This window comes from Monodon monoceros, unplaced genomic scaffold (genome assembly GCF_005190385.1).
Source record: "Monodon monoceros isolate NGI ecotype Baffin Bay Population unplaced genomic scaffold, NGI_Narwhal_1 Super_Scaffold_14, whole genome shotgun sequence".
NCBI lineage: Eukaryota > Metazoa > Chordata > Mammalia > Artiodactyla > Monodontidae > Monodon > Monodon monoceros.
The window spans coordinates 5,157,867-5,229,955 of record NW_021703770.1 but is presented as its reverse complement, the minus strand read 5'-3'; the positions used below and the strand labels follow the sequence as shown (position 1 = coordinate 5,229,955).

Sequence of the window (72,089 nt, the reverse complement as noted above, 5' to 3'; positions counted from 1 at the left end):
ACTAAGTTACCAGTTTTTCTAACAGACCCTCAACCCCTGCCAGGAAAGACTATTTCCCAGTTAACCTGATACAGGCAGAAAATGAAATAAAATTCTCCCTTTAGATAGACTTATGGCTTTACAGAAATTAAATAATGTATCTTAATGCATGGTCTCAACAATAAATGATAAGTAATTTCCATGCATGTATATACACACACACACAGCCAAAAGAGAAGGTAAATGATGCCAAACATTTTAATTTTTGTTACAGAAGTGAATATTAGCTATAAAGGTCAAAATCCAAAGTATTGGGAAGGAAAAGGTTAGCAGTTGGAATTTCAACCATTCTTTTTACCAGGGAGGGATGAATAAAGAAAAATTAAAAGAAGAAAGAAATAGCCAGGTCAAATCTGGTAAATATTCCACCAGAAATCCTGACGGTCTTTATTGATGAAATGAAAACAGAGAGTCCAGCCTCTTCAATAAGTGGTGCTGGGAAAACTGGACAGCTACATGTAAAAGAATGAAGCTAGAACACTCCCTAACACCATACACAAAAATAAACTCAAAATGGATTAAAGACCTAAATGTAAGGCCAGACAACTCTTAAAAGAAAACATAGGCAGAACACTCTATGACATAAATCACAGCAAGATCCTTTTTGACCCACCTCCTAGAGAAATGGAAATAAAAACAAAAATAAACAAATGGGACCTAATGAAACTTCAAAGCTTTTGCACAGCAAAGGATACCACAAACAAGACGAAAAGACAACCCTCAGAATGGGAGAAAATATTTGCAAATGAAGCAACTGACAGGGGATTAATCTCCAAAATTTACAAGCAGCTCATGCAGCTCAATATCAAAAAACAAACAACCCAATCCAAAAATGGGCAGAAGACCTAAACAGACATTTCTCCAAAGAAGATACACAGATTGCCAACAAACACATGAAAGGATGCTCAACATCGCTAATCATTAGAGAAATGCAAATCAATACTACCTCACACCAGTCAGAATGGCCATTATCAAAAAATCTAGAAACAATAAATGCCTGAGAAGGTGTGGAGAAAAGGGAACCCTCTTGCACTGTTGGTGGGAATGTAAATTGATACAGCCACTATGGAGAACAGTATGGAGGTTCCTTAAAAAACTAAAAGTAGAACTACCATAGAACCCAGGAATCCCACTACTGGGCATATACCCTGAGAAAACCATAATTCAAAAAGAGTCATGTACCACAATGCTCTTTGCAGCTCTATTTGCAATAGTCAGGACGTGGAAGCAACCTAAGTGTCCATCAACAGATGAACAGATAAAGAAGATGTGGCACATATATACAATGGAATATTACTCAGCCATAAAAAGAAACGAAATTGAGTTATTTGTAGTGAGGTGGATGGACCTAGAGTCTGTCATACAGAGTGAAGTAAGTCAGAAAGAGAAAAACAAATACCGTATGCTAACACATATATATGGAACCTAAAAAATAAATAAAAAATAAAATGGTTATGAAGAACCTAGGGGCAGAACAGGAATAAAGACGCAGAAGTAGAGAATGGACTTGAGGACACGGGGAGGGGGGAGGGTAAGCTGGGACAAAGTGAGAGAGTGGGATGGACATATATACACTACCAAATGTAAAATAGATAGCTAGTGGGAAGCAGCTGCATGGCACAGGGAGATCAGCTCGGTGCTCTGTGACCACCTAGAGGGGTAGGATAGGGAGGGCGGGAGGGAGATGCAAGAGGGAGGAGATATGGGGATATATGTATATGTATATGTATATGTATAGCTGATTCTGTTATAAAGCTGACTTTGTTATAAAGCAGAAACTAACACACCATTGTAAAGCAATTATACTCCCATAAAGATGTTAAAAGAAAAAAAAAGAAAGTCCTTATCAATGGAATTATTTCAGCAGGATACACTTGATAATTTGATTGCTATGGTAAACAAACCTGGAATTTATAGATTTCTGGACCGTAGCTTGCTGGGAAATGTCAGCTTCAGGTATGTCACAATCAGGGTGTAAGACAGAGACACTTCATGCTGAAAAATCTCCCTTTGGGAAAGTGATAGACCCCATGTGTTAAATCAGAGCGTGTCCTGGTGATGAGGAAAAGCCTAAGAGGGTGGATTGGTGATCTTGGACTTCTCATGCTTGGTTTGTATGTCACCTTCACCTCTATCCTCTGAATTATTAGTGAAGTTTGATATTAGATAAGATCTTTGATTCTTGTGAGTCTAATTTGACAACGTGACCCTTTGTATAATCTTAATAGCAAAGGTGGTAGAAGGCAAAAATGTTCACAAATTCTTGCCCTCCCTGTATTCCCCTGTCCCCTTCCCCACCACTCACTCTGTTCTGCCTAGGCTCAGCCATGTGACTTGCCTTGGCGAACAGGATGTTAGCCATTGTGATGCAAGGGAGGCTTGAAGAACATTGGACAGTAGAAGTTACATTCCCTTGCTGCTGTGGAACTCTGTGCCATGTGAGTAAACCTGAGCTATTTGGCTGGAGGATGAAAGATCATGTGGATGAGAGACGAGATAACTTAGCTGAGGCCCTCCCTAGACAAACCAGCCTTGGCAGCTAGCAGGACTTGTTAGTTGACTACAGATGTATGAGTGAAATCAGCTGAGCCCAGGCTAATTGCTGACCTACCAAATTATGAAATAAATCAGTGTGGTTTTTTTTAAGCATCTACATTTTGGGGTGTTTCATAGCACAGAAAAAGCTAATTGACACAGGATATGCAAAATCCATTGTGATCACACTCAAGCCTTCTTCTCAAGCCTCCTCACCTCGACTGCTTATTCTTTCTTTCTTAGTTTGAGATTAGGGCTTGTAAACTGGTGGCCTGGGGGCAGTCCACATGTGTCCCATGCAGAACCAACGTTCAGCCAAGAGTCACTGGAAAGACCACACTTAACTGTTTACGTGCAGTATACATCTTATTTTTAAGTGCCCTTGCCATGCTAACTGCTAAATACCTTCACTGTCTGTCTTGGTCCTGTGAACACAAAGTGTAAATCGGATTTTCCATGGATATCTGGATTTCTGGCTCAAAGAAGATGATGAAGGAGAAAAAGAAGAAGAAGGAAGAAGAGAAGGAGGAGGGAACAAGGAGAAAAGATCTGGGAATACTGGGCTAGGATCTGGGAAGAGTGAGCTGGAGCTGAGCAGGGACCTGCTCATTTACATGGGACATATGCTGCCAGTTCACCAGTGTCCCCATCACTTCTGTTTCATGTATGCATATTGCGCAACTGGCCCCTAGAGGAATTTGACTGTGTATATATGTCACATTGGCTAATGCCCAGCTTTAGGGCATGACCATGTACTGTCTTGTTTCCCCACGTATTGATCTCCTTGCCTAAAACGTCCATCTCCTTAGACACATCCTGAACCTTTGCACATTCTTCAAATCCAACTCAAGTGCCTCTTGTTCTGTGAAAATTTCCATGTGGCTCTAGATAGATAAGGCTGGTTTACCTTCCTCTGTTCCCTGGAAGACTTTGCACACAATCTCTCCTGGCAGCCTTGTCATCATGTCCATCATCATTATCATTGAAAAAGCTGCCTGTACAATGGGAAAGGGACCTCCTTGAACACAGCACCACCTTCTCCCCTTCTTTATCCCTTGGGTGTGGCATGTGGTGAGGCCCCTCAATCCGCGGATGAATGAAGGACTCAACCAACTAGACATACTGGCTGAACTTCAGACCATAAATTTGATGCAATTTATTTTTTGCGTAAAACCAAGTTTATGATTCTCTATTTTCGTCATATTCTCTGAGGATTACTTTATAATCGCCAACATGCTGTTTTGTTTTGTTTTTTAATTTTTTTTATTGGAGTATAGTTGCTTTACAATATTGTGTTAGTTTCTACTGTACAGCAAAGTGAATCAGCTATACGTATACATATATCCCCTCTCTTTTGAATTTCCTTCTCATTTAGGTCACCACAGAGCATTGAGTAGAGTTCCCTGTGCTATACAGTAGGTTCTCATTGGTTATCTATTTTATACATAGTATCAATAGTGTATATATGTCAATCCCAATCTCCCAGTTCATCCCACAGCCCCTTCCCCCTTGGTGTCCATACGTTTGTTCTCTACATCTGTGTCTCTATTTCTGCTTTGTAAATAAGATCGCCTATACCAATTTTTTCAGATTCCACATCTACGTGTTAATATACGATATTTGTTTTTCTCTTTCTTACTTACTTCACTCTGTATGACAGTCTCTAGGTCCATCCACATCTCTACAAATGATCTGTTTTGTTTTTAAGGAAGCTCTTTGCTTTAAAAAGTGGTTTAAAGTATAAGAAAACTTGAGTCTAATAAGTTTGAAGAAATGTAGTTAAAGAAACCAAGAGGAAACAGAGAGCAGAGTAGTCAGTATAAGTTCCCATCTTCCTAATAAAAGAGCATCTACACTGAGCAGTGGTATAATCAATATCAGGCTAGACAGGCTGGACTATACTTTGGTAGCAATACCCAAATCTAAGTGACTTAACAGCAAACATTTGTTGCTTTACTTATGCTACTTGAACACCACGGCTGGGCAGAGAGTGGTCTGTTTATCTTGGTCACTCAGGGAACGAGGCCAAGGGAAGCTCCATCTCAACACATGCTTCCATGATCACTCAGGCAGGATGCAGGGAATCTGTGGTCCACACACTGGCTGTTAAAACTGCCATCTGGAAGTGACACACATCATTTCTGCTCCTATTTCATTCGCCAAAGCAAGTCTTCATGCCAGGCCTAACTTCAACAGGCCAAGGAAGAGTAATTCTTCTATGTGTCAGGAAAGAGAAACGGTGACATATTTGGGAACAAAAAGTGAGTATCACAATTAGTGGTTTTGCAAAATGTCCTTCGGTTTTCAAAATGTACTACCACTGTTGACCTTATAATGACCTTCACCAGTGAATTTAAAGTAGAATTTAACATCAGTCCATTGGATACAAGTACTCCCCCACCATTGTTTCATAAAGCAAGATTCCTTTGTTTCAAACTCCTGCAACTAAGCAATAAATGAAAGGGGGGAACCTGAGACTGCTTCATGATTACACCCACCCTCCAAGATGCATCAACGGGCCATCGCAGTATAACGTGGAAGATGTTATGTTCTGTGGGAAATTGGTGCTACAAAACACAGATTGGGGACACCGAGCTTGGCAGGAGACCATTGAGAAGAAGGAGTGGAATCTAGGAAGAAGTGTGCATGAGCAGAATAACAGCACATTTCTTCCTTGATCCTTCCGGATAAAGGAAGATCTGTTGGTGTTTGTTCAGTGGACAAGGGTAGGGAAGATATGTGGTCCTAGAGGCGGTGTACGTGGATGAGATCCTTAGGGTCGTGACTCTCTGGTCAGGACAGGGCGGCTACCCTAGAAATGAATTATTTGCATGCTATTTACACATATGTGACCTTGAATAAATGCTTTCTTTTCTCTGATCTCAGTTCCCCTTTATAAAATGAAGAGGCTAGGGCTTCCCTGGTGGCGCAGTGGTTGAGAGCCCGCCTGCCGATGCAGGGGACATGGGTTCGTGCCCCGGTCCGGGAAGATCCCACATGCTGTGGAGCGGCTGGGCCCGTGAGCCATGGCCGCTGAGCCTGTGCATCCGGAGCCTGTGCTCCGCAACGGGAGAGGCCACAACAGTGAGAGGCCCGCGTATCGAAAAAATAATAATAATACAACCACGAACAAGACCTACAAGAATATGGCCTCCGAGTAGCTTGCAATATAGTGGGGGAGACAGACTTTACTCAAATAACCACAGAAATAAAGGTATTGTTGTAATGTTTATTTTGTGCAATGAAAGAACATAAATGGTGCTTTGAGGGAGAGTTAAAGGGTGACTTCCTCTAGACTGGGGATCAGGAATTGGCTCTTGGAGGAGGTATCTTGGAGGGAATGTGCTCCAGGCAAAGGAGGGAACGAGCTTGCTGTGTCTGAGGAGGAGGAAGAAGCCCCTTGTGGTCAGAGCAATGGGATGATGGTGCAAATGAGAACAGGGAGGGGAGGAGGTGGGCAGGGGGCAGGTCATGAAAGCCTCTGTGGGATGTGGTTCTGAATCTCAGTTTTCTTATAAGTGCAATGGGATTTTAATTAAAGAAGTAACTTGTTCTGGTTTACATGTTTAAAATATCACTTAGTCTTTTATGTGGTGGGTGAACTAGGGGTTTCAATCATGGGAGTTGGGTAATTATTTATTTACACTATTACTGTTGTCCCAGGAGAGGAATGATTGCTAAGACTAACTCATTGTGGAAGAAATAAGGAAAGTGGTGGATTCAAATGGAAATCAAGGTTTATCTTGAGTCAAGTTTTCAGAAACCATTTTAAAAAATGCCCCCTGGTAATATGAATACACACACACACACATACATATACACTTGCACATATACATGCACACTGCCCTCTGTTCCAGGCAATTGATGCCTTATGGAACATGGGGCCACTATTACAAGATCATCTACTTTTTTCAAAAGAACCCATATTGCATAAACCAAAGAAAACAAATCTGTGGCTAGAACCAGTCCATGGGCCACTGGTTTGCAAGCCTTAACCTAGATAAGCTTCAAGAGGGCGATGATCAGATTTGCCCATTCTGAACATTCAGGTACCTAGTGCTGTTCTTGGCACATAATTGATGCCTAATATATACTTATTGGATGAATGGATGGATAGAAGGGTCAGTGACAGCAATGGTTGGAAATAGTTGGGGATAGGGATGGCAAATATGTAGAGTCCACTGGAGAAACAAACGAGAGCTTTCTTAGATTCATTGGATACTAGGGTTGGAAGTTCCTGAAGAGGTCATCTAGTCATATCATGAGTTTGTGCAGCTAGGAGGAAGCAGAGCCTGGGCTAAAACTTAAATCCCCTCCTGGTCAGTCCAGGGAGAGTTGGATTAAAAGAGTACAGTTTAGTTAGCCATAGCTACAGTCTCAGTGAGTTCTCAAGAAAACTCCTTGATTCTTTCACGTCAAGAGCTCAAAACATCCTGTCCCTAACCGAGCCACAGGGAGAGCCTCTCAGTCACTGGAGGATCTCTGGGTAGTGACCTGTTCTACGGGCAATGTCTGGTCAGATATGGCAGGTACCTCTAGTTAACCTAACACTCTGTACTAACCAGAGCTTGAGGCCACTATAGGCATCAGGGAGACCAAACGCTTCCTTTTCTTGATAGGAAAAGGGGCATTAAAGAGATGGAGTGACTTGCCAGGGTCATGTGCCTGCACTGGGGATGGGGAGCAAAGTCATTGAATCTGGAGCTCTCGGGATGATGGAATTCCCACATCTCCCCAGTCACCCCAGGTCCTACCCTTCTGCCACGTCTATCTACCCAGGGAGAGCGTTCTCCAGTGAATTGGCTTTAAACAAATCTACACTGATTTCCTTGCATCTAGCCTTACTCCTCGTGTTAGCCAAGTTTTTGCTACAGTAATGCTGCATAACAAACAACTCTATAATTCTAGAGGTTTATAGGGCAATGTTTTATTTGGGGCCCATGAGTGTCAGGTTGGCTGTGGTTCATCTGATCTCAGCCAGGCTTGACCGACTCCAGGCTTCAGGCTGGTTCAGGCCAACTACACATGTCTTCATTCTGGAATCCAGGCTGAAAGAGGCTACCTGGGGCCTGCTCTTATTATGGCATAATAAGAGTCAACTGAGACAGGAAAGAAAGCTCATTCAAAGCCGCTGGTTGGATGTGGCATATATGACAACTGCTGACATTCCACTAGCTCAATCAAACGGATCAGTTGGTCAGAGTCGTATATTCCAACTTTTTCTAGAATGGCAGTTTTAAACTAGGGGAGTGGGGTGGATGATTTTGCCCCCCAGGGTCACTTTGCAATATCAGAGATATTACTATATATTTTTTAACATCTTTATTGGAGTATAATTGCTTTACAATGGTGTGTTAGTTTCTGCTGTATCACAAAGTGAATCAGCTATACGTATACATATATCCCCATATCCCCTCCCTCTTGCGTCTCCCCCCCACCCTCCCTATCCCACCCCTCTAGGTGGTCACAAAGCACCGAGCTGATCTCCCTGTGCTATGTGGCTGCTTCCCACTAGCTATCTATTTTACATTTGGTAGTGTATATATGTCCATGCCACTCTCTCACTTCGTCCCAGATTATCCCTCCCCCTCCCTGTGTCCTGTCCTATAACTTGGTAGAATCCCTGTGTTTATTATGCTATTAATTCCCTTTGCTTTTCCTAGAGTTGTTATTGGTAAAATCACAGGGAAAACCTTTAAAGAATCTGTCTAAAGAATGGACAGGGAAAGGAGGGGAAGAAGTCTTAAAACTGCATCTCAGGGCTTCCCTGGTGGCGCAGTGGTTGAGAGTCCGCCTGCCGATGCAGGGGACACGGGTTCGTGCCCCGGTCCGGGAAGATCCCACATGCTCCAGAGCGGCTGGGCCCGTGAGCCATGACCGCTGAGCCTGCGCGTCCGGAGCCTGTGCTCCGCAACGGGAGAGGCCACAACAGTGAGAGGCCCGCGTACCGCAAAAAAACAAAACAAAACAAAACTGCATCTCAGCCCGTGGCAAACTGTGTAGGAAAGTGGGATGGGGACAGGGGGCAGGGGTGGCAATTTTACTGGAATATAGTGGGTAGAGATCAAGGATGCCGCTAAACATCCTACAATACACTGGACAGACCCCACTGCAAAGAATGACCCGATACAAAAGGCCAATACTATTGACGTTAAGAAATCCCACCCTAGAGGGAGTCACTGCAAAGCGGCATAACGAAAGCTGTCGATATAGAATTATAAATATAGGGAGAAAGTGAAGAGTTGGGAACCATAATCTGATCTGCCACACTCCCAGCCACTCTCCTCTCATCAGCCAGAGTGAAAGTCACACGTATCTTTTCATTTCTCTGCTTAAAAACCCTTAGTGGCTCCCCATGACCTCTAAGTTCAAACTTCTTAGTGAGACTTACAGGTCCCATCATGAGCTTATCTACTTCACCAATCTCGCTTCTTGTTCGCCTTTCTTCTTTGATTTTATACTCTTGCCGCATGAAAAAAAAAAACCCATCATTTCTTGATTTTTTAAAAAAGACAGCTTATATCTTCACATAAGCTGTTCTCAGTTTTTGATGTTCTCCCTCTTCTTTGTCTATATCCAGCTTGCCTTTGTCCTTTAAATTTCGATTGGGAGTCTCTTCCCCTCTAAGCTCTTCATGCCTTCTCCAGGAAGGCTTGCCCTCCCCTTGCAGGCTCTTGCTGTGTCCTTTAGTTAGATCATCTTTCACGCTGGACTACATATTCTTTTCCCTTTGCTATCTCCCAGGCAAGAGTGTGAGCTCCAGGTAGTGAAGAGTCTTGACTTATGTACCTCCACCAAAAAGAGCACAGAGCAAGTGCTCAAAGAATACGACATATGAGACTGTTACAACCTGATACATAGGGCTGTGAGACTACAGAGAAGAGAACGTATTCATTGCATGCTCCCTATGTTTGTAAATTCCCTAAGGATGTAGAATTTATCCATGGCGGGTGCCAAGCATAGTGCTCTGCACAGATTGTTGTTCTCCAAATATTTAATAAAGAGTTCAGATGTGAGCTGTTTCTATCAGTCATTTACACCTTAGTATGAAATTGGCACAGCTGCGCCTGCCTCTCAGGGAGGCTGGCATCTTGAGTTTCCTTGTGGAATTAAAAGGTTGTGCAGGGTCAAACATCAAAAATCAGGGGAGAGAGGAGGAGTATGGAGGACAGGGTAAAGGGGGGTCATTTCCTCCAAAAAGACCAGTTTAGCCCCTGGGTCTGTGCCTCAGACTGGCCTCTCTTTCCCACTCAGTTTCTTTGCCTGTGCCTCCTACCCCTCTTCCGATCCAGAACACCAAGGATCTCAGCAAGGCGGTTTCCTCACACGGATACTCCACCCTGAGCCTGCCAGAGGCAGTTGATTTCATTGTTTATGTGCTGAGACACACAGCCCTTATTTAGAGGGAAGTGTGAACAAACAGACCTGCGGCAATTTCTTTTCTCTGCGGCCTCCCCCCCTGGAACAACTGTCACTCCTTTCTCCCTCCCACCCCTCCTCCCTCAGCAGGCTTTAGTGCTGAGGACACCATGTGGAGATCACAGCTCTAGATCTGAGTCCTAGTTTCACTACTGACTAGCTCTGTGACATTCTGCCTTGGTTCCTTCATCTGGGAAAACAGGCAAAATCCCTGTCATCTCCTCCGCTATGCAGTTAGTTCAGGTAAATGTATCCAATGAGTTCAGTGAAGGCGTCATATCTTTGTTGATCCAGGCATTGAAGCTACAGAAATACCTAGGCAGGATGCAGTTTGCAGAAAGCATTTCAAAAAACAATTTGGTTTTTCCCTTTCTGGCTTACTTCACTCTGTCTGGGGTACAGATGCACCTATTTGTCGGGCAGGAATAGAGACGTAGACGTAGAGAACAGACATGTGGACACGGGGGTGGAAGGGGAGGGTGGGACGAATTGGGAGATTAGGTTTGACATAAATACACTACCATGTGTAAAATAGATAGCTAGTGCGAACCTGCTGTATAGCACAGAGAGCTCAGCTCTGTGCTCTGTGATGACCTAGATGTGGGGGATGGGGGGTAGGAGGGAGGTCCAAGAGGGAGGGGATATAGGTATACATACAGCTGATCACTTCATTGTATAGTGGAAACTAACACAACGTTGTAAAGCACTTTTACTCTAAAAAAAAAAAAAAGGGCAGGGGGAACAATTTGGGATAGTGAGAAAGAAGCGGAATTTGATTTCAGAAGACCTTGTGTCCAGGTTGTGGACCTACACCTTCCTGATGTTAGGTGTTGGGGTTAGTTTCCTGGAGAGCACCATGGTGTAGGGATGGCATGCATACTTCTGCTTCCCTCCAACCCATGGCAGACATCACTAATCAAACCCAGATGCCATCTCAGTATTCTCCTCAACACAGGGCACCTGGGACCCACTGACAATCAGCCAGAAGCTGAAACCTTTGTGCCATTTTGGGAAGAAAAAGCACAGCTTTGTGGTCAAGCCAATGTGGTTAGAACCATGGTTCCTGTGTAACATTAAGCAAGTCCAACACTCTCCTTTAATCTCAGCATCCCTCCACATCTGTATAAAGAATCTATTTTTACCTCCCTCACAAGTTTCCTGTGATAACTAAATAACATTAAATAGTACATGTCATATGGCATGTCATAGATACTTAATACTCATTTTCTACCTCTTCTAGTTTTAAATAGACTTTTTCTCTTACCCTCAGTTTTTACCACCTGTAAAATATTATTATGAATGCCATTCTCACGAGGTTATTTTAAGGATTCAACCTGTTGCCCTGGATCGTATTAACATAGGAGAGCTAAAGACTCTCTGTTGTCCTGACTCCCCCTCATAGTTTCTCTCCCCACAGCAAATCTACTGGCTCCCAGCTGAAGGTCCATCCTGCCTCAGTTTCCCTTCCATCCTCTGGCCAGTTTTGAGAATTATTTGGAGAAGGGTCATTAGCTTCAAGCTAGCCCAAGTGCTAGATCTTGGTCCAAATTGTGTCCCTCAGTCCTCTCAGGCCCTTCAGTATGTCAGGGAATAAATGCCCCACTGCGTGTCCCTTTGGAAGGGAAGACAGCAGAAGAGGCCACCAGTGTCCTTTTCACCACTTTTCAGTTATTTCTTCCTCCCCTTTGGATCCCACTAGAGCCTGACCAAGGTGAATAAGGAGAGACTCTTAGGTGGCAGATTTTAGGAGGCCCTTACTCTTGGGGGCCGTGCAAGGGCCGACTGCTCAGTGAGAGTGAGGGCCTCCTTAAATGGAGTAGCTTCAGCTCCCTGCTTGCCACACCCTGGTCCTGGTCCTGGTCCTGGCAAGTAGGGCAGGAATTTAGTAAAAGTATTATCTGCCAGAACGTTTGAGGGTATGGGCTTTGGAGTCAGGCCTTCTGTACTCAAATTCTGACACCTCCACTTGAGTTAAGGGATTTTGCATAACTTAACTATACATTTTTTTTCCTTATACGTAAATTGGAGATAATAATGGTACTGCCCTCATAGTGGTGCTGTGAGGATTCAATTAGGGGCTACATTGATGATAACCAAGAAAGCATTGGTAATCCTAAAAGCATAATTTTAATTAGACTGTGCAAAACTGGAAATAGTAGAGACCCTAGGAGAAGAGAAAGGGATCAAATTCCCACTGGATATGTTTTTCCATTTTAAGCCTCCAAGCTATTCTCTGTAGCGCTATGATCCCCACTTTACGTGTTAGGAACTTAAGGCCACAGAGAATAAAGAACTTGCCCCAGGATGCTCAGCTGGTATGAAGAGGCTACAGTACTTGAACCCATGTCCCCCAAACTCCAAATTCTTTGCTCTTCCCTTCCACCATGAAGCCATCTCTGATTTGAAATCCGTGGACTAGATTCATGGTTCCTTCAGCTGCCTGTTCATTAGAATCACTTGTGTGACACCTTAAACACACACACTTGACAGAGCTCCACTCTTGAACTAGAATCTTCTGGAAATCTGTATTTTTAATAAGAAGCCCTGGGATTAACACAAGTCGCCAGGTTTGGGCATCACAGGAGGCTGGGTGATCTCAAAGCTCACTTCCACCTCTAATTTTCTAAGTATAGCCTCATGAGAAAGTGACAGTGAAAGTAATTATCAAATTGCAAGAATAAAGTGCCTTGCTAAGAAAAGGCTGGCACTAAGGGACGTAAAATTAAAGCCCAATAGATTAAAATTCCTTTAAGAAATGAGTAATACAAAGATTAAGGCACATCTGATACAGCTTCTTGAAGGGCTGCTCAAAGATTTATAGGCAGAGTGTATATCAGCTCTGATGAGAGAAGGAAGAAAATGTGTCTTATCCCTCTCATCTTGCAGTGGAAGGTAAAGTATGCAGAAAAGGAGAGTTGGCAATCGTCAAGCAAGGCACCAGAAGCGCTTTTGCAAATATTTGCAACAAAGAGAAAGCAAATCCCCTTCAAGTGAGCAGGGAAGGTTTGGTTGTCAGTCAGGGGTCGAGTGACTTCATAAGTCAAATCCCTTTCTTAGGAGGTTTTTTGTTTTTTGTTTTTTTATCACACACACAGAAAATGAGCAAAGGAACTTGGAGTAATTAGGAGGTAATGAAGTTGTCAGAATAAGCTATTGACTAAAGAGTAGACAAGGGAATAGATGAAAATTTTAAACATTTCTAATTTAGCTGATCTGGAAGCTGCACATCTTTTGTCTGTATGGGAATTATCCTTGATGCCTAACGAATGAGCTTTCTGGGCAAAGCAGGGAGAATCCCAGAAGACAAAGGAAGAAGGAATTGGAATCAAAGTCCAAAATGGTAATAGTGACAGTAATAGAAATTATAATTAATCCCTTACATTTTTATTCAGCTTTGCAAAGCGCTTGAACATATATTACCTAGTTCAATTTGTGCAGAAACCTAAGAGGGAGGAAGAAATATCCACAGATGTAAGTGTGGAAACTCAAGGTCAGAGAATACAATGCTTTGCCTAAGGGTCATCCAAATTACTCTTACTAGTACAGAGCTGAGGCTTGAATTCTGGTCCTTTCAGCCCAAAGCAAGTGTTCTTTCCATTACAGATTAAGCTGGGGGAACACTGAGGGTGATTGGAAATTGATAAGAAATTGATAAGCCAGTTTAACTCAATGTTTAGAGCTAAAACGGCCAGACTATGCTCTATGCTTCCTTTCTTCCTGCATCCTTCCTTTCCTGCCAACTCGGTCCCTTCTTCCCTCTTGTTGTTCAGGAGTTTGAACAGAAGGAAGTGCTTTCTCTGAGAAGAGCCTGGCTCTCCTCTGTTTATTCTGGCTGGCGTTGCTAGTGGGGGAAGGAGACTAAGAGAACAATCATTTGCTCAGTACAGGTCCTGGGCTTTACCTATAGGATCTCATTTGGTCTCAGAATCACTCTGCAAGGGAGGTATGCGTATGCCTCCTGTTATGGTTGTGCAGACTAGCATCCTGAAAGACTAGGCAACTGGCCCTAAGCCTGCTGCTGTGTGGTACAGCCCCACCCGATCTCTCCAATACCCAAACTCATGGTCCTTCACTATTATTTCCACCTGGCAGACCATCTAGGCTGAGGACATCAGACCACAAAGATGACTGTTTAGTCTGGAAAGCAAAGGCTGGGAGGGAATACGGTTCAGTTTGCAGTCAGTGCCAGGCGAGCCCCCAGCCAGTGCCCAGCACTGATCTGCCAGCCACCCGAATGAGCTGGCTCAGAAGTGGATCCTCCAGCCCCAGGGAGCTGTTCTCAGGAGGTTTTCTGGAGCAGAAATAAACAGTGCTGGTTGAGCTCTGCCCCAAACTGTAGGAAAATAAGCAAATAAAATGGCTGTGTCTTAAGCCACAGAATTTTGGTGTAGTTTGTTACACAGCAAGCGATCCCTGGGATACCCGTTCTACACTCTTCAGAGGAGGGCTTATCTCTGCAGGTGATATTTTCCAGGAAGAGTTTGGCCACTGACAGGAGAATGAAGGGTGGAAGGAAGGGGGAAGCCTCAAGCGGGTTCTCTGGCAGAGGCTGCATCTCCTCTGTCCTTCTAGCTCTTCCTAGAAGGATCTTCTGTGCTTCAAGTTTCGCCAGGTGAACCCTGTCCCCATGCTGCCTTCCACTGCCTCTTGCCTCTATCCCTCCAGGCTAGGGCTGGGAGTGTCTTCTGTTACTGCTCATCACCGTCCCTGTTTTTCCCAATTTTCCCATCGGTTATGCAATTAATGTCCCGCATTAAATTCCCACTGTGGAAAATAAATGAGTAATTTCTGTTTTATTGGTTAGATTCTGCTGATGGGTATATATCACAAGTTACAATAAATAGTCCAACCCAGTTCTTTCCCACATGTTCATTCTTTTCCATGTCCTCCAGCCCCCATCAGAATATAAACACACCCTTACCCCTGGTCACTGGCCCCTTCTGGCCTCTCTGATACATCTCTGGCACTCTCTCCTCAACTCTCCACTTTGCCTTAGGGCTTTTACACTGGCTGTTCTCTCTGGATGCTCCTCCCTCAGAAGTGAGCAGGGTTCACTCTCTTATCTCCTCCAATCCTCTGCTCAGGTATCACCTTCTCAGTGAGGCTGGCCTCAATCCTTACTTAAAGTGACACCCATGCATCTCCCCCCCTGCATTCCCCACCCCCCTTATCCTGTTTCTTTTTTCTTTTTTCCCCCCATAGCACTGATCATCTTTGAACATGCTATATAGTTTTCTTGTTTATCACATTTATTATCCATTGTCTCCTCTTTCTACATCAAGTTCCATGAAGTCAGAATCTCCCTTGTCTCTGGTCACTGATTTATCCCAAGTGCCTCGAACACAGCTGGCACATGCTGGGAAATATCTGCTGAATAAGTAGGTGACAATTTTATGCAGAATCTCAGTGTCCAAAGCAGAGAAAAGCTGAACCTCTCTGGCTGAAACAGAGGAAACGGGCTAAGACCCCAGGCTACTCATAGCCCACCTCTTTCTCTGCAACGTTCTCTTTAGGATAAAACAAACCCTGCAGTGTAAAACCCACAGCTGCAGGGGACTCTGAGAGCCCAGATTATTTGTTCATATGTACCTAGTTGGGCTTATAACTTGTGATCCATTTACTACAGTTTGTTTCACAAACACTTTCTTGAGTTTTAACAGGAGATATCCCCCAAGACAGTTTGGTGGGCAAATAAAAACATACAGACAAACAGATTTCTTTCCTGCAGTATTTCTCAGCGCTTTTTTTTTTTTTTTTTTTTTTTTGGGCGGCGGGCCTCTCACTGTTGTGGCCTCTCCTGTTGCGGAGCACAGGCTCCGGACGTGCAGGCTCAGCGGCCATGGCTCACGGGCCTAGCCGCTCCGCGGCACGTGGGATCTTCCCAGACCGGGGCAGGAACCCGTGTCCCCTGCATCGGCAGGCGGACTCTCAACCACTGCGCCACCAGGGAAGCCCATCTCAGCGCCTTTTAATACGTTCCTGAGTGTGGTGAGTTTCCAGGAGGGACTTAGAATATTTCCCCAAACTTTGTGACCACAGGACCCTCTCTCTATGGACTATCTGGCAAGAAATGCTTTGGGAAATGCAGATCTTCTGGCTGATCTCAGTCTCCAACCTGTTACTATGATAATTTGAATCATCATAAATATTTAATTCATAACACTTATCTCAATGGCTAATATAGTTAGTAACTCCACATTAATATCACACCTATGAGCATAATTATTAACTATTAATTCTAGAACAATTAACTGTAGGTGAGCCTCAGTTCACGTTAAGTGCACTTCAGTCCTGAGAAGAGGTGAGGATGGTGTATGGATGGGTTTAGGACTCGGATGGGGTTCAGACAACCTGGACCGGCTCCTGGCTTTACTGCACGTGTGTGACTTGGGGCAAGTAACAAAACTCCTCGGCCCCAGTTTCTTCTTTCTTAACTGAGCTGTTTTGATTCAGTTGGGATGTTTAAGCTAATAAGGTCCCTCAGATGTGTGGCAATGAGGGAAGGAAGCTTGTGGTTCCCATCCCTATAGCCCCAGTAGCTCAGTTGGGATGTTTAAGCTAATATCAACATGTGCCGTGCGCTGTCCTAATGCTCCCTGTCGCAATGCCCACAAAACCCAGTGGCAAACGCTCCAAATGAATCAGAGTAATGAGGTGGAGACTGACTGGGGTACTTTTCTATGAAGTCTCTAGCTTCACTGTCCTCTATTAGCAATACCCCTATACACACAGACACACCAAATGTGTCCACATGTACGTGCAGGTGCGTGTGTGTGTGCCTGTGCCTGGGTGTGTCACGGCTGAAGAACAATACATTACAAGAGCTTAAATGAGTGTCAGAGACCAGGCAGGCAAGCAGAAGTTTAGAGAAAGGAGAGGTGATCTTCTCAAGGACGGTTGTCAGGTCAGCAGCTTGAAGGCGTCCTCAACCAGAGTATTTCCATCTACAATGAGAAGCAGGTTCCCAAAGGTTGAGAGTGAGTCAAGAGCTGAGAGGTAGAATGTCAGTTGGATCTGCTTGGTTGTTTAGAGTCAGACTGGAAAAGCGGCAAGAGCATGTCCTTCTCCAGACGCTGGCGGGAGTCGCTGAGAGATCAGATGCTACTTCAGTGTCCTCGCACTCTCCGTCTGGTCCTTCCACAGCGATAATAGCTGAGCCCATCTCTCAGCAGAGGAGAAACTGAGCACTTGGACTGAAGCCATTCAATATGTCTGAGTCTTGGAACCTCTCTGAACCCTGTATCAAACACATCTAGAGATAAGAGCCCCCAAAATATAGACTGGCACTCATCTGGAGATTATAAAGCATGCTTCCAAAACTATTAAATCTAAAGGTAATAGATGAAATGGCTTCAAATAGAGATTTGTCCAAATTCCCTTTTCAAAAACCTAGTGAGGTTCTGGCCAAGCAAGATGGTAACCGAGTATGGAGATAGGGTAATCTGTCTTCCCTGAGTTTCGGGACTTGAGGGGAGATTCTGAGCCAAGATCCCTAAAATGTGCCCTAAGTCAAAGCCAAGGACGTCAATTTCAGTGTAACAGGTACGTATAGGGTCACAAATCTGAACCCCATGCCAAATATGAGTGGGAAAAATAGTACAAACTACTCGAGGAGGATTCTTAGGTAAGACCTGGCCCTTCCACTAATTTCCCACATGACCTTTCGCATGTGGGACGCTGAGCTTTCCATAAAATGGGCTTCAGTTTGCCCAACTGTAAAGAGTTGGTACAAGACAAAATACGGTAGATGTGTAGCGTGGATTCCTACACTTGTCATCTTGTTGCAAAGACAGACATTGTCATTCAATCAGAGCACTCTTTTCACCAAGTCCAGTTGGTGCTTTCTCAACGCTCTGCTCCAAGGAGCCACACCTGAGATGACCTGGGCATCCCTGAATTAGAAATACCCAAAACTCCTTCCAGTGCAAACAAGCTTCTTAATTCTATGAAAAATAGGCTTCTTTGTGTTAGAGCACTTTGGTCACTGAATTTTCCTCTCACTATATTAACGGCACCTTCATACGCTTCCTTCAACCTTATGATTGATGCCCCAAATGTCCTCACCATGAGCCATCTACCTTAAGGTATTTGCACCTGAAGATCACCTGTAACCGGAAGCCCTCGATGCCCAGAGCAATCTTCCTGATGAAGCATACAGTGTGAAGACAGAGTCATAGGTGCTGACAGGCATCTTAATGACTAAACCTTGGGCGCTTTTACAACCAAACACATTTTTAATTGGACTTCCTTGGAGACCGCCTCTTATGTGATGTCTTGAGCAATGTTCTTCCCTGGCATCCTTGTGTGAAGGGCACTTCACAACTTCCGGTGCTAATTATCCTCTGGAGAAAAGGGGAGAGACCCTGGCCAGCAGCTGGTTCCATAATCTAGGTCAACTCTCTGGAGTTGGTCTTTTGTTATTTCAATTTCCTCAAGCTCATTATCAGAAGGAACCTATAAACTCTTGATTAACTGGGCCCTAGCCGAACAGAACTCTGGATTTCCAGTAAATTTTCAGAGGCCCTCCTCTCTAAGAGCAAGAGGTAAATGACAGCCATACAAGTCAACATGAAGGAACCCAGAACAACAAAAGATGCTAGGAAAAAAGCATGTTCGACTTTGCGGCACGTGTTGTATTATCACGTCATTTTTTGTTTTGTTTGTTTTAGTAACTTAAAATATCAGCCATGTTTTTGCCCATGCCAAAAATGGGCAGGAGTTCAGGCCAGGCTTAGCAAAGATGGTTCATCTCTGTCTCACATGGTGTCGGCTGGGCAGCTTGATGGGCTAGAGCATCCAAGATGGCCTCACACACATGTCTGGGCCCTTGGTGCTGGCTATGAGCTGGGAGACTTGCTTCATCTCTGCCGGGCATCTCTTTCTCACCAGATGGTCTCTCATCAATCAGGAGTCCAGACCGAGCTTTTTACATGGAAGCCGGCTTCTAAGAATGCACATGACTTTTGGTTTGCATTTATACTCTCCAGGAAACAGCAGTCTGAGGACCGCCAAGAAATTGTGGGCACCAACAATAGTGTTACACAGAAAGAATCTTTGGTTCTTACACCTACCGTTGGGATCTGATGACTCTCAACTCTCAGGCTTCTTCTGCCTCAGAGATTCAAAGTAACTAGGATGCTTAGACTGGGAAACCATTGCGTAACCGTCATTAATTTGCTTTCTTTGGTATATTTTTATTTTTTATTTTTAATTATGTTTTTTTTTTTTTTTGTCGCACCGTGCAGCATGCGAGATCTCAGTTTCCCGACCGGGGATCGAACCTGTGCCCCCTGCATTGAGAGCGCAGAGTCTTAGCTACTGGACTTCCAGGCAAATCCCACGCTTTTTTTGGTATATCTTTAGAGTAGAAGTCTCCGTGTTTCACTGCGAGATTTCTCCAAACTTCTCCTCACTACATAGCATTATGGAGTGTAAACCGTAAGTTTAAGGATGAAGCCCATCCTTCAAGTCCACTGGCTACATACTGTCTCTGAGTTTATCTCATTACCCACCTGGCTGCAGACTTCAACAGCTGTTCAGTTCCCCCTAAAGAATCCACTTATACCAAAGCACGAGTGAGCAATGTGGATTCACTGACAACTATGGAATGGAGAAAATTTACATAGCACAACCCTCAGCAAAATTAAGAAAATATATGTATCCCCTGTTAGATGTTTGTCTTTCCCAAATTCCCTTCTCTACAGGATCCCTGGGAGTTCTTTCCCTTTCCTATTTCCTCCCACTATACCCATGTTCCCTGGATCCTCTCTCTTCTCTGCCGAATGTTACCAGGTCCTCCAAATTCATCTTGCCTCTGTCATCCAGAACAATCAGAAAAATGCAGCTCTTTCCTCCTAAATCCTTTACCTTTCTCAGTAAAACTTTTTTTTTTTTCTGTTTCGAGAGCTAAGCTCATAAAAACCACGGGTAGAAAAGAACATTCTGACCCAAGTGTACCCACCTATCCCACCCTCAGTACCAACACCATCATCACGACCAACAAACACAACAATGTGATGTGACAGTAGAAGCCATTTCAGTGGGCCAGGTCTGTTAATTTATTCATTTACACAACAAACATTTTTTAAATAAATAAATTTATTTATTTATGGCTGCATTGGGTCTTCGTTGCTGTGCGCAGGGGCTTCTCACTGCGGTGGCTTCTCTTGTTGCAGAGCATGGGATCTAGGCATGTGGACTTCAGTAGTTGTGGCACACAGTCTCAGTAGTTGTGGCACATGGGCTTGGTTGCTCCGCGGCATGTGGGATCTTCCCGGACCAGGGCTCGAACCTGTATCCCCTGCATTGACAGGCGGATTCTTAACCGCTGTGCCACCAGGGAAGTCCCACAACGATTTTGAGAGCCCTACTGTGTTTCAGACACTGTGCTGGTCACACATGCAAGAGTGAACAGCATATGTCTACATGCATCTCACATTCTAGTGCAGGGAACCAGAAAATTTTAAAGCATACACATTTGGGACTTCCTTGGAGGTCCAGTGGTTAAGACACCAGGCTTCCACTGCAGGAGGCTCGGGTTCGATCCCTGGTCAGGAAAGTAAAGATCCCGCATGCTGTGTGGTGGGACCAAAATAAATAAATAAAAGCAACCATATTAGTAGAAGAACGCATAGATAGACTGAAGGGACAGGAAAGAAATGGAGTGTTGTGATAGGAAACATGAGAAACTTTCTTAATCGAGGTAGTTAAGAAGAGTCTCAGGAGGATGGGGCATTTGGACTGAGATCAGAAGGGTGAAAAGGAGTATTCCTTCTCTTGCCAAACTCTTGCCAACATCCTATTACCTTCTTGCTCTCAATGGATAAATCCCAAGGAATGTTCAAAAATAGACATCAACCTGAAAGACTTTAGGCTGGAGAAGAACACGGCGTGTTCTAGGGAGAGCGGATTAGAAGGAGCATGAGGGAGATAGGCCAGAGTGAGGCTGGAGAGGCAGGCTGAGCCTCTGTGGGCCAGGTGTGCCTTCCAGGCTTCAGTGGGGAATTAGAACCACTGCAAGTGCTACAGAAATAAGGGAGTTATTATAGGAGTTAGACTTTCCATGCATGTAGGAGGTGCGGGGAAGTAGGTGTCTGGAACGGGGGAGTTGAAGGACCAGAGAAACAGTCTCTGAAGCACAGTCAAGGTGGGGATGTCGGAGCTTGTGGGGAACCCACAATCATACGCACTTCAGCCTCCCAAAATGAGGTGGGTGCTCAGTGGTCTCTGGAAGCTGCTGTCTCGAGAGGGTAGTTGAATGTGTATAACTGCAACCAGTGCAGAGTCACAGCCAAGCGCCTGGGTTGTGGGCGGCAGCTGAGAAGATGAGCTGGCTGCAGAGGAGAGCATGGGCAGGCGGGGGCCGCTGGCCTTCTCTGCGCCTGTTCATCGCCCTATGTGACCACGACATACTCCTGAGGGTAATATCCCTGCTTTCCTTCCACCCCTGATTTCCTCTCTTGGCCAACTCTAAACCAGAACCACAGAACAAAGGGGATTTTGGGAAACACAGATCCCGACACCCCAGATGAGGGTTTGGATTTTATTCTCATGGAAAGGAAAGCCCACTCACCTTTACAACTCCAGAGCCTACCATGAAAAACATCGGTTCTTCTCTGCCGTTTACCTTTGCTTCTTCACTACCATATTCCTTCTATATTTCCTTATTACTAACACAGTTCCTAAGCCCCAAATCCTTCAAGTCTCCCTTTTTCCGGTAGAAAACTGGTATACCACACATTCTCCTCGAGCATTTAAGTCCCTCTCTGGAGTTAACAGATGCAAATCCATGTCCCACCCCTTCAGAGGCTTAGAGCCTGGGGTGGGGGGAAGTTGGAGAGGGGATATATTTTGTAGGCTTGAGTCAGGACACCCATGTACTCCTCAGTAGATGGTAATCAGGGGCGAGTTACCTGTCTGAGCCATAATTCATCCACGTATAAAGGGGCATAGCCATCCCTACCTCACAGAATCTAGGGGGTTAAAATAGAAATGCATTATAAGTAGACAGCATATATGCAAACTGTCTTATTCCCAGCAAGTGCCCAGTGTAAGGAAGTTCACCTTTTCTTTTTCTCTGCTGTGCTTTCTGGAGTAACACTAACACCATGTTGGGGTTATTCATTGCCCCATTCGCACCACTTGTTCCTGCTTCTTTTTATTGCCCACCACCAAAACTGCAGCTGTTTTATGAAGCTTCTAAGCAGGGTGAACCAACTCTTTCAGGTGTCAGGCATCCCCAGTATTGCAACCCTGTAGTCACCTTCCTCAACTTTAAACAGGCATCTTCATAATGGCACCTAACTCCTTCTAAGGACTGAATGAGATACTGTATGGAAAGGGCTTAGAACATAGCCTGGCCCATGGGAAGGACTCAGAGAATGGTAAATATTGTTATTATCACAGCCATTATTACCATGTGCATCCTTCCCTCAAAGGTAAACTGTCAAGTCCCTGTGTTGTGGGTAGGAGGACCCAGCACAGTGCTGAACTCTACAGTGCCTTTCCCCTCACGTAATAAGTCAGGTCATGAGAAAAAAGCCAAATACCTTAGTCACTTTCTTCAGGAGAGCGCTATGCCCACGAGGGTATTCTTGAGAAGTCATAAAATGGACTTTGTTTTGTCTCCCTCTGATTTGAAACTCCGGTTGCCTAGGGCAGATGGGCAATTTCAAGCTCCATTAATGACTTTTCCCAGGAGCCCACTACGTCCTTATGTAAAAAGCTAAGAAATGTTAGCTGAAGAGACAGACACATCATCATCCCTTTCTAGGATTCTCCAACATGTTTATAATTATTTTCCCAAATGTATATGTCTTGTTTCATTTTTATTTATTAATTTTTATTGGAGTATGGTTGCTTTTATGTCATGTTTCAAAAATAACAATAATAATGCCCAATATTTATGGAGCATTTACTATGTGTCTGACACTATACTGAGTGCATTAGTTTCATTAGGTATTTTATCTTCATGCCGACCAATGAGGTAGAAGCTGTTATATGAGATTTATAGAGGATGAGACAGATGTGTATGTATGCATTGTTCTAACACTAGGTACTTGGTGGTGTGAATAATCCAGAACCCTTCCTGATATATACATACTACTTACAAATGGAAACGATGGGAGAAGTATAATAACTTAAAAAGCAAGACACATGCACATAGCTTACTTAGTATTCAAGCAAAGAAAATTACCAAGTGCCAGAAACAAGAAAGAAGTGAAAGTCAGTGTGATAATTGTAAAATCTCATACTGTGGCAAACATAGTAGGTAGGGAATAGTATTAGACCTAGAAAAATGCCCACATGTTTATGGGCTTGGGTTTCAGTCTCATATAGGCATGGGAGTGTCAATTTAAAAAAATGCACAATGTGAGAGTTGCGAGTTAAGTTTTATTTGGGGCAAAATGAGGACTATAGCCCAGGAAACAGCATTTCAGATAGCTCTGAGGAACTGCTCCAAAGCAGTGGGGGGAAGGTCGGTATATGTGTGATTTTGGTGAAGGGGGAGTACCTGCAATCAAGCACATACTTTTGGCAGAAGGTTTCTGTTAGTCTCATGAGGGTTTCTCCTAGTCACGAGGGGCAGACGTCACCATGAAGGTGCTTTTTCTAGATACGAGGAGATGCAAGAATTGGGCTCATAAAACCAGCTCCTGAAAATATCTAACTATCTGAAGACCTGTTCTGTCAGTTTTTCTCAGAGCACAGAGGGTCTCATTTCTGCTCTCCACGCTGAGCTCCCTCCAGGGGGTGTCAAAGGTCAGCGGCTACAGCAGCACATGGTTTAATCCTTACAGAGGCAGATGGCAAGTGCCCATTTGTAGTTGACAGGAGATAAGGCCTGGAGTCTGTGATAGGTGGAAAATTGGAACTGTGGCTGCATAAAGCTGGAAACATCACAAATTAATTCTTAGTGAAACTAGAAAGACTTGAACCACCAACCCTGAGAATTTACAAAGAAGCATCTCTCTACCCAGAGCTCTATAAAGGTAAAAAAAAAAAAAAAAAAGAAGTCTTTGGTGAAAAATAACCCTAAACTTTCATTACAGATGGGTTTGGAAACTGAACTATGTGACACAAATAGTTCAAAAATCTCAAAACAACAGATTAATATAAAAAGTGATTCCTGGTTTGTAGTAAAACTGGAGCCCTTGACAGGGGCCAAAACAAGGGCTCAGAAACACAGATTCACTCCCAAAACACAGGCGCTTCCCACCAGACAGAAAATTAGCCTTCAGTGAAGATGAATTAACAATAAAAATGTACAAAATACATGGGGAAGTGACTCACCACAAGGGAGTTTTAATAATCACAGTCATCAGGGAGACCAACTCCCAAGAATTTAAGGCAAAAGAACAGTGCAAAACAACTGCAAAATAAGAATTTTTAAAAGCAAATAGAAGTAAATAGAAAAATAGTAACCACAAGAAAACAATAAGATATTATTAGAAAAGGCCAGATTGCTTTGAAAGATAGAGACATTAAAGATAAAGAGGAAGACATTAAAAATTGGGTTCCCAATATTCAGAATCCAATGAATAAATTAAATATCAGATTAGACACAGCTGAAGAGATGATTAGTTAACTGGAAGAACAATCCAAAGAATGCATCTCAGGGAATCCAGAGACAAAACATATGAGGGAAGCATAAGGAGACCTACGGCGTAGAATGAGAAAATTCTATCATTTAAGTAGAATATAGAGAGAATGAGGGAGAAGCAATGTTTAAAAATATAATTATGAACTTTCCAGAGTGGATAAGATATAAATTTTTGGAACGTAAGTTCTGAGAAAGAAGGGGTAGATAACTTTCTCAAGGCCACATAACCAGTAGGCAGTGGAGTCAGGTTCATACTGACTCAATCTGCATGAGCTCTTCATTTTAACTAGCACCCCCAGGCTGCAAACAAGTCTTTGGCATTCTCCTTGAGGGCTCAAATCATGACTAACTCATAGGACCCTTGTGGTTGTAACAAACCTCAAACTGTATCTGGTCCAAAACAATGATAATTATGAAGCTGTCAACCCAGCATTTCCTAAAATGTGTTTCAAAAAACATTTGTCCCATAGTGAAGGGTAGGGGGGAGGAGAGTTCTCTGGTCAAATGTTTGGAAAACACCATACATGCAATATCTCTTTGTGGAGGCATAGCAAATATCAGTATATTAAACTTTCTTTTGAGTCTGATATAAAGACTTCTGTTTGATTCCAGAGCCAATTTCTCCCCAAATACCAACAACTATTGACCTTCAGAAGTCTCTCTCTTTTTATTTTTTTTTGGTTACAATTCTGTATAATATTGGAAACAAATAATTATTCAACTTTGTTTGAATACTTCCATTGTTATGGAATTCACTATCAACCAAGGCAGTCCTCTCTACTTTTAGACAGCTTTTATGGACAGAAAATTATTTTTTATATTGAAAGGAAATGTTTCCTCTTCTACCCGTTGGCATTAACTATGCCCCATAAGATTATAAAGAAAATGTCCTGACCTTGTTAACGTCTGCTGCAGTAACAAATGACTTCTAGATTTCAGGGGTTTACAACAACAAATACTGTTTTCTTGCTCATGTACTTATCAGCTCCAGGTGAGCTGAGTCTCTGCTCTTTGATCTTACTTATTTCAGGGCTGAAGGAGCATTCTCCATCTTGGTTAGGGCCAAGGAGAAATTGTGATGGAGGTTCCTAAAGCTTAGCTGTGGCAATCACACTTTCAAGTTTAATTGGTCAAAGCAAGTCATATGACCCAGCCATTTCTCAAAGATGAGAAGATATGATCCTGACGAGGAGAGGGTAGCCAATATTTTGGAACTATGATACAATCAACTATCTAGTCAAACCTGTCATTCAGAAAATGTGAAGATGGCTACTGACTAGGTTCTGGTACCAATTCCAATGTTCGGGGTTGGGGGGATCCCCACCCCAACAAGCAATTCTCCTGATACGAGTGGGTGTTCTGTAATTCAACTCAATTCTGACACTATCTACCAGGAGATAGCATCAGATTCCACAGGTTAAGTGTTTATTTAGTTCCACAGGGCTGACACCCCCTTGCCCAACTTCAGACCCCAGTCGCAAATCCCAGTTGTTACCTGTGCCTCTGACACACTGGCTATAAATCAGAGTTTCCCATCTAGACCCTCTCTTTGTGTTCAATTAATTTGTTAAAGCAACTCACAAACATTGAGAGAGAAACATTCTACTTACTAGATTAAAGGTTTATTATAAAAGGATGTAACTCAAGAACAGCCAGACGGAAAAGATGCACACACAGGGCAAGGTTAACAGGAAAGGGCATGGAACTTCCATGCCTTCTCCAGGTGTGACATTCTCCCCAAATCTCCATGTGTTTACCAACCCTGAAGCTCTCTGAACCCAGTCCTTTTGGGTGTTTATGGAGGCTTCATTACACAGACATGATTGATTAAATCATTGGCTGTTGGTGATTGATTCAGCCTCCATCCCTTCTCCCGCCCCCAAGGTTGGGTGGGGGTGGGCATGAGGGGGGAACTGAAAGTTCCAAACCTCTAATCAAGAGGTTGGTTCCCCTAGCAACCAGCCCCCCCATCCAGCTTACCTAAGGGCTTTCCACAAGTCATCTCATTAACATAACAAAAGATACCTTTATCGTTCTAACCACAGGAAATTCCAAAGATTTTAGTAGCTGTGTGTCAGGAAAGGGGATGATGACCAAAAACATATTTCTTATTATAAATCAAATATCACAGCTACCACGTGCTCCTGGCATTCCCCAGCTTCTCCGATTTCCAGTTCCTTTTCTGTTCTTTTATGACATGGTTTTGAGTATCTTGGGATCTCCCTTCCCTGAATATATTCCAGGTAATGTTAGTATTAATAATAATGATGATTGGTGAATATAAACCTGTGGCTATGCTCCACTCTTTACTGGCATCATCTCTTTTAACCCTCACGACAGCCCTGGGGACAGGTGTTACTATACTCATTTACAAATTGTACAGATGGGGAAACCGAGGCTCGGAAAGCTTGATTAACTTAACCAATTTAGAGCTGGTGTATGGCAGAGCCTGTCTGACTATAAAGCTCAGCCCTTAATCTCTACTGTACACACTGCATCCCTGTGTAGTTCTGTTCCCTAAATATGTATGAGAAGCTGAGGAAGAGATGACACCTTTCTAGTCTCAAGAACATATGCCATGGGGCACAAATGTCCAAAAGTGAGATAGAAATTCTATGATTCAACATTTGAAGCAAGAATAAGAATATGTTGGCACATCTTTCAGAAGCACTGTGTCCTCCAAGCACCTGGAGGTCCATTTGCACATTTAATGTACATCAAAAACCATCTGTGCATACTTGGTGCAATAATCAACAGAGTAATTTATGGACATGATCTGGATCACAGATGGAAAAAGTATTTTACTTTCTATGTGAACTCGATTTTTTATAAATGACCACCTTGAGGGTTGTGTTGAGAAGGATCCTGAGGGGTTCTTAAGAAAGTGTGGCATAATCAATAAGCAATGTCTGCTAAAAGAAAATAAGAAGGAAGCTGTGCTAGGCTTAGCAAGCATTTGTCATCCTTATACTAGAAAATACCACCCATATGATTCAGGGAATAAAGCCTCTCAGAAAAATACTGAACTAATATTTAATTTCATAAAAAGGAAGGAGAAAACTAACAGCACCTGCCATTGAGCAAATACTTTATTTCACTTACTCCATACAACACAAGGCAAATGGGTATTATGTCCCCATTTTATAGTCAAGAAGATGAAGTCTTGGAGATGCCGATTAACTCCTCCTGAGATCCACAGCTAGTCAATGGTAGAAACAGGATCCAGCTTTAGGTCTGATGGATTCTTGATGCTAGACCACAGCATGCCACCTCTAAAATGCTCTGAGCTACATAAATTGTCCTGCTAGCTGAACTACCTCTTTTGCCATGATATGGCCCAATTCCAGGACGTCCAACACTTTTCTATTCCTGCCTTTCCTCCTTCTCACTGGCTGAAGACTCATTCCTCTCGGAACACAAATGGCTACAAGGCAGGACACTTTGTGTTGGACCAGATCGTGCCTCCTAAAGGTGGCAGGTTTGCATCACGACTTTACATAAACGCTCTGAGCACCGAGAGCAGGAGGCAGGCAGGAGTGTGGCTCTGCCATGAGACAAATATAGAGCTGCTGTCCTTAAACCTCTAACAAGAGACTAACCCTCAGGGGAGACGCCATGCAATAAATAATTTTTGCCATGACACATTCCTTCCCTTTGCATAAATTTAACACCTCGCTCTCTGTACAATATGTGATCTTCCTGCTAACTCCCCATAGACAGAAATAGCTCTGGTAAGATGTGATAAAATACAAGTGGCAGAAGGGAAGGGAGACACGACACATAGGAGAATTTGACTTTAGTGCCGGCTTTTCTACGATGGATATTATTTTTTGCATTCTTCACAATGAACAATGTACAGAGGACACCCACAGTGGGGCGGATCACCAGTCCATGGGACCCCAAAACATGAAATGCGTGTATTTTGGGACTCTGAGATGCTGGTTCCTTGTTTCTTCTGCCAAGTAGTATCTGGCTGCCAGTCTCTGCCTTCCTTCTTTTCCCCACAGCAATGGCCATGGACCACTTCCCTCACCGTAAACATGCAGTCCAGGCACCAGCCTCAAGAGCCAATCCTGCCTCCGGTGGAAGAGTTCTATGCAGGTCTAGCAAAACTCGTATATTCAGCTAGTATACCTCTGGATTTTGGGCTCAGTTTAGATTGCTGTGCAACTTTGAAGGGACGATGCAAATATGTGTGTATGGGGTCCTTCTTTCTGGAGATCAGACCGCTAACACAAAAAAGTCTGCCTTAGATGTTTCAAATCTACCTAAACAAAATTTCCCATAATTTATATCCTCCAAAGAGGGACTTTGGCACCTGGAAAATCTTTCACTGTTGAGTAGTACCCTGTGTTCCCTTTGATCCAGATAGCCTGCATAATCTTGGTAGTCCCATCTCTAGGGAGGAAGCACACTGTTTGAGAAGAATCCCTTGTTCCTGCACACAGAGGCATCCTGATTAGGTAAGAGTATCTGTTCTATATGCCGTAATTACCAACATCCTGGTAATAGCACCTTTCCTCTTACATTGCCCTTCTCCTTTCCCATGTCATTCTGGTTGGGAATGTCAATCAAAGTAACCCATCCTTCTCCAACTCCAAGCTTCAGTGTGACCATGTGATCTATTTATTCCATCCCCTGGAAACCAGATGAGGAGAGCTCCGAGGGATGGGCACATGACTAAAGTAAGAGTAACCAAATCACAGGTATGGATTGGCCAGAAGTTTTTCAGTTTCAAGTGACAAACTTGCCAACCCAGACTTGGGTAGACAGAAAATAGAATATATAGGCCTATGCAGTAACCTGAAAACCAAGAGTAGATGCACTTCAGAAACAGTTAAATCGAGGGTTGCAAATCATGTCATCAGATAAGTTCTCTTTCCATTGACTCTTTGCTTTCCTTCACCCCCACGTCCAGGTCTCTGCATTTCTCTGCACTGGATTCACCATCAGGCACTCTCTCTTGATGTATGGCAAAAGTGCCACTAGCAGTTGCAGGCTTAGGTTCTATAACGTCAGCTATCTAGAGGAGGTAGGACATTTCTTTCCCAATTGATGCCGTCCCAGGACTGACTCTCATTTGCCCAGCTTGTGTCTAATGGGTCTATTCCTAAGCCCGATCAAACGGTTAAGCTTTTTTTAGGTGGAGTTCTGTCCTATGCAACTGGAAGAGATGGACCAATACCAAGGTTCCTTTCTGATGAGCTGTTGACTTAGACCTTGGTATATCAAGAACCCAGAGGAAGGAGATAAGGTTACCAGAAGACACATCAAGACATAAACAGCAGAATTCGGAGAGAGAATAAACAAGACAGAATTCAACCCTACCTCGCTTTTCTCATCTCTCCGGCCAAAGGCACTAGCTGCCTAATATGTGAGCATTTCTGTCAAATGTTGCACCTGCCTGGTATGGTGCATGCGTCTCTGTGGGGACCAAAGGGCGTTTAAACATTTTGTAGAAGTTTACTCCTGATGAGCTTGGTGGCATATTGCCTCCTAACACAATGCTGGTTGGCATCAAAGGTCAAAAGAATCTCCTGGCTACTGCTGTTATTACCTCAGTTATCCAAGAAAAGCCGTAAATATTGAGCGGTAACACTAATAATTGAGCCCTGCTGCTTTCCTGTGACCTGGGTCCCCATACGCTCATCACATCAATTCCAATTCATGCTCATCACTCAAATCACTGTCTGGGTCTAGGTCTTATGTTCCAGTTATAGTTTTGGCTGCGGGCCTGGTATATCAGTCCCTCTAGGACTTTGTTTCCCTAGAAATGGAAGCTGTGTCCTTGAACCCCTAGCCCGTACTGAGGGGCTGCTGTGTGCTGGCATTGCTGCAGGGTGATCATAGGCGGCCACACTGGTGTAAGTCGAGTCCCAGACTCAGTTACTAAGCTGCCTGCTTGACATCTCCACTGATGGCACCTCTCTAGCTCAATGTGCCCAGAAGTGATTGCACTAAATCTCTTCTCCTCAATCTGCTCTTCTGCTAATGCTCTCAGTTTCAGTAGATGGTATCACCATCTTTCCATCTGCCCAACTCAGAAATGCAGAGATCATCCCTGACTCTTTGCTTTCATTTACCCCCATGTACAGTCAGTTACCCCATCCTATTGATCGTATTCCCAGTAATTTGTCAGGACCATCTGCTTGTCTCCATCCCCACATCTAGCACTTTGGCCCACGCCACCAGCATCTTTCACCCCGACTGTGGGCCTATCTGTTTCCATTCTTGCCCTCTAGTCCATTTTTCACATAGCAGCCGGAATAACCATTTCAAACCACAAGTTAAGTTGTCTCAATCCCACACATAGTGTCCTCCAATTGCTCTTCTTTGTCTCAGCCCCTATCCATCCTCTAGGTCTTAGACTACATGCAACTTCCTTGGGTCAGTTTTCCCTGACCACTTTCATAGCATCCTATATGTAATCGTCATAATGTCTATCAGAGTTACCATGTATCGATTATTTGTGTTACTATTTATTGAATATCCATCCTCAGGTGAATTAATTTCTACAGAACGTGAGTGCTATATCTAGTTTTCTCCCCGTTTCCGCAGAACCTAGTTCCCCACATAGTTAATGCTCAATAAATATTTAATAAATAAATTTATGAACGAATAACATAGCGCACTCAAACAGTATCTAAGGAGAGCCTAAATAGTCATCATTCTGGAAGGTTGCAAAGAGAAATCTCTGTTTTGGAGGTTGGACTAGATAATTCTTCAGACTCCTTCCAAGTAACCCTTTTTAATTCTTTCTAAGAGCCTCATCATCCTAATGGTAAACACTAGTCATCACTCAACATCACAGCCACAAACATAGAAAATACAAGAGGTAATCTCAGCATTTACTAAATTAACCTATCATAGGAGATAGGTTAATAACAACCATTAGTTGTTATATCGTGTCATTAAGTCATCTTATTTCCTATTTTCAAGCCCTTTCTTCTGAATATGGGAGAGGGAATAACATTTATCACCATCTAAAAAAAAAAAATTTAAACCTACCAACCCAATATATTAAGGGATTGTCTTAGGCCTTACCAAAGAATTCACCAAAGTGGTTCCTTGAAACAACAAGCTCTCTGAGGGCATATTAAATTGGATTTGGTTTACAAAAATCTGATTTGCACATAACAATTCAGGAACATATTGATTGATGAAAGCGAGGTACACCGGGACATAACTACCTTTAATCTTTTATAACAAAGGCAGCAATTAGAATTGCTTTTGCTAAGCAAGTTGTGAAACAGAGGGTTCGATCTCTTTGCTGGCACCGGCCAACCCAGAAGACTCCCTCTCTCCCCACACGCTTTTCTCCTAATTAAATGAGGTAAACCTTTCGGATTCTTTGTAGAATGCAGTCTCTGACAGGATCCCACTCCTACCTTAGAGATACTGAAAAGGCTGTGTTAGGGGCTTAATTTCATTTCCATCCCTCTTTGTTAATATAGTCCCTTCTCATTCTCACTTCTCAGGCGCATTTTTAGAGAGGGATCGATTTGCTGGTTATTAAAAAATGGTCAATTCCTATGGTATTAGATGGCCTTGTATTCCCCAACCACAGTGTCATCTTCATCCCCTGAAAAAGTTTGCCCTTTGTGTGCCTGTCTGTTTGTTTGCTTTATTTAGCTCGTGGTGCGAAGGGCCTAATAAGGAATCCTGATGATAGTTTGCTCCATCTCCAGATTGAATTTCTTTATAGATCAGCCTCAGTAATTCATTTCCCAACTGGTTTTAATCAATACAGCTTGACTCAGCTTAGGGTTGGAGAAACTAACAAAAACGTACTGACTGGTACTGCTTGGGTGTCTCAGAGCACCTTCTTCATAAAGGCTCTCTTTGATGGTGACCTGTCAAACTGATCCACGGCCTCTTAGTGAAGTCAGGGCCTGAGCTCTACCCAGGCCCCAACGCTGTCATGGCCTTGTTTTGTTTGATTCTGTGAAGCCAGAGGCCAGAGGCTTTTGCAGAAACAGCATGGTGTGAGGGAAAGATGAGGAATGGTGTATCAGGTCGCCCTCAGAACTTGCTGTTGAGCTTCAGGGAGTGGCTGGACCATTCTGAGATTCCATTTCAGCGTCTACAGAATAAGGTAGCTGGACCTATGCGTATGTGGGGTCTCATTGAGCTCTGAAGTGCTAAGACTCTGTATGGAGATAGAAAGACCGGCTGTATCCCTATCCTCCAGCCCACTTTTCAAGTGCACGTTGCAATGACCCGTCATTTGGATAAAGAGATGGAAAACCATTGTTTCTAAATAATGGAAAAAATACTTGCCCTCTGCCACAGGGATTCCAAACCCAGCTCTCATATTTTCTAGCTATGTGGCCTTTGCTAAATCATGTTATCTCTTTCATGCTCTGTTTCTTTATCAGTAAAATGGAGACATGTAATAATGCCCTTTGTCCATTCGGGGGATGCTGTGGGGATCAAACGGGGTCACAGGTGCAAGAAGCACTTTGGAAAGTAAAGCAGGCTGTAGAAAAGGAACTGTTAATCAGGTGGCCAGTGCGTTGCCAGAGAACGGAGGCTTGAACATCACCCTGGAGCTTCATAAATCCGGCTTCCTCCTGCTGCCTCCTCTCCCAGCTGTCCCACTGCCGTTGTAGTTCACACTGGGACAGAAATCATGGCTTGTTCACAAGTTATTCGCGTGCAGAGACTCATTAGTGTGGGCAATGACACCATCCTTGGGGAGTGCTGCAGAGATTCAGCCAAGTCAGCTCAGGCAGCCTGCTCACCCTACCAGGGCAAAAGTCCTAACACCCACTGGTCCACCAGCCATTCAGCCATCAGTGCTCTCCCTAACAAACTGGGAACACAAGGCTCATGAATGCTCCAGATATGGGATCAACAGTGAGGATGGGCTGACCCCATACATTTTTAGATCAATGATGGCATTCGTAAACTATTCAGTGATGTTCTAACACAAGGCATGTTTATGCTTTTTACCTAAGATCGTACTGATTCTTTTTTTTTAAATAGAAACCCTAGGGCCTAGAAATAGAATTAATTTCAGTTTTTATTTCTTTTAAATATCTATAATGTCCTGGATCCTTACTCTGAGCCAAGTTTTGTACTGATATTACATAAATGATTGAATTTATTCTTAACAACATCTCTGTGAGGTAGGTATTCACTTAGTAACATTTCTTGTATGAATGAATGAATACAGTTAAATAATGAACATATGTTGAGTGCTTTCTACATGAAACGTAATGTGTGGGTCATTGGAGGTTCAGAATAAGTAAAATAAACAGTGTAGTACCTGTTATTATGGTCTTCATTTGTAAATAAACAAACTGAAACACAGAAGATGAATTAACTTGCTCAATGTCACACAGCAACACAGTAAGTCTGGCTCTGGTCACAATGGAGGAACTAGTACCACTTACCTTCCTACTTCAAACAGTGATAAAAACTTAAAAAATATATAAAGCAATTGTTTTCAGGCCTTGGACATCAAGGAGCTTGGGACTGTGATACTTAAGAAAAGAAAATCACACAGAATAAACCTCAAGTTTGGTCTGGCTCTCTGCTTTAAGACACTTCCCCAACTTCAGCACAGAGAGGTGAGATCTTCAAGGAGGGCAGGTTGAGACATATGTTTGGGGCTTCCCACTGCAATGTGCACAAGGCGAGACTCCACAAAGTCTAGCAGAGAGCAGCTGCTATGGGCTGAAATTGCAGAGATCATGGAAAACTGGTAGATATGGGAGTTTAAAACCAGCCAGAGAGGAGAGAGCTCACTGAGCACCTCAAGGATTTAGTTGAGACTTCATAAAGGCCAAGATTTAGGAGTAAGGACTAACTCCTAGAGTCAGGATCAATCCCTAGGATATAGACAAAATGAGAACAAACCAGCCCTTAACAAAGTAAAAAACTTTCCAAGCCTGGAAAGTTGAGAGGATCTACCAATAATTTAATACCTCGCCAAGCAGAATGTAATACTCTTTAAAAGAAGACAATATGATCCAGATTTCCTATAATGCATCTTTCTAAATGTTCACCATATATTCAAAAATTGTTAAATATGCAAAGTAGGGAAACGACCCATAATTTATAGAAAAATAAGTCAGTAGATGATGCAGTCACTGGAATTAGCAAATAAGGACTTTAAAACAGCTATTATAAAAATATTCAAGGATATAAAGGAAAAGATAGCCATAATGATTAAAAATAGAGGAATGATTTTAATTCGAAAACTGAACATTATAATACCTAAATAAAATTTATTTAATGACAATATATTAGAGATGGCAGAAGAAAGAATCAATAAACTTGAGATAGATCAATAGAAGTGTTACAATCTGAAGAATACTGGGGGAAAACTTGAAAAAAGGAAAAGTGCCTCAGTGGCATGTGGGGTAATATCAAGTGTCTAGTATATGTGTGATTGGCGTTCCCAAAGGAGAGTCTAGAGAGAATATGGCAGAAAAAAATATTTCAAGGAATAATGGCCAAAATGTCTCAAATTTGATGAAAATATCAACCTATAGACCCCAAAAGCCCAGAAAACTTAAAGCAGGAGACCCTGGAATGGAAGAGAGAATAACAGTACAGATTTTGAAGATGTTAAAAAGATAATAGATTCCATAACTTAGAGGAAATGGATAAATTCCTTTACAAGCGTAATTTAATAAAAGTTACATAAGATTTTTACAAATTGAAAATTTTATTCTAAAATGTATATAAAAATTCAAAGGATCTAGAAAATGAAATAATCTTAAAAAGGAAAACTTGGAAGTCTTATACTATCTGATTTCTAGATTTACTGTAAAGCTACAGCAGTCAGTACAGGGTAGTATTGGCCTAAGGATAGAAAAATAGATCAATAGTACAGAATTAGAGAATCCAGAAACAGACCTACACATTTGGACATTTGGATCAATTAATTTTTAAAAAATGCATGCCAGCAATTTAATGAAGAAAGAAAATTTTATACAGCAAATGGAAATAAAAAAGTAATTCCAATACTTTCCTAATCAAACACAAAAATTAATTCAAGATGAATCATGGACTTACATGTAAAAGCCGATACTATTAAATCTTCTTTTTCTTAAAGAAGAAACATATTCATAGAAGAAAATAGAAGAAAAAATATATTCAAACTCTAGCATGGCTAAGATTTCTTAGAAAAGACACGAAAATAACCCCTAAAGAAAAATTGGACTTTATCAAAATTAAAGACCCCTAGTCATTAAAAACAAACAATAAAAAACAAAAACAAGCCTGTTAAGAAAAGGAAAAGGCAAACCACAGACTGAGAGAGGTTATTCACAGTGCATATATCTGACAAAAGACTCATGTCCGTAATATATAAACTAATCCCTATAAGTCAGTAATTTTTAAATATTATAAAAGCAGGCAAGACTTGAAAAAATACCTCACAAAAGAAGTATAAAAATGGGCAGTGAGCTTAAGAAAGAGCTCAACATCCTTTGACATCAAGTAAAAGCCAATTAAAACCGCAATGAAATACCACTACATATCTACTAGAATGACTAAAATTTAAACAATAACCCCAAATGTTGGCTAGAATGTAATGCCACCAGAACCCTCGTACACAGCTGGTGCGAATGTAATGATACGAATGCTTTGGAAAACCAGTTTGGCGGTTTCTTACAAAGTTATACATCTCCCCTATGATTTAGCAAATCCATTCATAGGTATTTTACCCAAGATAAACGAAGATATGTCTAAGAAAAGACTTACCCAAAATGTTTATAAGAGCTTAATTTAATAGCCCCAATCTGGAAACAACCCATCAACAGAAGAATGCAGTACTTTATAGTATATTACATTATATTAATTATATTAATTCAGCAAAATACTAATTAGCAATAAATGTTATAAAGTATCCACAGCAACATGAATGAATGTTAAGAACATTCTACTGAGTGAAAGTAATCATATATAACACATACTGTAAAATTCATTTGTTCAAAGAAGGCAAAACTAATCTTTGGTGACTGAAATCAGAACCCTGGTTGTCTCTAGGGTAGTGGAGATTGCATAGGATGGGTTATGGAGAACTTTCTAGGGTGCATGGGATGGGTTATGGAGAACTTTCTAAGGTGACAGAAATGCTCCTTATTTTTATTCGTGTTTTTTGTTGTATCGGAGCTGCATTTGTCAAAACTGTTCGAACTGTACCTTTATAAATCTGTTTATTTACCTGTATATAATTTTTATCTCAGTTAAGATAATCCAGTCTGTCTGATTCCAATCCCCACATTTTTTTTTTTTTTGCTGTCCTATGCTGAATATCAGGCAAAAAGTTAGCCACTGGAAATTTTACAAACCTGAAATGAGTCAGCATCTTGTGAAGTAAAGAGAATGGATTTCTGTATTAGAAGAGCATAAGTGAGGAAGCTGTTTATAAACTGTAAAGGTGACAGAAATATTTATTTTAAAAAAACTATTATTATAAACTGTTAAAGCAGTATCACACCCTAGGGGCTTTGGAAAAAGTAGCCATGTGCTTTATCTTTTGCTGCATAAGTGGCCTAAAGCAACAAATTTTATTCCCTCATTTTTCTGTGGGTCAGGAATTTGGAAGTGGCTTAGCTGGGTGAATCTAGCCAGCCAGCGCTCAGGCTTTTCATTTAACCTGGAGGGAATCATTTGTATAGGGTCAATAGGAATATGTGTTGCAGTGAAGACCAATCCGTTTACTCCGCAGCTCACCACAATTGCCCTTCTTTGAGAATGGCCCCAATCACAGAGGTGGACCTCCAGTCACAACGTGCAATGTCCTTGCAATTTATTATTATTTATTTATTTTTGGCTGTGTTGGCTCTTCGTTTCTGTGCGAGGGCTTTTTTTAGTTGCGGCAAGTGGGGCCCACTCTTCATTGCGGTGCGCGGGCTTCTCACTATTGCGGCCTCTCTTGTTGCGGAGCACAGGCTCCAGACGCACAGGCTCAGTAATTGTGGCTCACGGGCCTAGTTGCTCTGCGGCATGTGGGATCTTCCCAAACCAGGGCTTTAACCCGTGTCCCCTGCATTGGCAGGCAGATTCTCAACCACTGCGCCACCAGGGAAGCCCTGTCCTTGCAATTTAACCCTGACCTCTGGCCACCTCCTGGGGGTGGACAACTGATCTAAGCTGGACCAAGGTTTGAAACTTGAATGGAGAGACTGAAGCTGGGTGAAGCTGTTACCTTAATGGCAGTGTCCATATACTCCAGCCGCTGAGGCCTCGGTGGACTGCTACCCACGGAGACCGCAGCCGCTATTAGGTCGCGGAGGTGGGGATGGGGGAGGGGTTTCCTGCTGCTTCAAGGCCTGGGCCCGGCCAGTGGGCGGCCGTGGCGAGGGCTCAGGAGCTCTGCAGGACACAGCCCTCAGCCTGTCCCCGGGCCCCCCCAGCTCGCCTGCGCGTCCCAAGGATGGAGAGCCTGGGAGGACCCCGGGGAGAAGGCCACGATCTGCATCTCACTGCAACCTCTGCCACGAGGACCACTGCCAGGCTGACTGTTGTTGGAGCGGGACCCTACGGTCTCGCGATAACGGTCTCGCGATAACGGTCTCGCGATAACGGTCTCGCGATAACGGGTCTCGCGATAACAGTCGAGAGCTGAGTGCCGCTGGCTAAGGGCCGCGCGCCCGCCCTGCCTCTATTTCAGTCCGAGAGAAAGAACGCAAGACTGAAATGCAAGTCTCCTCTGTACCCTGACGTCCCTTTTGCAGTATCCTGTTGCTCACACAGACCAAGCCTGGTACAAGCAGGGGGAGACTGTACTCGGGTAAGTCCTGGGGGCAGGAGGCCCGAGGGCCCTCTTGGAGGCCTGGAGGCCCGGTACCGCAGTGTTTCATCCCTACTCCACAACTCATTAGACGTGCGATTTGGAACAAATTACTTACTCTTTTTAAGCCCCAGTTGCTTAATCTAGGAAATGGAAAGGAATAATTGTACTTACCTCAAGGGGCTAAATTGGTAATTTTAGAAGGTTCTCAGAAGGAAACCTGGAATGGAGTCAGTTTTCATTAACTGTATCTTAAAACACAAATCCATTAGTACCGCCCTATGGAATGTCTAGTATTGGAACAGGGGCAGGGTGCTCAGACACCGGTCAGCGTCGCGGTGGGTGGTCCCCACGAAGGTGGTCTCCCTGGGTCGTGGTCTGCGGACCCGGCCCCCCCCACCCCGTTTGTGCAGCCAGGGGAGCCTGAGGGCTGGCTGGGTCCTGGGCGCCCGGCTCCCTCAGTGATGGCAGCTGGGCAGGGTATGGGGAGCTGGCCCCGAGGGCGCCACCAGTTGAGATCTGACTCTTCAGCGGAGCCTGGGCACTGGCGGGAGCATGCAGACCTGGTGCTGGAGGAGCGCTCCCAGGCAGGGTGACGGGCCGTGTGGGGACCCCCCACCCTTAGCCAGGGCCTGGACCCCGGAGGGCAAGAGCCGGTCCTTGGAACGTTAAACAAGTAAAATGAGGGGTAACGATGTCGCTTTGCTTACAGGACTTGTTAAGGGTTAAAAGCCGCCAGGAGGCATGGAGACTGAGCTTAAAGCCTCCCCTTCCCTTTCTTGTATAATTCTCAAGCCTGTGACATTTAAGAGTATTACACCTTTAGATAAAAAGTTGCAGAACAGAGAATAACACTGTTTTGATGGAGGTTTACAGCAACATCGTGACCTGAACTTGACCTGACCAGTTGCAAAAACAAAGGACCTGACACCAAGAAGTTTGCAACAACTAATCAGCTCCTCCCTCACCTTTCCTATAAAAGGGCTTTGCTGAAAGCCTTCAGGGAGTTTGGGGTTTTTAAGGCATGAGCCACCGGGTCTCCTCGCAAGGCCCCTGCAATAAACCTTTCTCTGCTCCAGACTCCGAGGTTTTGGAATTGTTTGGCCTCACTGTGCGTTGAGCATACGGACTTGTGTTTGGTAACAGTATCGCTCCCCTGGCCAGGTAGCCTGCTTAAACATTCTGCCACTGACTGCATATCTGGATCAGCTTTTTAAATTGGCACCTTCCTCTAATTTGGATCCTTGAAGCTGGGTAAGTTCTATAATGAACCCATATCCAGTGGCTCCTCCCCATTCCCACTTTTTTTTAAAAAAATTAATTTATTTATTTTTGGCTGCGTTGGGTCTTTGTTGCTGAGTGAGGGCTTTTCTCTGGTTGCAGGGAGCGGGGGCTACTCTGTTGCGGTGCGCGGGCTTCTCATTACAGTGGCTTCTCTTGTTGCAGAGTTCGGGCTCTAGGCGCGCAGGCTTCAGTAGTTGTGGCATGTGGGCTCAGTAGTTGTGGCTTGCGGGCTCTACAGTGCAGGCTCAGTAGTTGTGGTGCACAGTCTTAGTTGCGGGCTCTGCAGTGCAGGCTCAGTAGTTGTGGTGCACAGTCTTAGTTGCTCCGTGGCATGTGGGATCTTCCCAGACCAGGGCTCGAACCCGTGTCCCCTGCATTGGCAGGTGGATTCTTAACCACTGTGCCGCCACTAGGGAAGTCCCCCATTTATTTACCCCATGTGTTTGGTACCTTTTGCCCTCTCTTCTCTCCTTAGACTGTGAGCTGTCTCGAAGGAAACTTGTGCTTTAATCTCTGAATTTCCCAAAGCTGCTGTTTGAACTTCCTACTGATTTTTACATAGCCCATGCTCACACAGTGTATGCTGGCTACATTTTACGAAGCAGAACATCCAGAAGGTGAAAGCCACTATCATAAGATAACAATCATTGTCCCCCAAATGGTGTATAGTAAGCCACCCCCAAACTCAAAGCCATACAACCACAACCACTTACTTGCTCATGGGTCTGCAGGTCAAAAGAGAATTGGTTGATCTTGGCTGTGCTGGGTTGGGTGGTGCTGCTTTGGGCTGTAAGTCAGCTGGGCTTGGCTTCTTGCTGCAAGTCTCAGCTCAGGTCTGCACCGCCTGGCTTTATTCCAGGACCCAGGCTGAGGGGCAGTGCTTACCCTGGACGTGTTCTTCTCAGATAACAGTAGAAGCACAAGAGGGCAAATAGAATCCTGCAGTGCCTTTCAAGCCTTTCCTTGCTTATGAATGCGACTATCTAATTGGCTGAAGTAGGTCACATGACTGAGCCCAAAGTCAAGGGATGCAAAAGTATTTCCTCTGCTTCCAGCGGGAAGAACTTCAGAGTCACTCAGAAAGTGGCGTGGACAAACTGATAAAAGTTGGGTCCAGTAATTCTACTATATAGGGTATTAAGTTATCAGAACTAAGAACCAAGTGTTGCTGGGAATACTGGACTTTCTGAGAATTTCTGAGTATTGTTCTTTCACATCTAGAACTGGGAAACACTTGAGAAATGAGTTTTAAAGTGGAAGTCTGCATGAGAGTGACATGACCCAATGCATGGGTTTTAGAGATTCGACCCTACTTTCTTCTTCTGTGGACACTTCCACTGGCTTTTCCTTTGAGCTCTTTTTCCTCAGACATAAAGTAGAGATACTAAAACCTACCCAGGTTGTTGTGAAAATTAACATTAATTAACATATAAGAACTTACTTGGCATTACAATGTGCTCAGTGTTTGTTTCCCTCTCTGTCCTGCTGGAGTGAGGGTGGGGGGAGGTGAAGGGTGCTTTGATTTTCCAGCAAGCTTCTGAGGCCTGAACTCAGTCAGGGAAGGACTCAGCTTTCCTGACTGAAAAAGAGATAATGACAGAGAACCTTCACCATATTCATCCACTTGTTGCTTTAAGGTAGATGAGTGATCAACTGTTGCCTATTTTGGGTTCTAAAATGCCAAGTTATTGCCATAGAAACATAATTATAATGAGTAATTAAATGAAAATGTTTTCCAAAATCTTCTATAATTGAAGTTCTAAATTTCTACCTTTTCAGTCAGTTCATATAAGCATAACCCCAAAACTGTAGCACACATCTTATTCTCTTCCAAATCAAATCAATGAGTTATTTGTGGTAATTTATTTTTTAAAATGAAATAAATTCTCTCTGGCCTTATTCTGAATGTGCAACTTCCACCCTTTCCGTTAAGAAATGGCATCTAGCCTGCTGAAACAATCTGGATTTTAACCTTGTTTTGCTTTGGCATCCTAGGAAAGGTCTGTGAACAGGTCAGTAGCTGTTGACAAGGATCTTTCATCAACTTTAGAATATATCTGGGCGCACTTTGCTGGAGAATTCCTTAGAAGAATCCTTTACGATTTGCAAGAGACCTGTTGGCTGTCCTCTCACACTCTGCAGCAGTCCCCCACCAAAAGCCAAAGTACCTCCTACGCCCAAAATACATTTCAAATCCATCTGTGCAAGCTGACTGTCAGTGACATGGGCTGCAACTGTATCCTCTCAAATGCCACCCTGTGTCTACTCTTATCTACCCTCCCAATTCATTTTCGCAAAGCAACCACAGCGGTCTTTTGAAAACCTAGAATCACATCACTTCTCCCTCTGGAAGAAGTGATAAAGGCTGTCTCTTGAAAAGCTTCCTACGGCTTCTTATTGTAATTACAATGAAAGCCCACATTTCTTAAGAGGCCATCAGGGGTCCACTTGGGACTGTTCGATCTTGCCCTGACCTCCATTTCAATTTCTTCCTTAGGTAGGTGAGCCCACCACAGTGAGCTTTCTTCCAGCTCCTTAATATTCTAACTTCCTCCTTCTCAAGATCTTTGCATAGTTTGTTCCCTCTGCCTGGAATACCCTTTCCTTTACCCTCCACATGTCCAGTTTCTTCTCATCTTTCATCTCAGCTTAAATGTCAACTCCACAAAATTGACATTCCCAGCAGATCCCCTTATTTAATATTCTCTGCTACCATCCCATTTACTTCTTTCATAGTAGTTACCCCAATTTGTTATAAATGCATTTGTGTTCTGACTTGTTTAACATCTGACTCATCCATTGGATGTAAGCCCCATAATAATAGGAGTAATATCTGTGTTTTGTTCACTATAGTGTAACAGGGCATAGTCCTGTGCCTAACCCTGGAAGATGCTCAATAATTGCTTCTAAAGTAGATAAATGATTGAATGAATGAATGAATAAAGAAGGCTAAGTCATCAATATTTACCAAGAAACCTAAAATATCTCTGAAGCCCCATCAGATAGCCATCACTGGAACATTGCCCAGGGAAACTACACAGTGTCTTTTGGGGGAAAAAGCACCAACTTGGGGGGTAATAAATCAGGGATACTGGTACAATTTCCCATGGGACTGTCTGCAAATTTTAGGGCCTTTCTGAACCACAGCTTGCTTGTGGTTAAAATGAAGGTTTACAACCAAACTAGGAATGCTTAACCAGGAGAGGGCCATGGTCTACTATGGACATGCATTTTATGTTATTTTATAGTAGTGAGCTTCCATCAAATTTTAAAATATTCTTGACTCCAAAAAGGTTAAGAAACACTGGATTAGATTAATTCTAAAGTCCCATATGCCTCTGACAATCTGTGTTTCTATAAAAGGAAGATCAGTGTACTGGTCAATATTGGATATGGCTCCATGTAACAGAGTTCTCACATAACAGCATCTCAAACAAGATTGAGGTCTATTTTGTCTCTCTTTCCTTTAGGTCTGGAGGTGAGTGTTCCAAGATCCGTAAGGATTCCAAGCTACCGGAGACTCCAGTTCTTGTCTTGTTGCTCCACCATCCCTCGGGCATGGCCCTTGTCTGAATGAATATTTGACCACACATGGCTGGATGGATACTCCAGCCAGGAGGACTGAGGTAGGGGAATGTCGCCTATTTTTAAAGACAGAAGTGAAAATGTCATGTAGCATGGGTCCTAACTTCCTATTGGCTGCATTTGGCTGGAAGAGAGTCTAAGAGATACAGATTTCACTCTGGGTGGTCATGTGCTCAGCTAAAAATCAGAGGTTCTACATAAGTCTTAAGTAAAGAGATGTGTCTGATGCCTGCTATCACAAGAGACAGACTGTGCAAAGGGAAATCAGGTTTGCAGACTGCCTGGCATAAGTACCCAGAGAATTTACATCTCATAGAATTTCAGGTTGCAAGAGACTTAAGAGTTTTGTAATCAAGTCCTTTTTGTCTGCATATTTTCCATTGTGGTTTCTTCCTGAATTTAATTTATTTACACATGGAATGAATATTTACTGAGTACCTACATCTACTGCATTATGCAGGCACTGTATCAAACTCTACATATAGAGTCCCTGCCCTCGGAGTGAATAGTCTACAGTAGAGGCAGAGAGCAGACCTTCCCACTGTAGCCTCAGGATCATTTCTCGCAGGAGACAGTGGGAGCAGAAAGAAGAGGCCCCTCCTCAACCTTCTTGGGAACCTGTGGTTCAAGAAGGGCCTTCTGTAGGAGGGCCTCATACTGAGTTTTGAAGGATGATCAACAGGTGCAGTGCCTGACATGGGGAAAGCAAAGGAGGTACTCACATCACCTCCAAGGGATGACTAGGAAGGAAGGAGGGAGGGAGGAAGGGACAAAGGGGAAAGAGGGATGGGATGGGAAGACAGGGTTTATTGCACGGAGGAAAAAAATCACTAGAAGATTTCAGATTGTTGATCTGGTAACAATTAAAAACTCATCTTAGGCTTAAAAATATACACACTATATAGTATTTTTGTTATTAAAAATGGTGTTAGTGTTCTGTGGAATAGGCAGGCTGTATTTCTCTTTTCTTTCTGTCCATCTCCCCTCCAGATGGTGAGCACCAGAGGGCAGAGTTCCTGTCCGTTTATCTCTGTAGACACCAACTCTAGCAGAGTGTCTGACACAGTAGCAGGTCCAGCAGGTGCTTGGCAAATGAGAGAATGAGCAGATGTTAGGCTGATGAAGAGGCGCAGGCCTTCTACACAGAGGAAACAGCATCCGGAATGATGGGAAGGCTGTAGAGAGCAAAGAGCAGCAAGGGGTTCATCTCTGTTGGAGGCCAGTGTGCATAATGGGTGGAAGGAATGAGGGCAGTTGGGTGAAAAAAATCACTTTTTAAAACTGTTTCCTCAGGCTCCCCACCACTAGCTGCACGCTGATAGTAGCCCAAGCCTTTCTTCTGTGGTACCTGTCACCGTCTGTAACCATACACTGGAGTAGTAGCAGGTTGTGGAGAGTCCAGGCCACTTCCTGGGCACAGATCCTGGCCTTGCCACTTCCTAGCTGTGTGACCTTGGGCAAGACATTTAAACTGTCTATGAGGCAGTTTTCTTACCTGGAAAATGGAAATAAAAATGCCTATCTCATAGGCTTGTTGGAAGGTTTAAGTGAAAAAAATACAGTTAAAGTAGTTCCTTGATCATTAGTGCTTAATAAATGTTAGTTATTGTTAATAGGTGATGATAATGATGATAGATGATAGAGAGATAGATAGATAGATTAATAGATAGACAGATAGATTGGGGCAGGTGTCTGTGTGGTTAGTTGATTATGGTATGTCTAACCCTACTACATTATAAATAAGGGGCAGGACCACCTCTTACCTTTATGGAGGCAGCCCAGCAAAATGTCCGGGATGAGGGAGGTGCTCAGTAAATACAGATGAAAGGATGAAAGTGACAATGCAGCTGGAGAGGTAGGTGGGAGACAGATCATCTGGGACCTTGGAAACTGTGCTAAGAAGCTTGGATTTCCCCTCAGGGCTAGTCTAGGCTCCTGAAGGGAAATAAAATGGTCTTATTCTCAACATCACGGAGGCTGGACTGGAGGGGAGCAGGCTGCGAGGTCCCCAGTCACACCGATTGAACGAATAATCCAGGCACTAGCCGATGAGAGGCTGGATTGAGGAAGGGGCAGCACAGAGGAAAAGAAAAAAAACAGTTTTCCCTCTTGGGTCTTTATCCAGGTTACTTAACATCTCTCAACCTTAATTTCCTTATGGGGAAAGCAGAGCTCAGAACTCAATTCTGACAGGGTTTCTGTGGGAATATATAAAATATATGAAGAGTGACACATATTCTCGGTCTGATAGATAATCAACACGTATTACGCCCCTTCTCTGCCCCTCCGGATCAGCAACACACTCTCCCCAGTACCAGCTCCCCTCCCCGCAACCAAACACACACACACAGATGTCAGTGGCCGATATTTAGGGACATATAGCTTACTCTTCTAATCGTGCGCTCTTAAAAGTGGAAGGACCTGTCAAGGTCAGTTAGTCCTGCTCAAAGCCTTTTAGGACTAGAAAAGATCCTAGGTCACAACTACTTCGTACGCTTACAGACACGGAGAATCAGAAAAGTAAGGTGATTTTCCCAGCACACAGCGTGCAGGCTTTAGAGCTGGTCCACTTTATACCTCACTGTTTTTTCTAGGTTCAGTATTCCAAAAGCTAGCCCAGTGTGCCATGGGATATTATTACCAACATCCAGGAATTTTTATTAACCATATTCACAAATAGCGAGCCCAAGGTAAAGCAGAGACTCTGCAGCGGTAGTATCTATGATGTGTTACACACAAATTGTGTGCTGGGCACTTGGCCACTTTCTTTATTTACATTAATTTGTTTCATTCTCATTATTATTCCCAATTTACAGATTAATAAATCAAGTCTCAGAGAAGTAAAATAATTGCTTGTATGTGACGTAATTAGAGTCAAATATATTAAAACATTTACAAGCTTCATTAAGTAGTTATTACTGGAAACATTTGTTGTGTGGCAGATACTCTACTAGGTCCTGGATTGCTCTGACTCCAAACCCAGCTCTGTCTCATTGCAAAGTCCTTGCTCTTCATCACTGCTCACCCACACAAAGCCTAGGTGAAAACAGCATGGATTGAATTCCCAGGCCAATTTCTCTTTATCATTCTGGTTCTTCCATATTCAGATTTTTTTCATTATTTTCAACTATATTTTATTATGATTTATTTTTATTTCCTGTCCTACAGCATGTCAAATTTCAAGTCCATTTCATCCAATAGACACTTAATCAAGTCTTAACTATGCAAAAGCAATATGCAAGAATAGAGGGTAGGAAAATGTAAAGATTAATGAAACAGGACCCTTGCCCAAAAAGAGGTGACAGTATAATTCTAGATTGTAGGAGGATTAAATAGAGGTACTAGACTGGGAATATAAAGGGAAGAGAAAATGACATTTAACAAAGGCCCGTACTGTGCTGGATGCTGTTTCTTGGGGCTTTCCATACATTATACATATAGCCCTCATAAGAGCGATTTCTGGTGGAGAACAAAAGAGAGTCAGGGGTTCAGAATGAGTAACTAACTTACCTAAGTTTGCATGGCTAGTGCTGGTGAGTGGCAGAGTGACAATCCCCTACAGTTCATCTGACCCCAAAACCTGGACCCTATTCACTACATCACACCATCACCAGAAAGCAGCCAGATGGGGACAGAAGAGGGAACCATAATTCTGACTGAGAAGTTCTTCACTTTAACCCTTAATTATTCTTAACCCTTAGTTCTTAACTTTCTTAACACTCAACTATTCTTTCACTCCCATGTTTGAAACCTGGACACACAAGGTTGAAATGGGAAGGAAACTTAAAATTCAGCTGGTTCTAGGAAGACAAATAGATATTTATCTCATGGTCAATGGAAAAGGCAACTCCAGCCAACAACTAACAAGTCTTCTAATTTATGAGGTGAGAAGTCCAGAGCCAGAGAAGTAGTTGTCTTTGTGTGGGGTGGAAGATGATGGCACAAACCCCAGGCATGTTGATTTGCTCCTCATCCCCACCAGTGTGAGCTGCTGGTCTGAGAATAACCTTGATTTAGTTCAGGTGGCTGGAAAGGTGATAGGATAGGAGAGGTTCAAGTATGGAATAAGCCTGGGAGAAAATAGTTGAGATGGAGCTGCATCTCAGAACCAGATGAGGGATTCAGAATGGAGACATATCCAGTGGCTAGAAGGCTGGCTGTAAGAAGAAGTTCCCAGTTCTTGGGACAAAGAGGGAGGATCCGAGGCCATGAAAACAGGCAAGTGAGACAAAACCAAGAGAAGAAGTAGGACTCAAAATGAGTAATGAAACCTGGATACATGAAGGAGCTCAGTCCCAGAGCCAAGAGGGAAATGAACATTAAGGGGACACCATCCTGGCTATTTTGGGACACATTACCTCGTTTAATCCTCACAACTGCATTATGGGGTGGGTAGTCTAACCCCTTATTTATAATGAGGACTGGGACTCAGAGAGGTAAATTACTTGTCACATAGCTAGAACTTAAGGGCTGGAGAGATTTTTTTTGTTGTCACAAGTGGGGATTTCTACTGGCATCTAGTAGACAGAAGCTGGGGATGCTGCTAAACATTCTACAACACACAGGACAGGCCCCCGCAAACAGAGAATTATCCAGTCCCAAAGGCAAACCGTGGTCAAGTGGTTGAGAAGCTTTATTCTGCATTGCCAACCTCGGAAATGACAGAGAATACAAAGCAAGTTCTTTGTATTTGAAATTATACATCATTCACCCTTCACACATTTATTGAGTGCCTACTAAGTTCCAGTAACGGTTTTATTTCTTCTCCCCAGCTTTATTATGGTATCACTGACAAATAAAAATTGTACATATTTAAAATATACTATGTGGTTTTGATGTAGGTATACATTGTGAAATAATTACCACATCAAGCCCATTAACATATCCATCACCTCACATAAGTACCATTTTGTGTGTTTGTGGTAAGAACACTTAAGATCTGCTCTCAAATTTCAAGTATATGATACAGTATTATTAACTGTAGTCACATGTTGAATGTTAGATCTCCAGAACTTATTCATCCTGCATAACTGAAACTTTGTACCCTTTGGCCAACATCTCCCATTTCGCTCACCTGCCCCCGGCCCCTGAAAGTCACCATTTTACTCTCTGCTTTTATGAGTTCTACTTTTGGAGATTACACACGTACGAGAGGTCATGAAGGACTTGTCTTTCTGGGTCTGGCTGATTTCACTTAGCATAATGTTATCTGGTTTCATCCCTGTTGTTGCAAATGACAGGATTTCCTTCTTGTTTTAAGGTTGAATATTTTATTATATTTCATGTGTGTATGAACATATATAGCTATTTTCTTTTTTTATATAAATTTATTTATTTTTGGCCGCGTTGGGTCTTCGTTGCTGCGCGCGGGCTTTCTCTCTGGTTGCGGCAAGCGGGGGCTACTCTTCATTGCGGTGCACGGGCTCCTCATTGCGGCGGCTTCTCTTGTTGCAGAGCACGGGCTCTAGGCGCGCGGGCTTCAGTAGTTGTGGCTCCTGGGCTCTAGGCGCGCAGACTTCAGTAGTTGTGGCTCGCGGGCTTAGTTGCTCCGCAGCATGTGGGATCTTCCCGGACCAGGGCTCGAACCTGTGTCCTCTGCACTGGCAGGCGGATTCTGAACCACTGCGCCACCAGGGAAGCCCCACAGCTATTTTCAAAAAGACAAAAGATAAGTCTTGGTGAGGATGTGGAGAAGAGGGAACCCTTGTGCACTGTTGGTGGGAGTGTAAATTGGTACAGTTATTATCCAAAGGAAATGAAATCCAGGTACTGTTTCAGACTCTGTAGGTACAGAATTGAATAAAGCAGTTAAAATCCTGCCATGTTGAAACTTCATTCTAATGAAATACAGACAATCAACACATCAGCCAGCAAGTAGACAGTATGGAAAGCCATAAGCCCGAAGGAGTTTATCTAATGGGAGAGTGTACGTGGAGGAGAGGGACAAGGACAGAGTCCTAGGCCCTTGACTTTAAAGATTAGAAAAAGGAACAGGAGAGTGTGGGTTTCCTAGAAATCCAGTGAAAATGTTTCAGAAAGGAGGATGTCATGTTTGAGATTCTGGCCTCACCTCCCCCTCCAGTGAGAAGGGTCACTAGGCTTCCAAGAATCTCAGTTTAGTATTGTTCAGAGGCTCAGTGTCCCCCCTCCCCCACCAAAATGGGGCCTCTGAACGTTATCATAAGAATAAAATCAGTGAATGAATATGGAGTCTCTTTGTAATTGCCTTATGGATGAAACCGATCATCATCATGCCCTCCAGAAAACCTGTGTGTCCAGATTTGGTTTCATATTTTTTGTTTTTTGAAACCATAACAAAGAGAGACTACGGATGGGAACAGAAGGGAGATCTTTTCTGATACAGCACATCTCATAAAGTGCATCAGAAACAACCTGGTAAAAGACTGTGTCGGGGGGGGGGGGCGTGGATTTTATTCAAGTTTACTAAGGATGCTTTGGCCAAATATTTTTTTTGCAATTTATTTTTAACAAATTTACTGAGTGACTTGTTTCCCTGTCATTGGAGAAGAGTCAGTACCGTCTGTAACAGTGCTGCGTTGTCACACAGGGGGTTCTTGTGGGTGTTTTTACAAAGGATATTTGGGGCTTTTGCAACAGGGAAAATAGAGAAATGAATGCTGGGTAGGCTGCCAAAAATATCCATTGAGGTAATGACTCATCTTTCAAATCTAGAAGGGAGGAACCTTAAACAGCAATCCTCTGCTCTTAAAAATAGCAAATGTCTGTGTCACACTTAACACGTGCCAGGCACTGTACCAAGCACTTTACATATATTGATGCATTTAATCTTTACAACAAACTTATGAGGTACTGTGGAGCTCCCCATTTTACAGATGAGAAAATGGAGGTTGAGCAACTTCTAGAGGTCACCTTGCTACTAAGAAGCAGAGCTGGTGTGAACATGGAGACTGTATTTGTAACCACTATTCTGGGTCCCTTCTCATTGTAGAGATGAGCTAACAGGTGCAGAGAGGGGAACAGGCTTAGCCAAGCTGGATCACTGGTTAGTGATGGAGCAAAGGCAAGCTTCCAGTATCTCTGTCTCAGCTGTCAAAACGATCAAATGGGCAACTTTTTAAAATAAAGATTTTAGGCATTTTTAGGAAATAATATAGAGACATCTGTGCATAATGGGAAAGGAGAGGAATGAACCGAGGGTCAGACGCTACGTCACAGCTGCTGGAAGCTGCAAAATCCTCCACCCCAACAAGGCTCAGTTGATGTTCCTCTGCCTTTCCCATCCCTTACCCCTGGGCTGCCAGCTTCTGCCGGTTAAACCGCGTGGACTGGCTGTCTCCTGGAGACATGGCTTTGCTGGTTTCCGAAGGCTAAACTCCCATGAGAAACAAAAGTCTCTGCCCCTAATCATTCTGTGCGTTACGATTCCCTGCGTACAGCTTCTCAAGCAATCCTGGGGAAATCATCCCCTGAAGCAGACAGCCAGATAAGTGTGTTTCCCTCTGGAATCCACACAGGCTACAAAAGAATTAACGAGGAGAATTAAGGGTTGTCAGAGCTTGGAGAAGTCAAGCTATTTTCTACCCAGGAGCAATCTGTTAAGATCATAGAAATCTGGACAAATAACTGGGAAGCACATCACAGGGAACAATTTTGGGCCAGTGAGTGATACAGAATGATTGTCTGGCTAGAGCTTGTTCATTCCTATTACCTCCAGTCCTATTTTTGGCAGGTCTCTATAGAAGCATCTAGTCAATAACGTCTCTCAACAGGGTCCTACATTGGGTCTGCCTGGGGAGTTAATACTCTTTTATTTCTCTGATTCCCCACTTCTCCCACTCTACCCAGAAAAACACTGAAATGAACTCTGCCATGAGCAAGGCATTTCATTTCTGACTGACTCTGGTTCATAATCAACAAAGAAGGATATGAACATCTAAGGTTAATGGGAACCTTAGGTTAATGGGAAAATATAGACAAGAGTGGAATTGCTTCTGTCTTTGACCTTTAAGCATGTTTTTCTGATTGATCTCGGAACCTACATTTTTCACTCAGCAAAGAGAGGAATTTTTAAAAAATATATTTGTTGTGTTTACCAGCTGAACAAAGGACATCAGTGAACTCCCTTGCCTAATTAAAAAGAAGTTTATTGTTGGACATTTACCAAAAAATACATGTGGATGGATGGATGGGTAGGTGACTGGTGGGTGGGTGTAGTGATGTACAATGTGTTGACCTTGAGGTTTACAGAAGCATTGAAGACTTATATTGAAGCAGAGAAAAATTATTAGAAGATTACTAGAGGCATTTTTTACTATGTGCCAGGTACTGTGTGGACAGCTCTGGTTTGGGATTAACATAAACACACTATATATAAATAGATTACCAACAAGGACCTACTGTACAGCACAGGGAATTATACTCGATATTTTACAATAACGTATAAGGGAGAAGAATCTGAAAAAGAATATATGTATGTGTGTACGTATATATATTTTATATATGTATGTATAACTAGATCACTGTGCTGTACGCCTGAAACTAATACAACATTGTAAATTAAATATACTTCAATTAAAAAATAATAAAAACAAAAAGAAAAAAATGCACAAGTGAGTCTAGACTGCTCTGCATTGCCTAATTTCCCACACCCACTACACTCCCCATCTCCCCCAGCCCAATAAATGACAAGTGTCATGGTGGACACTGCCTTACCTTGGATACGTGCCTTGTCTAACGTTCATTCATTCATTCGGCAGATATTTATTGAGCATATACAATGTGCCGGACCACTGGGAGTAGACCAGTGAACAAGAAGATTAAAAATCCCTTTCCTTTTGACACTTATATTCTAATGGAGGGAGACAGACAATGAGCAAATCACCGTAACAGTTATAAAGTGAAATGAAGCAGGGTAACTAGAGCGGAGGCGGTGGGTGGGTGGGGGGGGTCATACCTGTTTATTCAGTAAATTGCTATGATGCCTGACTACACAGGAGATGCAAAAGGAAGCAGGAAATGCACTGGATTTCAAGGAGACCGAGAGCCGTGTCAGTTCAAGTAAGGGCACGTGGAAAGGAGCGATCACTTCTTCTGAGGGCAAGGAAATGGCATAAGAAGTTAAGGTCTTTGAGACCAGGGGATACTTAAGCTGAGTCTTGAATTTGTTCTCTGAGCAGACAGAGAAGGAGGCTATATTCTAGGTTGAAAGATATTCAGATCTGGAGCCTCACAACTCAAAGTGTGTTCTACAGACCAGTGGCACCAGCATCACCTAGGAGCTTATTAGAAGTTAAGAATCTCAGGCTATCCCCATCAACAAGATGCCCAGGTGCTTCTCATGCAAATTAAAGTTTGAGAAGCACTTTTCCCAACCGGTGGCTTTCAAACTTTGTAGCACGTTACAATCACCCAGGGAACTTCTAAAAATCCCGATGCCCAGGCCACACCTTCTTTCAATTTTACCAGAATCTCTGAGAGTGGCATCAGATATCATTACTTTTAAAACTCCCGGGGTGAAAACCCTGCCTTAAATTTCTTCTCACCCCTGACCTGTGTGCCTTATCCTCTATAAAAATTCAACTGTCATGCTAAGAGTCTCATTTGTGAAACAAGAAATCTTAAAACCCTAACTTTGCTGATATGGCTGCCTTGGTCACACCCCTCCCCCCACCACCCCCAGAGAGCTTAATCAGAGAAGAGAGAACTTACACCTGGTAAGTGGGGAAGGATGCGCCGTGGATTTCCCTGCGTGGTGACAAGTTGGCAGCTCCGGCTCCCCCAGATGGCTGGGCTGTAGCAGACACCGTGCGGCATCTCTGACACATACGTGCTGCGTTTAGCATTCTTTCCTGAGCCAGAGCAGACGGATTTGGGGAGAGAGGACAGCGGGTCTTCAGAGAGAAGGAGAGCATGCCGTCCCAAGTCCTCATCGACAACAGGCTCTGTTCTTGAGGAGCAGCCAAAACACTTACTTCTCACCAAAACTGAGTCATACTGAAAAAAGCAAGAAGTTGAGCCAAGATGCAAACTTTTCTTAAGAACTTTCTTCCCAGAACTTCATCTTCTGCCATTTGCCTCTGTGTAGCCTTTGCACCATTCCTCCCTTCACTTCAATCCCCCAACACTAAATTTATAGGAAGGACCACAGTCGGAGGCAAGAGGGAAAGGAAGACTCCCTGGACAGGAGTGCCTGAGCCTTGACCGGAAGTAATCGCCGTTATGCCTTGAAAAGTGACGTAAATCTCTGAATTTACGTTGGAACATTGTAAACGTTCCCTTGGAACATTGCAAAAATGAGTTTTCTCATCAATTAACCCTCTGCTTATACTCTTGTCCCCATCCCCCGCTGTTTCAAGTTTGGGGACCAGAGATCCACTGGCTGTCCCAAGGCAGCTATAATAGATATGATCAAGGGAAAAGTCAAACGCCAGGAATTCCGGATTCTTCATGGGGTTGGTCATGAGTCAACGTGTCTCTAACTCCATCCCCTGGTAGAGAAGTCAGAAGATTACAAGAATTGGGCTGAAAGAGAAAAAGGGTAGGGAGCACATTCTTTACCTAAGACTTGGCCTTAATGAGCTTCTAAATAAATAAACTATTGCTACTCTAATCTAGAGTATTTCTCTCTTTCCTACCCCACAGGAAATCTTCCTAACCACATTTATTATACTCTATTTTGGAATTTTCTCCCCAAACCATCAAAATGGCCATAGGCAACCCCTTTAAGGACAGAGTTCTGGGTAAATGAAGGGGGGAGGGGTCCAACTTAAACGAAGGACACCCTATACAAGCAGCATTTTATGGTATAAGAATATGATTAGCATCAAAAAGACAGCACAGTACCTGGATTCTCACGCGAAGAATGCAGAAAGGCAGGCCATAAACATCAACTGAAACTCTACCCCATTTCAGGACTATGCTAGTCCCCAGTTAACCTCTATAGCAACTATTTTAAAGGTTTTATTTTTCTTCATTCTATAGGTAAGAAAACCAAGGTTCTGGAGATTCAGTACATTGCATACATTGAGACAAACTAATAAACCCAAGCCTAGTTGATTCCAAAGTCCCTGCAATTTCCTATGGAAAAATAAAATGACTCCTAGTTATTAAGCACTAGGTTGATAGGCCAGTGCACTAAACATTTGTATGCATCACCTCGTTTAATCTTGCCAGTGTCACTAGAAAGTAGGCACTTATTTTTCACATGATACTTTTTCTGAAAATCTGAGGAACGGGTTGGTCAAGTTCTTGTCTAAGTGATGAGTGATAGACCTTGTATTCAAACAAGTTCTAGTCTGACTTTAAGCCTCTGCGCTTTGCCATTCTTCAGTAGTTTCTTAACCAACCTCAAAAAAATGACTCTAAAGCTCCCTCTGTCACCTTGAAAATATCTTGATTCTTATAACTGTGTAAGCATGGTCCTAGGATTGAATGCATTAATTAACAGTGCTCCAGAAATTCCTCGGTGTTTTGTCATTAGAGGCACAACACCTTCTTGAACGCCATTTATCTTATCCGCCTGGGAATTGAAGCAGAGTGTACAACTGGAGTTTTTCACCTTAAACTCCTTTCCTATAAGGAGGTCTGCAGATGACTACAGGAGAGATCAGGAGGAAAAGTGAAGGGCCTGGTTTGCACTGGTGTTGATGATGGATGGATACAGGGAGAGTCATGGGTGCACCACTTTATTGATGCAATCTGCAAGCTGCAAATAAAAGTGTCTGGAAAACTGACAGTTTCTTAAGTGATTTCTATACTGGGGAAATTTGAGGAATAAATATTAAAGGAAATGATGCCTCATAGCATCTTTCTCCCTGGGGGGGTCACTGACCATGGAAATGGCATTGATGGCCCAGTATTTATGTGAGACAGGCTTGATTCAAGACCTCGTTGACCCTCAAATGCCCTTTCCTTGCCTCCTTCTGGGACACTAGGATGCTTCAGGAGATGACCTCATACAGAGGCTGAGAAAATGATTGACTGCATGATGTGATTTACCTGCAAATTTTCCCCACAGTTTTTCCATGAAGGCTAAAATATTGTCATCAGAGGCACAACTTGAGTTGGAAAGATAGCATTGTAAAACGGAAAGCTTATGCTCTGTCATTCAGTATTCTTTGCAAACGTGACACTCAATGAAACATAATATTCCATTGACTATTTCTGTAATTAGAAATTAAGGCTGTCTCCATTTTTCACTACTTTAATGCTGCACTAATTTAATACTTTTGTATATACATATCTCTGTCAAAATCTATTATCATGTACTTAGGAGAATGTTCTAGAAGTGGATTACTAGGTCCTGAAGCTGGTGGAAATGTTCATTGGTGAATTTTTTGAAAAATACTTTTTTAACCTTTATGATTCAAAAAAGTTTCAAATACTTTGCATGTGGGTTGCTGTTAAATCGGGTCTCCCCTGTCCCCCACCTGTGCCATTGACTTTTTGTGCCTGTGTTCACTCAGGACATTGGATTACCCTTATTTCCTTATTAAATGTGATCTTGCTAGTGTGAGTCCATCATTACAGTCTGTGTAATCCTTTAGAATTTTGCTACAGCCATCAAACATCTGATCTGCCCCTTCTAACATCGGGTCAAAAATAAGTATGTCTTCTGAGCTTCTAGCTGGGTCATAGTTAGAGCACACCCCATGAAGCCTCTCTCTGGCTTGAAATAAATTCATTAATACTCATGAGCACAAATGTTCATCCAGCCCCAAGTCAGTGTCAGTGCATTATAGATCATAGACTGCCCATAAAGGATGCCCTTGAAAATGGTTTGTGATCATCCCATTCATACTGTTTCATGAAGAAGAGTGTCCGTAGTGGAAAGTTATCTGACATAGGGGGGTCATGTTGGCTCCTGGGGATTACCACTTCTTCTGTGTACTCCCTGTGCTCCAAAATAATCTGTAGAATACTATGTATTCTGCATAGTATAATACATAATACTATGTCATAAAATGTTTCTAGACAGGCAGTGATATCCACTCAGAGGAGATGATATTTAAACTTAAGACATGAATGACAAGGAGCGTGAGTCAAGTGCACTTCAGGGCAAGAGCCATGTTGAGGACTTGCAGTCTTCCAGGCACAGGTTTAAGGGACTGAGGGGAGACTTTGACAGAGAATTGCAAACAGGACCTTGAAGCTGTGGCAGGTGGAGCTGAGGGAGATACCAGCTGGCCGGAGCTGACAGGAAGGAGAGTGGAAGCAGTGAGCAGTGGGCGGATGCTGTTTTTATGACGTTTTCTTCAAGTGGTTTTCTTTCTGCTCTAAGATTTTGTTCTTCCTCAATCCAACTTAGAATTTGTTCGCCCATTACTGAGGATTTTATATGCCATGTATTTGTTTATTCCCTTTTAGCTTATGCCAGAAGGACTCTTACCTACTCCAAACCTGGGGGAGTATTTGTGTATACATATGTGTGTTCTTTAAGAACACGTGATGATGCTCAGGGTCCGGGTGGGAGATGATTTGCATGTCAGTTATGGATCATCTCAGGAGACCACGGCTGCCCCTGGCACTTCTCTGTGTGATGGAGTGATACAGGAGAGTCATGGGGGGCTTTGACAAGTGGGGTCAAAAGATGCTCAGGGTCCGGGTGGGAGATGATTTGCATGTCAGTTATGGATCATCTCAGGAGACCACGGCTGCCCCTGGCACTTCTCTGTGTGATGGAGTGATACAGGAGAGTCATGGGGGGCTTTGACAAGTGGGGTCAAAAGATGCCTCCTGTTCCTAGTGAGCAAGGGCTTGGGAGTCAGGAGACAGGGTTCAAATCCTAACTCAGCCACTGTGTGACATTGGCCAACTTCCTTTACCACTAAAGGTCTCCATTTCCTCATCTATATAACAAAGATTCTTTAAATGAGTCCAGTAAACCCACTATTACATCCATCCTGAGCAATGAAAGTAAGTCCTCTGCTATAGCAGAAATTCGAGTCGTCAATCTGAAACCTTCCTCCCATTCCTATCCCAACCGTATTCTTATCCCGATGAGACCCTACTTGAGTTCTCCCTGGTTCTGAGCTCTGGACTTCTTACCCTGTCCTGGAGGACTCACCCCCAAGTTTCTCCCTGCCCTGGATTCCCCAGGCAGATGTACCAATTCTGCGGAGCTAGCGTACAGGCACCTCTCTGGCAGGTTGCCGCAGGGCAAAGGAGCCCTGTGGTTTGAGCAGAAGTCCAGGCATATGAGTCAGAAAGTTTTCGTATACTTCTCGAATTCTTTCTGTTTCTCTGCCTTTTGCTCAACTTACTATTTATTAAAGGGTGTTTTGAGCTCTCAGCACAGAACTGGAGTTTTATCCAGGCATAAACAGGACTGCAGTCCCTCGGGACTAGTGTTAGGGAATACTTAGTCCCATTCTCTGAGTGTCTACTTGAGGCATCTTTCTGACCTTCCTTCAACCCTAAGCCCCTTCTCCAGGGAACTCAGTAGGGCAAGTCAGTGCTCTGATGAATGAGATGGGGAGAAGTCACTGAGCCTCCCGATGGGCTCAGGAGAGCCACATTTTCTGCTTATCCAGGTGATAAACTCAGAGAAGCAGCAGACACTCCTGCAGTGGGGATGCCTGGAGACTGAGCTGCCCATGTTCAGTGTGGCAGAGGAGAAAGGGGTAGGAAGCTCAGATTAGGGCAGCACCTCGAAGCTACAGTCCCCAAACCAGCCAGTTCGGTCACAGAGCTGATACTTGATTTCCATTTTTCTGACTCCTATGTGTCATATCTTGATTCATTTCAAACTCTGGGGGTACACAGGTATTATTTAATGCCCCCCTTAAAATCCCACATATAAAAGGTTTTGCCTGGAACTTCAGGGATAGGCATTGGAATAACCATTTGGAGCCCAAAATAGTGTGGGGAGACATTGCTTCCGGCATGGCCAAGGCGCTTCTAGCTTGTCCTGCAGGGTTTTCGCCTGCAGGTGCTCCAGTGACTGTTAACATGACATTGGACCCAGACCATTAGTGAGTCCTGATTCTCAGGGGTTGCTGGCTGATTCTGACTTGAGCAAGTACCAATGAGGCAAGCCTCCGCTTATGGGAAAAAGAGAGTCTTTTAGCCTGCGGAAGGCCTGCCTCAGAACAGGCAGAGCTTCAGTGCATGGGCTTTTTAGTCGACAGTGGGAGGAATAATTTTTTGCTTCTTTTACTGTGTTTCTCGGCAGGGACCATAAGCCAGGACTTAAAATTGGAAAAGCAGCTAACTTCCCTGTGGGCTACAGAGGCAGTAATGTATGAAGGTTATGCCTTAAAGTGGGAGCATTGGACTCAGAATCAGCCCCTCCCCACAGATACCTGAGCCCAGTCATGACTTCAGATTTCAGAGACCCAGATTGCAGCTCTATCCACTACAAGGTGGTGGATGTCATCAGAGACAAAAAAAAGAAAAGAAAAAAAAAAGTAGCAGGGTCCCTATTATGTAGGGTTTGTGTCAACTTTTCATGTTGAATTAGAAAACAATGTAATAACAGTTTTACAAATGTGGTGAAAAAGAAAGGTATTTAAAAGTTCTGCACATGGAACTCTCTTTCTAATTGTGGTTTGCCTTCAAAATCACGGAAGAATTAGCTAGTTGAAGATGTGCCTCAGATTTGTTACCAAAGCAGGAAAGGGAAATGAAGGAGGTCAGAGTGATAAGCCCAGGAGAAGGCTGGTTTCCTTTGCAGGGGCTGAGATCTGGGTCCACTCCAGACAGCTGAGGAGGTAAGTGAGGTACAGAGGACAAGCTGGACAGGTATGGAAAGGAAACGAAGATATACCTGGGCCCAACCATCCTTAACGATGGAGCCAACAGGAAAGATGTGTTTTAGTTGTTACTAGATCATAAGAAATGGCAGGGACCAAATAAATCTAAGACAGAGAGAAAGAGTCAAGAGCTGAGGGAGCAGACGAGAGTGACTCTCAGAAGGGATTCTAGGTCCAGAAAGTATGTATTGAATAGAAGCTCATTCTCAAAGCCACAGGTGGAGACCATCGATGGAACAACTGGACAAGCCCTGCTTGGACCCAAGGAGAGCCAGGCCAAGTGGTCACGCACACCTAGACAGATTTGAAAGGGGTCACCTGAGAAGGCTGGCCGTATTAAGTGTCATCCAGGGGAAACAGCGCAGAAAAATGTGGACATGCACACTCAAACGATATATGGAATTGGGGTCCAGAGAAGACGTGGTTATTGCAGGGGAATAAGCAAGTGATGAGAGATGGTGTCAGGGCTTGGGCTAGAGGTTGGCCTGATGGAGGAACCACTCCTGGGGGGAATGTACAACTCAGAGGGACACATGTGGTCAAGATTCATTTTAACGATGGATAGTTCTGGAAGGCCCGGCTCTTCTTGGCTCCATCTATTCTGCTGTGCTGTGCTTACAAGGTAAAATACAGACAGCATTTGAAAAATTTTCTTAACAGTAAGAGAGCAAATCAAAAGAAAAGGAGAGAGAGAACTCAGCCAGGGGGCATAAAAGGAAAGAAGCCCACTTAAGAAGCAAGTTAAAATTTCAGCCAAATGATTTTGAAATGAATTTAGAAATAAGGGGAAAGTGGACCATCAGAGGCACATGCCATGACCACAGGGAAAAGTACAACAGAGGGAAATTTTTCGCTTCTACTGAAGCCGTGCCAGTTACCTAGGCCTGAACAATGGCGAAGACGGGAAAGGCAAAGTTCTGGGTGCGAGGCTGTGGTGGAGGTGTCAGACCTCACAAAACCCGGAGGTTCAGAACTCCAGAAGCCTCACCTGCATCTTCAGCTCGGGAAGCTGCTAAGGATGCTGCTCCAGCTGCAACAAAAATCAGCTTCACAGACTAAAATGATGCCGCAGATCAAGGTAGGGGCAGCAGCCACCAAAGCTCAGGCCTGTGGCGCTGGACAGAGCACACACATCATGGCAGGAGGAGCCAGGATCACCCCAGAACTGCCGGGAGCATGGACTGAAGGAGGGTCTGAAAGCAGCATGAGGAAGGGGAGAGTCTGAGGGGGTGACCCGCAAAAAAAAAAAAAAAAAAAAAAGTATAACACAAGGTTACTACTGCAAAGTCTCAACTTTACAAAGAGAATAGTTCAACTGCCACCTTCTGAGACAGGAAGTGTGTGAATGGGAGATATTAACACAGCACCAAAAGTAACCTCCTGATGGGAGAGTTCTTCACTTACACGTGAGGAATCTGGACCACTGGCTTAGAGTAGCTGGCATCCAGAAACCAAGTGTCTCTCTGCTGTCCTGAGATGCCTCTGAGATTCTGCTTGTCTTTGATGACAGTGGCAGATGACAGCGGTGTGGATTAGGAACTGGGCCCTGAGAACATCGTTTCCCCAAGGATAACTAGTAGCTGGGGAGGGGGTTCACAACTGGTCGTCAGGGGGTTGTTGAGAAAGATTGGCACCGTGGTATCTATTTAGACTCTTCAGATGGTGAGATGCATCTAAGAAGATCCTCAGGTTTGGATTAACTTGGAGGTCTTTGAGAAACTATCACCGTTCTAGTAAAAGGCCACACAGAGGAAGCCCAGGCAGGCTGCGTTACCTTCCTCGGAGGATCCTTGTGTGGCCATTTAATCCCAATGCAGGACCTTTGGGTGTCTCCATTGGACAAGCACTGGGTGTCATTGGAGATCCAGAGTGAAGAATAGAGAGTGCTTAACCTAGATTCAGGGAACTGCATTGTGGAGTCTTTGGCAAAAGTTAAAAGGCTGCCACGCGTCCCAGGAGAAAGAAGAGGAGGGAAGGGTTTCGGGGGGGACCTATAAAAGTGAGGGCGGCGTTTCCTGGAGCTCCTCTGGAAGTCAGAGTTGCACCCTGGCTGACCATCCCAACGGGTGGAGAGAACCAGAGGCCCCAGCGAGTGGCAGAGGGGGCGCTTTTCCCTCTCACCCCAAGCTTCTACTCCCAACTGTCCTTCAGCTCCTCAGTTTTCCTACCCAAGAGAGGAAGAGAGACTAATCTAACTGGAGAGCCTGGGAGGAGGCCCCGGACATCCCGCATGTCTGTGGGAAGAATTTGCCAGGGCAAGTGCTGCCCTGCCATTGGGGACAGTCAAGTTCAGTTCAAAGGGAGATGGATCAGGAAGCCCAGGCATGCTCACACAGCTAATATCCATTCTGAAATCCCTACTTTTCCATAATGAATCTCATATAGTTTTGTAATTTTCTAATTTGCGAACTATTATAAACCGATGTGATGGTATGAGTTACTGCTGGCTTTGACCCCAAAAGCAGCCTATTGAGTATGACAGATAGTGTCAGAAATTATGGAAGGACATCAGGAAAAGTGAAACTCGGGATGCTGCTTGATCCACCCGCTTTCCACACCCAGCTCCTTTTCTTTTCCTAAAGCTTCAGAAACTCTGTGCTTTGATAGGTTGAGAGGTCTTCCTTGGACACAATATAATATTATGGGCTAATTTAGCTTCGTGTGAGCTGTAAGTCCCTATGCTTTATTTACACCGTCCTATCAAATCTTTACACAAATACCATGAGGACGTTCTATTTCTTTCCCCATTTTACAGATAAGTAAACTGGCTCAGAAATGTCAAATGACTTGTCCAGGGTCATAAGAAAAGGTGGTGGAGCTGGGATTCAGCCCTAGCTCAGTCTGACATGGAGCTCATACGTTTAACCACTCCATTCTAAGGTCTTTCCTGAAATGTGAGTTTTAACTCTGCAAAGAGGGAAGGATGAGCCCTCTAACCAACTTCCACAGGACTTTTCAACCAGCATTGAAAGGGTGCTGATGATAGAAATTAACAGCAATGGAGAAACCCCCATGTTGTCAATGGCTTGGATAAACTGGAGCTCATATACACTATTGTAGAAATTTAAATACTACCTTTGCAGAGCTCAATCTATTGATGTATAGGAACTTGTTCTAGGAAAATAATTATACCAGAGCAAAAAGATACATGTGCGAAGCAGTTCTCTAAAAGGTTATTTGTAATGGTTTTTAAAATATATATATTAAACAACCTAACCATCCATCCCCAGGAGGACTGGTTAAATGCATGAGAGTAAACCCATCTGGCTCAGTGGGCCATGGCCATTTATAATGATAATAGAGATCTGTATGTATTGACTCGGAAATATGTTAACTGAAAATGGCAGGTTACACAAGAGTATGCATAATAGAATCCCATTTTTCTGAAAAAATAAAAATAAAAATGAGTGAGTCTGCATAAGAAAAAGCTAAAAGGATGCGCCAGTCAAATCTCGGCAGTGAGGCAGTCTAGCCTAATGGTTAGAGGTGGGGACTCTGCACCCAGGAGACCTGGCTCTCGTTCTCGCCTCCTGCTTGAGACCTAGGACAAGTTATGAACCTTCCCTGCCTCAGTTTCCTCACCTGGAAACTGGAGACTGTGATTCTTACCTTATGGTGTTGACTTGAGGATTAAATGAGATGATCAGTGTCAAGGCTCAGCACAGGGCATGGCACATGCTGGACACTTGGTGGATGGTGGCTGTTGTGACATTTATGTGGGCACATGTTCCACTTTTCTAGTGTGATGTAAGTAACTACCCCCAGACTCAGTGGGTTCAACGATAACCATTTTATTATGTCTCACAAATCCATTGGGTCCCAACTTTGGGCAGGACTTGGCAGATTATTTGTTTTCTATAGCATCACCTGGGGTCATTCTTGGTACTTGGCTGGTGGACACACTGATTTGGAGCATACAAAATAGCTTCACTCACACGTCTGGCATCTCGATATGTGTGGCTGGAAGGCTGGGCTCAGTTGAGACTCTTGATTGAAACGTCAGTTCATGGTCTCTCCAGCATGGTGGCCTCAGGGTAATTGAACTTTTTACAGGGGGACTGGCCTCCCCTAGAACCAGTGGCCCAAGAAAAACTGGTGACAGCTGCCTGGCCTTTTCTCACTTATCCACAGAAGTCACACAGCTTTACTTTCACTACACTCTACTGGGTGAAGTAGTAATAAGTCCTTCCTGATTCAAAGGGAGGGGGCATAGACCTCGAGGAGAAGAGTGCCAAGGTCTCATTGTAGACAGACACGCGGGATGTGAGATATTGTTGCTGTCTTTGGAAGATATAATCTGCCACAGAACCTATATCCTTATGCCCTAGTATTTTGCAGGTATATAATATGTATATCTACAATCTAATGTGTATCTCTATGTACAGAGCTGGATGTACTTTATATAACTAAACACTTGGGCACACAAGTAGATGTGTACAAAGATATGTATAAATCCTGTATCAGAATTGCTTCAGTTGAGCAGACAGGCCCTGTTGCCTGTGAAGTCTGAAATGTTTGTGTAGGAAAGAGCTAGAAAGAGGAAGGAGATGCTGGCTTGTTGTATATATAGCATAGATTTTGCCCTTTACAATAAGATGATGTATTTCATTTTGCTTTCCCTGTTGCTATGGTATCTGTCACTTTATTTATAACTGTGTCTGTTCAGTTACATCCCTGTACTTGAGAGGCTTTTCTGCTCTAAGAACCACAGCAAGCACCCGAGGCTCCCTGGGTCAGGAGTGGCAGGAACGGGGATCAGGGTCTGCTGACCTCCCTGAGTTGCCTTTCTAGTCCCCCAACACCCCTCAGACAGCATGGTCTTACCTGCCTCCCGCCCCCCCCCCCCCCCCCCCCACTGCTCATGCAGTCAGCACTGAGGTCTGTGACCTTGCTGGCTGTGTGAACCTGGGCAAGTTACTCAGTGTCTCTGAGCCTCCCTCTTCCTTTCCCCCTCCCTTTTATAAAACAAGAAGGCGAAAGCAGACTTTACCAAGACCCCTTCGCAATCCACCACTCTCCACGACTCTTTCAGTTTCTGGAGAACCCAGTCCTCTCCACCTGCTGGCTTTTACATGCCTGGCTTCCTCTGCCTGTTAGACTCACCTCTGCTCCTCCTCATCTTTCAATGTCACCTCCTCCAAGGAGCCTTCCTGGTCTGCGCCTCTGCAGCAGATACACTCAGTGCTCTCATGCTCATATCCCCTTAGGTCAGAACCCTCAACTATTCCCGGCACATTGGCTTCCTGGGTGTGCTTTCACTCCCAACAGCCAGAACCCGAGTCTCTTCATTGACAGGCTGCCTTCTTCTGGTCCCAGTGGTGCCCAGTGCCTCCTCTGGGCCTCTGGCGTCACCTGCCTCTCCCAGCTGAGGCTACCTCTGTCTCTTCTCAGCAGCTGTCCTTCAAGAGCATGGGCCTGAAAGCCAGTCCTCAGCTTCTCCTATCTGGGCTCACTGCTAAGTAACTGGGCTGTACCAAGTGCAGTGGTTGATTTTGTATTAGTTTGACTGGGCAACAAGATACCCAAATATTTGTTCAAATGCTATTCTGGGAGTTTCTGGGTGGGTGTTTTTCGATGAGATTAGCATCTGAATCGGTGAACTGAGTAAAGCAGATTGCCCTCCCTCATGTGGGTGGACCACATCCAATCAGTTGAAGGCCTGAATAGAACAAAAAGACTGAGCCTCCTCCAGCAAGGAAGAGGAAACTCCTCCTGCCTGACTGCTTGACCTGGGACATTAGTCTTCCCTGGCCTTCAGACTTGAACTGAACGTCTGGAGGCCAGAAAAGACCTTGGCTCTTCTTGGAGCCCAAGCTTACTGGCCTTCAGACTGAAATTACATCATCAGCTTTTCTGGGTCTTCAGTTTGCTGAATGCAGATCTTGGGGCTTCTCAGCTTTTATAATCCCATGAGCCAGTTTCTTAGAATAAATCGTGTGTGTGTGTGTGTGTGTGTGTGTGTGTGTGTATGTATATCTATATTTATATCCATCCCGTTGGTTTGGATTCTCTGGAGAACCATGACTATGACACCAGGATAAAATAATAATAGTAATAATGATAGCCTACTCTGTGTCAGGTGTTTTGCATCTATTATCTCTAATCTGTAATTATTGCCATTTTACAGATGAGGAAACTAGAACTCAGAAAAGTTAGGCCTCACGCCAAGGGCACAGCGTTAGGAAGAGGCTGAGCCTGCACTGGAACCCAGAACTTGTGCCGAGTGGCTTCATGGGGCACACCATCAAGCCAGAAGTAAGTTGCATGAAGCATTTGCCAGTAGGTGAAAGTCCAGTTCATCTCAGGTCCACCCTAGATTGACTTACGCTTTATTATTCCTATTTCCTCACATGCACAGGCTCAGGAAGGGTGGGTGAAGCCCTTTCTTGCTTGGAGAAGCCAGGGAACGTTACGGGCGGGCAATTCCATCAGCACAGACACACTTCCAAGTGCTAATTACCAACATCGGGGAAACGAGGTCTAAAAACAAATGCAAACCAACTAGCCCACGTTACCAACTGCAGCCTCGTCTAAGCACTGCTCCCTAACAGCCAGCTGCTCTGAAGAGCAGACAGCAAAGCAGTCAAGTCTACTAACAGCTCGGGGTCCTGCTGGGCTTCTCGTGCCCTACAGCCCCTCAGCCAGGCTCCAACACAAAGGCATGGGATGCTGCGTACCAGTGTGGGGAAAGAGCCCCCACACCTGCCCTCAAGAAAAGTGGCCACCTAGTGACGGGGTCCCAGCTGTGGGACAAGAGGGCATTAGATGGACACTTGGAAAGAGACGGGGTCCCAGCTGGCTGGGATTTGAGTGCCAACCACCACCCACTAGCTGTGCCGTCTGTGTGCCTCTCATCTTCTTCCTTTCATCCATAAAATGGGCACAGGAAGAGCTGGTTTTGCATCTTTCTGAGGATCCTGTGAATCTTGGTTTTGGCACTCAGCACAGCACTTGGCACGTGGTAGAGTTTGGGGCTCCTGGTCCTTCCTTATGAATGAGCCCCAATTTTGCCTGAAGGCCTAGAACAAGACATTTAACAGGAAGAGGGTAGGGAGTTGTCGTCCAGCAGCGTCAGCACCCCAGAGCAAGGCCACGGGGTTCGACCTTCTGGAGCGCTCATCCTTCCCCTCACTGGTCTCTTCTCACCTCACACCCTCCCCTCCTCATTGGGAAGTGAGACCCTGTGGACCAGAGGGCCCGGGACCCTGCCCTTGGATGCAGCAGGGGACAGGAAGTTGGGTGGGGGCCTGCTGCTCTGCCATCAACCTGGAAAGAGCGGAGGGGGCAGGAGGGGACTGGGGAAATAGTGAACAGCGGTATGAGAGGGAAGGCAGCCAAGTCTAGGGGCCAGCGGGGCTCAGCAATGGACTTGGGAGCTGACAGTGCTGGGCTCCCCAAAGCAGGGACCTCCCAGACAGGACCTTCAGGCCCTGGTGCCCCCCATCCATGGGACTGAGACTCCTTCTGCCACAGCGAAGAAGCATCGTTTCATGTGGTTACACCCCATAAAGGTGTGAAGGAGGGAAGAAGGAACAGGGTCACTGGCTGGGAATTCTTCAGGGGCCGTCGGGATAAAGGTGTACCCAGTGCCCCCCAGTCCTCTACACATTCTCTCCTTTGTCTGCCAGTTTCCCTGCACTCCCTGTTCTGTTTGTGACCTGATGATGGTAAAGCCTCTTCATTTATTGATGAACCCTTGGGAAGCAAAGTACTCCAGAGACTTCTCAGATCAATACACAAGGGCGAGAAATCATCGGAGGATTACAAGAACTGGTTTACTTTGAACTCCGCCTAATATGAAAGGAAAGACCAAAAGGGAAGTAGTTTACTTTAATATCTGTGTGGCTTTTTTTTCAAATGGCAACAAGATGCATCCCTAGCCCACGCGTGGCCCTTGCTCTTCCAACTGTAAACAGGTCTTTTAATGGAAAGACAGCACAAGTTTGAAGTTCAAAGGACCGAGTTTACGTCCCACCTCTGCTAAGGGAATAGCTCTGCGATCCTGGGAAAGTTACTTAACCTCGCTGACGATCACAGGTTTCTCCTATAAAACTTTAATGGTGATAATAACTAAGTCCCTTTGATGGTGGGGTTATTAAATTAACTAATGTAAGTGAAAATCATTTTGGAATTTTAGAGCTATTTTGGTATTAGTTTCTTTTGTGATTTTTTTTTTTTTTTTGCAGTACGCGGGCCTCTCACCGTTGTGGCCTCTCCCGCTGCGGAGCACAGGCTCCGGACGCGCAGGCTCAGCGGCCATGGCTCACGGGCCCAGCCGCTCTGCGGCATGTGGGATCTTCCCGCACCGGGGCACGAACCCGTGTCCCCTGCATCGGCAGGCGGACTCTCAACCACTGCACCACCAGGGAAGCCCCTCTTTTGTGATTTTTAATATGTTTTTTTAAACTATATATGACCCCTGTCCCCACCATGTCATCCTCTGAGAATCACTGGTTACTTGTTTCTCCATCTTCCCGACGTGAGGTTGCCTGCGGTTCTCAGGGCCGGTTTTCCTCAATGTACTTACACGTTCAAGACCAGTTTGTTAAGCATCTTCGTGGGTGAGGTGTTGGCATACTCTGAGCAGTGTCTCTGCTCTCGTGGAGATTACTGCTCAACCATGATGGTTAAACAGTGAGCCCGTGGCAAGGAACTGGCTCCACCACGGCTGTGACCTAATGGAGCCGACATTGCTTGAGAGCTTGTGTGGAGTCAGGCGTCGTGCAAAGGGCTCTGGGTGCAGCATCTCATCGCAACCTCACGGGAGCCATGCAGAACAAGTGCTACTGCTGTTTTTTGTTTCACTTGCTTGCACACTGAGCTCGGGAGGGGTCAGGCCATCAGTGCAAGGCAATGGCTAATAGGTGGCGGACCTGGGATTGAACCTGCGTGGTCTGTCTTCAGCCTATGTTCCTAAACTCTAGATTGTATTGGGTCCCCTGGTAGATGGAGAAGCCCAATGAGCTATGAGAGCCAAAGCAAAAGCAGTGCAGTAGTACGTGCAGTGTCCCAAGGCTCAAGGACAGAGCTCACCGGAGGAAGTTCACTAAGGCAGAGCATCACGTCAAGGGGAACAAAAGATGGGAAGCTCGTATCTGCTCCTCCTCCTGGGTTTGGGGGGCCTTGGGCCCTGAGTAGAGACAGAACTTCCCTGGAGCAGGCAGGGCCAGTTTGGCCTGGAGCCATCCTAACTAACTGCCTGGAAGTGCTCCTTCCTTCTACCTCCTGCCTCCTGGTCCCAAGACCTCTCTTAGCTTAGCAATTTTCCTCTCTTTAGTTTTTTGTTTCCATTTTTTATTAACCAGATCTGACAGGCACAAGGATGGGGCCGCCTCTCGTTTCCTCAATTGTCTGACGAGCCCATAATGAGAATCACTTATCAGAGAAATATGCTGCAATGAGCCTGGAGCCACAGGGCCATCTGTGTTTTTTTAACGTCCAAATGCGGTCGAAGTCAACGGCGGGAGCTCTCCTGATGATGTGCAGACAGAGGTAGGATGGCACCTGAGTGTGATCCCGGGCAAGGATACAGCCAGGTGTTTGGGACAGAAGGCTGCACGGTCTGGGACCTCTCCTGGTGACTCAGTTGGTGGGGCTTGAAGGTCAACTCTGGCTGGGGAACTGAGAAGACACTGCCACTTCTTGAGGCTTCTCAAAAGAGAAAGGTGGGCAGGGATACATCTGTTCCTCTCTTTAATCACTTTGTTAATTGGCCCTTGAAAGGAATACATCATATTGGATGGAAAAACCAGTGAATTGTACATAGTTGACACTTGATAAATATTCGCAGGATTGGGCTGCATAGAGGTTTCTATTAAGTCCAGACTGACTCTTTAGAAGTTTTGGGCAAGATGCCCGAGCTCAGAGAGTTCCTCAAGCATGCCGCACGGAGGTAAGCAGTGGGGGGGAGACACGTGTCAGAAGTAGAACAGATCCATCTTTGGAGAATATAGTTTTGTTAGGTTTGATCTTGGACAATGGGGTATTAAATTAACTTAGAAGATTCCTTAGATCCCTGGGTGAAATCGTCAAGCTGATGATGTTTGTCCTTTGAGACTCCCCCTCTCCCACTTGAGCTTCAGGGGTTTCCTGGGAAGTCAGTTAACGCTGGTCAAAAATGCCTCCGTTCCTTAGGAATGACATTTGGCTACAGGCAATAAAAACCCAGCCAGGGAGACTTTGATGAATGGGGATCTGGAAAAGGGTGCATCCCACCAATCAGAGAAATAAAATGAAAACAACGAGATACCTTTCCCACTCAGCACGCTAGTAAAAAACTCATAGTTGTGGACTGTGGAGGTGCAAGAATTTTCATAATCACTGGCGGTGATGTAAATTAAGGAACCCATTAGGAAAGCAGTCAGGTACTACCTGCTAACGTCAAAGAGAGGCAGGCTCCTCTACGCTGCAAGTCTGCTGTCAGAGTGCCCTGGGGAGATGCCGGCAGGTGTGCTGGTCATGCCCAGGGTGGTCAAGCCAGCATTGTTTGAGACAGTGAGTGAAAAAAGAACCTGCCTACACATCTATATAGAAATTGTGTCTAATTGTGAAATTAGATGCCCAGCAATTATAATCAATGAACAAAACATATTTATCAACCTAATGTTGAATGAGAAAAGCAAATTACAAAAAGATTCATATGACCATGAAAACATATATGTAAGTGCTTTAATATACACAAAACAAAAATATGTTTGGCTTGTGGAGCTATGTATGGATAGTCCAAAGATCAAAACATGGTTTGATCAGATGTGCACAATTTTTAGATCATGATTTCGTCAGGAGAGAAGGAGAATGGAGTGAAGGGACTTCCATTTTATGTTTCATTTCTTCTACTGTTGAATAATTTATGATGCAAATATCTGGACGGAGAGTTTTTGTTTATTATTCTCTGGACTTTCTAGCACATTTCCTAATTGAAGCAATTAAAGAAATAAATAACAGAAATAACAGATGATTGCAGGTCTGGCTGACAGAGCCCGAGGAAGGGGAGAGCCTGGGGGAAACGGGACCCCCATCTGGCACAGGCTGGATATCTCCAGCCTCCTCCAAGGAGCCAGTTCTGACCTCTTCTCCTGGTTCATGAAGTCTTTTTTCAGGGACGGGGGGTCTCATCTCAGATTTCAGATGTGATGAGCGTCTCCACATCAAATCCCAAATACTTCTGTCCATCTTGTACTTTCTGGAGCCGAGATCAGCCTCTCTGGCTTTCAAACATCTTATTTTGCTTAACTTTTAGGTACCAAGTAGTCTGGCTCCTTAGCCAGGACCTTGAAAGGCTGTATGCAATACAATATGAGGACAGCAGAGGTATTCTGCTGCAATTATGTGGAGGGAAAAAGAGAAAAAAGGGAAGTTTTTATGCAAGTGTCTGGCCTCTTAACCTACTCTACCTTGAAATAAAGTCAGATCTTTGACATTCCCTGGGGAAGGGGGAGGAGAGTCGCGAATTCCTCTTGCCTATCTGCAGAGTTGAGTCCATTTTGTTTGAATACGGAATTTCCTTAAGCACGATATTTCAGGACAGCTGATCTTACTCATAGATAACTGATTTGTATTAATACTACTAATAGCAACTATTTTTAAAAAATAAATTTATTTATTATTTTATTTGTTTATTTTTGGCTTCGTTGGGTCTTCGTTGCTGCACTTGGGCTTTTCTGTAGTTGCGGCGAGCAGGGGCTACTCTTCGTTGGGGTGCATGGGCTTCTCATTGTGGTGACTTCTCGTTGCAGAGCATGGGCTCTAGGCACACGGGCTTCAGTAGTTGTGGCACGTGGGCTCAGTAGTTGTGGCTCATGGGCCCTAGAGCGCAGGCTCAGTGGTTATGGCACACGGGCTTAGTTGCTCCACGGCACGTGGGATCTTCCCAGACCAGGGCTTGAACCTGTGTCCCCTGCATTGGCAGACAGATTCTTAACCATTGCGCCACCAGGGAAGCCCACTAATAGCAACTATTGATATAGTGCTTCCAGCTGGCCAGGCACTGCACTCGACATTATATACATTATCCCTTTTAATTTCCACAATTGCCCTAGGAGATATGTGTGCTTATTCTTATTTTGTGAATGTAAAGGGGTGAAGAAATGTGCCCAAGGGCACATGGCTGCTAAGTGGCAGCGCTGGGACACAACAGCATGGCTTTGCATGTTGGTGGTGGATAGCAAGACATATGTAACATTCCTTATTGCATGGTGCCTTCTTAGACCATCCGTGGACTGAAGTAAACTCTGTCTCTGGTCCTTACCGCTCCTGTCTGCTCCACACTGCCTACGCAAATGTCTGACCCACATCTCGAATTTAACGTGAATTCCAAGAGGACTCTGTTTTCTTTCACAATCTGTTTCCCTCTAGTCTTTCCTGTTTCCGTAAATGGCATCAGCATCCACTCAACAGCTCAGACCAAACACTTAGAAGATGCCCTCATGTTCTCCCTGGCCCTCAAACTCCATTCAACCCACCACCAAATCCTGATGTCTCTACCTCCAAAAAATAACCTCGGATCTAACCCCTCCACTGCCAGATCCTATTTCAAGCCACCTCTTTCTCCGATGACAGCGATCTCCCTGTTTCCATCCCTCCCCTGCCGCCCCTGCTCCAGAACATTCAGTGATTTAAGTGAAACCGTTCATTGTACCCCTGGTTTCAGCTGGTTCTGTCCACACACACTGACTCCCTGGTCTTTCTTTGACCTTACCTCCTATCCCTGTCCCACTTGCTTCATCTGACTTCAGAGCGCTCACTCTTGTTTCTGCAGTACTTAGTATCTCCTGAAGAATCCTTCATGCCCCACGCACCCCTGCTGATTGAGAAGCAGTATCAGAGTAACACTTTCTACATTTGGAAAGTCTTCACCAGCACATAGATAAAACAGGTGGCCCTTTCTCTCTCCCTAGATGACGACCTCACTGAGCACCGCACCGTCTGCAGCCACCTGACTACAAAATTCTGCTTGTAATTCCACAGATCATTCCTTATGCCACCATGCACAGGGATGAGTAACATTTGCTGTGGATACCACGATCCATATGGGTCCCACTGAAAGCCATCAACCACTAGGAGAACATTATGTAACACTTTCTTTGTGGAGTATGTGTTGTGATTCCTCCCACATAATTGGCAAATGATGAAAATACTG

General features: G+C 44.1%; 1 long non-coding RNA gene across 1 annotated transcript; it reads left to right on the top strand.

Annotated features, from left to right (window-relative positions):
* Positions 1-43,110: 43,110 nt before the first annotated feature.
* LOC114895234 lies at positions 43,111-67,063 on the top strand. Its single transcript, XR_003793457.1, has 3 exons — positions 43,111-43,258; positions 65,079-65,206; positions 66,580-67,063. It is a non-coding gene; the product is annotated as an uncharacterized LOC114895234 (long non-coding RNA).
* Positions 67,064-72,089: the final 5,026 nt, after the last annotated feature.